At 41.0% G+C, this 72,089-nt stretch overlaps 4 protein-coding genes and 1 pseudogene across 5 annotated transcripts; 4 read left to right on the forward strand and 1 right to left on the reverse strand.

Annotated features, from left to right (window-relative positions):
• Window positions 1-6,569: 6,569 nt before the first annotated feature.
• On the forward strand, window positions 6,570-23,658 carry LOC133632245 (gastrula zinc finger protein XlCGF57.1-like). Of its 2 annotated transcripts, XM_062024576.1 has the most exons (3): window positions 6,739-6,869; window positions 20,331-20,461; window positions 20,590-23,658. In XM_062024576.1, the coding sequence occupies exons 2-3, from the start codon at window positions 20,356-20,358 to the stop codon at window positions 21,972-21,974; spliced, it is 1,491 nt and encodes a 496-aa protein (XP_061880560.1). In that variant the 5' UTR covers window positions 6,739-6,869; window positions 20,331-20,355; the 3' UTR covers window positions 21,975-23,658. The 2 variants fall into 2 exon arrangements, with proteins under 2 accessions (XP_061880559.1, XP_061880560.1); XM_062024575.1 differs by lacking the exon at window positions 20,331-20,461 and having other exon boundaries at window positions 6,570-6,869.
• Window positions 23,659-25,377: 1,719 nt separating this feature from the next.
• Window positions 25,378-34,744, forward strand: LOC133632271 (zinc finger protein 239-like). The gene is made up of 2 exons (XM_062024615.1): window positions 25,378-25,688; window positions 32,087-34,744. The coding sequence occupies exons 1-2, from the start codon at window positions 25,574-25,576 to the stop codon at window positions 33,064-33,066; spliced, it is 1,095 nt and encodes a 364-aa protein (XP_061880599.1). The 5' UTR covers window positions 25,378-25,573; the 3' UTR covers window positions 33,067-34,744.
• An 11,084-nt stretch (window positions 34,745-45,828) lies between these two features.
• Window positions 45,829-47,417, forward strand: LOC133632279 (gastrula zinc finger protein XlCGF17.1-like). Its single transcript, XM_062024629.1, has one exon. The coding sequence runs from the start codon at window positions 46,146-46,148 to the stop codon at window positions 47,142-47,144; it is 999 nt and encodes a 332-aa protein (XP_061880613.1). The 5' UTR covers window positions 45,829-46,145; the 3' UTR covers window positions 47,145-47,417.
• Window positions 47,418-59,406: 11,989 nt separating this feature from the next.
• LOC133632233 (zinc finger protein 883-like) lies at window positions 59,407-70,783 on the forward strand. The gene is made up of 3 exons (XM_062024551.1): window positions 59,407-59,698; window positions 62,046-62,321; window positions 67,415-70,783. The coding sequence occupies exons 1-3, from the start codon at window positions 59,596-59,598 to the stop codon at window positions 68,887-68,889; spliced, it is 1,854 nt and encodes a 617-aa protein (XP_061880535.1). The 5' UTR covers window positions 59,407-59,595; the 3' UTR covers window positions 68,890-70,783.
• LOC133633001 (5S ribosomal RNA) lies at window positions 66,503-66,611 on the reverse strand (annotated as a pseudogene).
• Window positions 70,784-72,089: the final 1,306 nt, after the last annotated feature.

Genomic DNA, 72,089 nt, shown 5'->3' on the forward strand with positions numbered 1-72,089 from the left:
TTACTTCCTGTCTTCTAGACATAATGTGTATTGATAGAAAAATAAAAGCTGTGGAATGTGTGAACAATTTCAACAAAGCACAAATAAAAAGTTAAAAGACTGACAGTATTGCAGTAAATCACACACTGTTCACTTTCTTTACATTTGCACAGAAGACAATCATTTTCACAGAACTATATCAGTGTGCAGTGTCTCATGCTGCATTTTAAGTGGGGTTACTGATTGCTTATTTTACTCCTGTTTTACGTTGGGTGGAGGGGGAGGAGTCACAGCCCCGCTTTACTGTGTACCTTTTGCTTGGTATACTTGCTCTTCCCGGTATAAACTAATTGCTTGCCTAACAAAATTGCTATAGTGACATCCAGTGGACACATTTAGAACAGCAGTTTTACTTTTACTCTGCAAACTAATCTCACGGGCCGGATTGAACCTGTTATGCCCGAATGTCGAGGGAGGTGGGGGTTGGGTTGTGGGTGTTGGGGGTTAATTGTTCATATGTCTCTGATTTGCACATCAATCAGTCTGAGGAGTAAAAGTTGGCACTTTTTAATGGAATTGATATTTATTTTCCCTTGTGTGTTCTTATGTGTTTTACTGCGTCTGCATTATGTGTGAACCTTTTACAGCACACTGAACAACTGAATGTTTTTCCTCCACCGTGTGTTCTCATGTGTTGACACAAATAGCTGTTCTGAGAAAAGCTTGTACCACAAACTGAACAGTTAAATGGTTTTTTCACATGTGTGTGTTCTCATGTGTTTAGTCAAAGAGCCATGTTGAGAAAAGCTGTTGCCACAAACTGAACAATTAAATGTTTTTTTACCTGTGTGTGTTCTCATGTGTTGAGTCAAAATAATATTTTGAAAAAAGCTTTTGCCACAAACTGAACACTTATATGGTTGTTCACCTGTGTGTGTTCTCATGTGTTGAGTCAAATGGCTCTTTTTAGCAAAACTTTCAGCACAAACTGAGCAGCTCAAACATGTTTTACCTCTCTTCTTTGTAGAGCATTCAGAGTGTTTGTTGTCAGTGTGAGTCCTCATATCACCTTCACAGTCTTTATCTCTGCTCAAAGGTTCTTCAACCTCGTCTTCAGCCTCACTATCTGATAGTGGAGCTAAGAGGTTATCTACTTGTGGTTTCTCTTCATCATCTTCAGTCTTCACAGAGAGAATACTCAGTGGAAACTTGGTGTAATCAGCTTCCTCTCGTCCTAGAAGACACTCTCCCTCCTGAGTGATGCAGAGTTCCTCCTCTTCCTTTTTAATGCAGGGTGGTTGTGGAGTCTCCTGCTTCAAAGTGGAGCTCCCCCCTAACTGAGGGGAAACTTCTTCTGGATTAGCTGCTGGACGTCTGCAAGACACAAACAACAAAAACACACTTTCTTCTATGTACTGTATGTGTGTGTAGTAGGGTTGTACAGTATACTGCTACTAATAAAGTATTGTGGTACTAATCAATTGAAATTGGTACTATACCACCTTTGAAAAGTACCGGTACCGTTCTTTCATCTGAATGCTGCTGTGCGGCGGTGACTACAGAGCCGAGGCGCATGATGTTGAGTGTGTCAAAACGCACACACAAAGTGCATACAAGCAATAACATGGTGGAGAGGAAGAAAGGCAACAAAGGACAATTCTACTGGTTAATAAAGAGGGTGCGTGAAGTGTAAATAGTGACAGGTTGTAGAACATGTTTAAATGCAGTAATGGTTTGAATACTAAAGAGCTGAAAAGCTCTAGAAAGGCCAGTGCAGGGGTCTCTAAACTCGAGGGCCACATTTGGCAAAAAGATTTTTGGCCAATTCCATGTAAAGTAACATCTACAAATATATAAATATACACACACGCACACACACACACACACACACACACACACACACACACACATATATATATATATATATATATATATATATATATATATATATATATATATATATATATATATATATATATATATATATATATATATATATATATATATATATATATATATATATATATATATATATATATATATATATATATATATATATAGCCCATACATATGTGTGTATTCAACATATGTGTGTATTCATGTATACATACACATATATTGATATACTACACATAATATTAATGGCGTTTCCAGTGAGGGTTGGACTCCGCCAAGGCTGCCCTTGGTCACCCATTCTGTTCATAACTTTTATGGACAGAATTTGTAGGCGCAGTCAGGGCGTTGAGAGGATCCGGTTTGGTGGCTGCAGGATTAGGTCTCTGCTTTTTGCAGATGTGGTCCTGATGGCTTCACCTGGCCAGGATCTTCAGCTCTCACTGGATCGGTTCGCAGTCGAGTGTGAAGCGACTGGGATGAGAATCAGCACCTCCAAGTCCGAGTCCATGGTTCTCGCCTGGAAAAGGGTGGAGTGTCATCTCCGGGTTGGGGAGGAAATCTTTCCCCAAGGGGAGGAGTTCAAGTACCTCTGAGTCTTGTTCACGGTGCGGTGTCTTCAGTAATGCGGACGTGTTGAAGAAGGAGTTGAGCCAGAAGGCAAAGCTCTCCATTTACCGGTCGATCTATGTTCCCATCCTCACCTATGGTCATGAGCTTTGGGTTATGACCGAAAAGACAAGATCACGGGTACAAGCGGTCGAAATGAGTTTCTTCTGCCGGGTGGCGGGTCTCTCCCTTAGAGATAGGGTGAGAAGCTCTGCCATCCATGAGGACCTCAAAGTAAAGCCACATGGAGAGGAACCAGATGAGGTGGTTCGGGCATCTGGTCAGGATGCCACTCAAAAGCCTCCCTGGGGAGGTGTTTCGGGTACATCCTACCGGTAGGAGGCCACGGGGAAGACCCAGGACACGTTGGGAAGCCTATGTCTCCTGGCTCGCCCTGGGAACGCTTCGGGATCCCCCGGGAGGAGCTGGACAAAGTGGCTGGGGAGAGGAAAGTCTGGGCTTCTCTGCTTAGGCTGCTGTCCCCGCGACCTGACCACGGATAAGCAGAAGAAGATGGATGAATGGGACGGCGTGGCTCGGTTGGTAGAGCGGCTGAGCCAACAACTTGAGGGTTCCCGGTTCAATCCCCAGCTTCCGCCATCCGAGTCCCGTCCGTTGTGTCCCTGAGCAAGGTCCTGATGGGTCATGGTTAGGGCCTAGCATGGCAGCTCCAGCCATCAGTGTGTGAATGTGTGTGTAAATGTGGAAATAGTGTCAAAGCGCTTTGAGTACCTTGACGGTAGAAAAGCACTATACAAGTACCGTATTTTTCGGATTATAACTCGCTCCGGAGTATAAATCGCACCTGCCAAAAATGCATAATAAAGAACGAAAAAAACATATATAAGTCGCACTAGAGTATAAGTCGCATTTTTTTGGGAAATGTATTTGATAAAATCCAACACCAAGAATAGACATTTGAAAGGCAATTTAAAATAAATAAAAAATAGTGAACAACAGCATAAATAAGGAACTGAGAACGTGCCTGGTATGTTAACGTAATATATTATGGTAAGAGTCATTCAAATAACTATAACATATCAATCAATCAATGTTTATTTATATAGCCCTAAATCACAAGTGTCTCAAAGGGCTGTACAAGCCACAACGACATCCTCGGTACAGAGCCCACATACGGGCAAGGAAAACTCACCCCAGTGGGACGTCAATGTGAATGACTATGAGAAACCTTGGAGAGGACCGCATATGTGGGTAACCCCCCCCCCCCCCCCCCCCCCCTCTAGGGGAGACCGAAAGCAATGGATGTCGAGTGGGTCTGACATAATATTGTGAAAGTCCAACACATCAGCGAAAGTCCAGTCCATGGTGGGGCCAGCAGGAACCATCCCGAGCGGAGACGGGTCAGCAGCGTAGAGATGTCCCCATCCGATGAACAGGCTAGCGGTCCACCCCGGAGCAGAGTAGAAAAGAAAAGAAAAGAAACGGCAGATCAACTGGTCTAAAAAGGGAGTCTATTTAAAGGCTAGAGTATACAAATGAGTTTTAAGATGGGACTTAAATGCTTCTACTGAGGTAGCATCTCTAACTTTTACCGGGAGGGCATTCCATAGTATTGGAGCCCGAATAGAAAACGCTCTATAGCCCGCAGACTTTTTTTGGGCTCTGTGAATCACTAATAAGCCGGAGTTCTTTGAACGCAGATTTCTTGCCGGGACATATGGTACAATACAATCGGCGAGATAGGCAGGAGCTTGACCGTGTAGTATTTTATACGTAAGTAGTAAAACCTTAAAGTCGCATCTTAGGTGCACAGGAAGCCAGTGCAAGTGAGCCAGTATAGGCGTAATATGATCAAACTTTCTTGTTCTTGTCAAAAGTCTAGCAGCCGCATTTTGTACCAACTGTAATCTTTTAATGCTAGACATAGGGAGACCCAAAAATAAAACGTTACAGTAATCGAGACGAGACGTAACGAACGCATGAATAATGATCTCAGCATCGCTTGTGGACAAAATGGAACGAATTTTAGCGATATTACGGAGATGAAAGAAGGCCGTTTTAGTAACACTCTTAATGTGTGACTCAAACGAGAGAGTTGGGTCGAAGATAATACCCAGATTCTTTACAGAGTCGCCTCGTTTAATTGTTTGGTTGTCAAATGTTAAGGTGGTATTATTAAATAGATGTCGGTGTTGAGCAGGACCGATAATCAGCATTTCCGTTTTTTTAGCGTTGAGTTGCAAAAAGTTAGCGGACATCCATTGTTTAATTTCATTAAGACACGCCTCCAGCTGACTACAATCCGGCGTGTTGGTCAGCTTTAGGGGCATGTAGAGTTGGGTGTCATCAGCATAACAGTGAAAGCTAACACCGTATTTGCGTATGATGTCGCCTAGCGGCAGCATGTAAATTCTAAAGAGTGCAGGGCCAAGAACCGAACCCTGGGGAACTCCGCACGTTACCTTAACATAGTCCGAGGTCACATTGTTATGGGAGACACACTGCATCCTGTCAGTAAGATAAGAGTTAAACCAGGACAAGGCTAAGTCTGACATCCCAATACGTGTTTTGATACGCTCTAATAAAATATTATGATCAACAGTATCGAAAGCAGTGCTAAGATCAAGAAGCAGCAACATAGATGACGCATCAGAATCCATCGTTAGCAATAGATCATTAGTCATTTTTGCGAGGGCTGTCTCCGTAGAGTGATTTGCCCTGAAACCAGATTGAAAAGGTTCACAGAGATTGTTAGACGCTAAGTGTTCATTTAGCTGCTGTGCGACAATTTTTTCGAGGATTTTTGAGATAAACGGAAGGTGGGACACCGGCCGGTAGTTCACCATGAGGTCAGGATCGAGGTTAGGTCTTTTGAGTAGAGGATGAATAACCGCTTTTTTGAATGCTAGAGGAACAGTACCAGAGGAAAGTGATACGTTTATAATATTTAACACTGATGGACCTAATAATACAAAAAGCTCCTTGATAAGTTTCCCAGGAATTGGGTCAAGTAAACATGTTGTTTGTTTTGTCCCATTTACACATTTTAACAATTCCTCCAATGTTATTTCATCAAAGAGAGAGAAACTATTTTGGAGGGCAGTGTCCGTCGTATATACAGTCGTATTTGTGTTAATAGAACCCAGTTGTAGCTGAGATGCATTGTCTTTAATCTCTTTTCTAATGACTTCAATTATAATATAGAACATGCTATCAATTACCAAACAATCTGTCACTCCTAATCGCTAAATCCCATGAAATATTCTTTCTCGGTGTCGCTTCTAAACAACTCTGCCAACTCCAAAGGTAGACAATGCGCCGTTTCCTCTTCTATCGGTACGTCACTTCATCAGAGAAATCGTCAGTTGTAGTTCCAATAATTCCAGCCTTTCTGAATCCGGACAGGATGGTTTCGGTTGTCACTGATGCCCATGCTTTGTCCATCCATCCAAAGATAGTTGACATTTAGCATGATAGCTGTTAACTGGTGATTAGTGATGTTAAGTGCCTAAGATGGTAGTTATTGATTAGCAGTGTGATGAGGGCTTTCTGCTGGTGAGTGATTAGCACTACAGTTAGAGCCACCTATCGCTAGGTAGAAATGAGCAGTTTCACCAACATTTTTATGTGAAACCATATTACTAACTGTCTGGTGTTTTACAGGATTCATGGAAGTTTATTGTCATAGCAGCACACGATACACATGAGATGGCACACAATTTAGTAGCACGTGAACAATAGGATTGGTCCTGGTGGAGATCTACACTCTTAGTGCTTTTCTTCTTTATTCAGAGTAATCATTTGACTTTCTAAATGTTTTTAACTAAAGCAACTAAGTAAGTTGAAAAATATTTCTGGGTTTTTTGTAGTATTTAAAATGTGTGATTTTATTCTTCGATGTTTGCCCTTTTTCTGGTTTGAACAACAGCCATGGAAAAAGTCTGTGCACGTGCTTGTATATATATATTTTTTATTTTCAAAGAGTAGTTGTCCATTATTTGATGTTAGATACTTTTACTAACCATTGTTTTAAAACAAGATTAAAATGCCTTTATTTTGAAAAACTACTGCTGTGGAGTAGGAAACGGAAGTTGCTGGCTTCTAGCGCATGCGCAAATGTACTTGAAGCCAAGCAAGAAGACGAAGACCGCATGCTATGGTTGTTCGGAGATTCTTCGAATTCACGATCTTAAAGTCATTTGATTCACAGCAAATATAGCAACAAATATCTCAATTGGTATTTTCCAAAGCCACGAAACGTGCATTGAGTTTGGAGCGATATCTGAAGTGAAGATTGAAGACGTGATAGAAGATGGACGACTACTGCTATGCTAAGATGGCGACGTCCGCTAAAAGAGAACATGAAAGAGAATCAGCGCCACCAACTTCCAGCAAATCACCAACGGAGATAAAGACGAAAGATGAAGGTGAGTGACTTGAAGTTTTGTCATTTGAAAGCTATTCCAAGCCCTTAAAGTCTAAATGAGCCGACCTTGTTGAAGAATGTAAAGAAAGAGCCGCCATGATTGTTAGCTTGAAGAAGGCAGTGGAGTTCACATCAGAGGAGATGAAAGAATGCAAAAGTCAAATGAAGAAAGTGGAAGAGCAAAACAAGCGCTTGTGTAAAGAAAATAATGATGTGAAAGAAGAGATGTTGGGGAAGAGTAAGAGATGTGAAGAGAAGACTGGACCACATGTCTACATCAACGTGCAGAGGATTGGAGGTAATAAAGAACAAGAAAATAACAAATGTATGCTTTGTTCAAACACTAATGGTCAAATAAGATAGCTGGTAGTGTTTTTGTTGTACTGTAAAGTTCAAATTTGAATGACAATAAAAATAAGTCTTAAGTCTAAGTTAAAAACATCTGAGCCTCTTTAAATATTTGTATTTATTTCTAGTTCTTATCTTCTTGTTTTTCTAAAAAAGTTGTATTGAATTCCTTTGGTGGTGGTATGGTATGATATGTTTTAATAACAGATAGTTTATGTTAAAAATGTGCCTGAAATTAAACAAAGCCCCAAATTCGAAAAGACAACTTTCACCAGGGTGTGACACGAATATTCAAGAAAAGGAATTCAGAAAAATGTAAACAGAAAACCTGAATTAGATTAGATTTTCATATTGCTATAGTCATTTTAATTTATTGTTACTATGATTTTTATTTTACGTCTTATTTATTTGTTACTAATGTATATCTGGATGTTCTTTTATATTATATTTAAAATTTAGTTTTGGTGATACTGTTTTTACGTTTTCAAATTAATAAATCATTTAGTTATTTATCGTGATTCCAAAATCCCTCAAAATAATCATTATTATTATGTTTTGCCATAATTGTCCAGCCCTAGACGAGGTATTGGAAAGGACTTCATGATAAACTATGTATCACGGTACTTGAGTCACGATACAATAGTCTATTGTAATATTGTCAGTAAAACATGGAGTTTTACTGACATTTTTACAAAGTCACTGAAAAATTAAAAAAACTACTTAAAATTAATGTTGTATAAATGTATACTTGATGATAGTTATTATTTATTGGACAAATTGTGTCAAAAACAAAGTAAATAAAATGATCACTGCAGTTGTACAGAAAATGGATCACATTTCTTGCATTTAATATCTAAAAAAGTCCTCTTCTTCTTATCTATAGACTTCTTTGAGATAGATATAGGGATGATGTTTGATAAGAAATTATCGAGTTCGAGCCTATTATCGAATCCTCTTATCGAACCGATTCCTTATCGATTCTCTTATCGAGTCCAGATAGGTTGTTGTATATGGAAAAAAACACACAATATTTGGTTTAACAAAAGCTCACTTTTATTATATAATAAAAAATAAAATCTAATAAATAAATAAATAAATATTGACTGTTACCCACCTAAAAAAATAAAATAAAATAAATAAATATTGACTGTTGTTACCCAAAGTATATTAAGTGGGATTTTTCAGAGAAACAAATATATACAGTAACACAAAAACAACCTGTCTCTGTGATCACTATAGGTGTATAAATAATAATATAGTGTTAAATAAAATCAGTCCCTTGGCACAAAACTGAAAATAATACAGCTCTCCAAAAAGTGCACTTCTGCTGCTATTTGACATAACTGTTTGTTATGATGCTTTGACATTTTTGCACTTTATTTCTTTATTGAAAGAAAATTCTATGAAGAGAAAAGTTCTTTGCAAATGTGGTTACAATGCTAAAAAATGAAAAGTTAAAGCTAAAAAAAGAGCTAGAGAATATAACAACTACACTACCCAGCATGCAACAGGAGTTACGAGCATGCGCGGTAGCCCCGAAAAGTGTTGCATGTTGCCACGCTGTGAAAGTAAACGTCAAGAACTCAGCCAACACGCCTCGTCCGCATTATTTATAATTAGACAGACAACACATATACAGTGTGATTTTGTTTTGTTTACAAGGAAAGAAAAAGTTCAAAAAGGGAGATATATGTTGTATATATATGTATGTGCTGCGGTTGCCTTAAGAACGTTGCGACAGCTGCCGTAAAGGAGGTGCGTTGCTAGCCTGGTTGCTATGTTTCCGGTTGGTCGTAAAAGTGTCCGTCATGTGTTTTACCCTGCTCAAATCTCTCAGTAAAGTTATTCGATGGATTATACCTTTTGTTTTGAACTTTATTACACCTTGGAGCGCTTTTTCCCGTCCATTGTTTTCCTGCTTTCCCTATCTGCGCCTAATGACTGAGCTACGTGACGGCATTTCTTGTGATGTCCAGTGGAGCATTTCTGGTCGGGACGGGATTCGAATAAAGAATCAACTCTTTTTCTTTACTATAGTGGTCTCGATAACGGGTACCGGTTCTCAAAATGGGATTCGAGTCCGAGGACTCGGTTCTTTTCTTATCAAACAACCGGGAAAACCGGTTTCGAGTATCATCCCTAGATAGATATTATCTTTTTTAGTTTTGCGATGTATTTCAATATTGACTTTTTCCCCACTGTTAGTTTGTAGTATCCTAGTGTCCATCGCAGCAGATGTTTTCTACTTTCTGTGATTCTAGCTGAACTTTTCTGAGTCTATGACAAGTCATGTAAACATTGATCCATCATTCTGGCAAGGCACTAAATGAATGGCCATGAAACACTACACACTAGGGTTGTCCCCATACCAATAATTTAGTACCGGTACTAAATGTATAGATACTTTTCCAAATAAAAGGAACTACGAAAAATGCCAATATTGGCTTTATTTTAACAGAACATCTTTTCATTTCATTTTTTCTTCTTCATTTTTTTATTTATTTTAAGCAAAGTACAAAGTTGACAACACATAATATAAATTAATATAGTGCAAAAGGTAATGTATAGTATGTAATGCATGATTGTCCTGTTTTGCCTGAAAGGGAGTGGGAAGAAGATAATTTATTTAATCCCACCACCAGTTCTCCATTCAGTGATTATTCACATGAGTTTCACTCTTACTTTGTTCAAGGATTGTAATACAGATGTTGTATCATAGTGGCATTACCACAGGTAACAATAATTATTACACTGTAACAATCATTTGTATCAACAATGTAGGAATAATGAATATACCAACAATGGTAATAGACAACATAGCAATAATGGTAATAGACAACATAGCAATAATGGTAATAGACAACATAGCAACAATGGTAATAGACAACATAGCAATAATGGTAATAGACAACATAGCAACAATGGTAATAGACAACATAGCAATAATGGTAATAGACAACATAGCAATAATGGTAAGGAAACATTGAGCACATGTTAACACTTTGAGACAGAGTACAACAGCAGGTCAAATTAAAGACCCTCATCTCTATATTTGAACCAGACCCCATGTGTGTATAATAGTTTAAATCCATTAATAGTTTGGCTTTGCTTGTGTTGTAAGTCCAGTTTGTTCCATAGTTTTACTCCGCATACAGACACACAAAAACATAGTTTTACTCCGCATACAGACACACAAAAACATAGTTTTACTCCGCATACAGACACACAAAAACATAGTTTTACTCCGCATACAGACACACAACAACATAGTTTTACCCCGCATACAGACACACAAAAACATAGTTTTACTCCGCATACAGACACACAACAACATAGTTTTACTCCGCATACAGACACACAAAAACATAGTTTTACTCCGCATACAGACACACAACAACATAGTTTTACTCCGCATACAGACACACAAAAACATAGTTTTACTCCGCATACAGACACACAACAACATAGTTTTACTCCGCATACAGACACACAACAACATAGTTTTACTCCGCATACAGACACACAAAAACATAGTTTTACTCCGCATACAGACACACAAAAACGTTTACGAGTGGTTTGGGTTCTCGGCAATAAGAAATATCCAAAGCCTCTCAAGTTATGAGCCTGCACTCGTCTTATAAAAAACATTGTAGATTAGGCGGCAATAATTTGTTAAATGTTTTATATAAGATTATTAATGTACTATATTTAACAAGGTCATCAAATTTGAGCAACTTTGATTGCATAAACAGATTATGAGTATGTTCTAAATAACCATTGTTGTGAATGATCCGCACTGCTCTTTTCTGTAATATGATCAGAGGATGAATTGTGTTGTGGTAAGTATTCCCCCATACTTCAACACAGTATGTAAGGTATGGGAGTACCAAGGTGCAGTATGGAGTACGGAGGGCATTTTCATTGAGGTATAGTTTTGCTTTGATCATAATTGAGAGGCTTTTGGAGATTTTTGTTTTAATGTGTCTGACATGAGGTTTCCATGATAGTTTACTATCAATTATTACTCCCAAAAATGTATTCTCATTTACGATTTCAATTTGGGTACCATCAATACTTATTTTCTGTTCAGACGTTATGTTGCGATTTCCAAACATCACTATCTAAGTTTTATTTATATTCAAAGATAATTTATTTGTGTCTATCCATTTTTTCACTATGCTTAGTTCTTTTTTTACTGTATTTATGAGCTCATTGTAGTCATCACAACTGTAGAATATATTTGTGTCGTCTGCAAATAGTATACATTTCAGTACTTTGGATCTATTAAACATATCATTAATGTATACATTAAACAGTGTTGGCCCCAACACGGACCCTTGGGGGACACCACAAGCAATGCCAAGAGTATAAGATAAACATTTACCCATTTTTACAAACTGTACCCTCCCTGTTAAATAACTTTTTAACCAGTTACCAGCCAGCCCACTAATTCCGTATCTTCCCATTTTATCTAGTAGAATTGAATAATTAATGGTATCAAAGGCTTTCTTTCGATCAATAAAAATACCAACTGCATATCTTTTATGCTCCAGTGCATTAGTAATTTCTTCAATGGCTTCAGTTATCGCCATTGAGGTTGTTCGTTTGGACCTAAAGCCATACTGACCGTCATTGATTATATGATGCTTCTAGGGTTGGGTATCGAGTATCAATTGGAACCGGGACTAACTTTCCGATTCTCCCGGAATCGTTCAAAAGTTTAAATTTCGATTCCTACTTTCGATACCCAGTCCGCCGACCGGAAAAAAATATGTCCGCCGAACCGGAAGAAGAAGCCGCTGAACACCAACAAAGAAGCGCCCACCGCCGGAAGTGTTAGCATAGCCGAGCGAGTCAGTCAAGCTCAAGCATGGATAGCGGGCGTCGGCGGTCGAAAGTGTGGCTTTACTTTATAAAAAAAAATGAAATAACCGCGAAATAACAGAGCTCCATGTCCATCAAGAAACGAGTGGAGAGAGAGCTGCAGATGTACCAGGACGTTCCACCGATACTTATGTCTGACGACCCTGCTGCATGGTGGTGGTCCGGTGGAACCAACAAAAGACTTATCCTTTGCTGTCATATCTCGCTTTCTCCTATTTATGCGTTCAAGCTTCTTCCACACCCAGCGAACGTGTATTTTCCACAGCAGGAGACACTTATCTGTCCAGAACGCTCACGCATCCTGCCTGAGAAGGCGGATATGCTCATTTTCCTAAACAAGAACTGTCTCTGATTTTATACTGTACCTGCTGCTAATCTGGACTGGGTTTTGCAAGTTGTTTCTTATTGTTTATTTGCTTTTCTGCACCAGGTTAGCCCATCAGTGGGAGCACAGTAACATTTTTAAGTACCTGCAGCATCATACACTTGTGTGTGTAAATGTGTTTTCATGAGGTTTCCTGCAGCATCATACACTTATGTGTAAAGGTGTTTTCATGAGGTTTCCTGCAGCATCATACACTTGTGTGTGTAAAGGTGTTTTCATGAGGTTTCCTGCAGCATCATACACTTGTGTGTGTAAATGTGTTTTCATGAGGTTTTCAAAAATAAAGCTCTCTTGAGTAAAGTGTACCCCTGGGAAAATGTATTCATAATTTATAATATTTATATTCAAGTTCATAGATTTGATATTTATATTCTAGTTGAAAACAGCCCTGTGAGGAATTTATAGTAAAGTTCTTAAAAAGTTAATAGAATTAAAATTGATGGAGAATGTCAGACTATTTCATTCAGAAAGACTGTAGGTTAGCTAGCTCATTTAAAATATCCTAAACTTTTTTTTGACTCTGCCTCTTAAAAGAATCGGAATCGAGAATCGTCAGGAATCGGAATCGAAACAAAGAATCGGAATCGGAATTGTTCGAATTCAAACGATACCCAACCCTAGATGCTTCTCAAGAAAAGATTTAAGTCAAGAGTTAAATAGTTTCTCTAAGATTTTTGAGAAATGAGGCAAAAGAGAGATTGGTCTGTAATTGGTGAAAGCGTGTTTGCTGTCACTTTTGAAGAGCAGAGTTACCTTAGTGATTTTCATTTGACTTGGAAAGCAGCCAATCTGGAATGATAGGTTACATATATAAGTCAAAGGTTTTACAATATTCAGTATAACTTTTTGAACCAATATCATGTTGATATCATGGCAGTCAGTTGAGCACTTACTGTTACACTTCCGCACAATGTTTGTCACTTCCTGCTCATTTGTAGCTGAGAGGAAGAATGACGAAGATTTCTGTTCAATAGTTGATTTTGTAACTGTCTGTCTGTCTGTCTGGGATATCAACAGTCAATTTAGGACCAACATTTACAAAAAAACTATTGAACTTATTCACTACATTACTCATATTACAATCTTCACCGTTTTCATCAATAAAGTAATCAGGATATGTCAACTTTAAATATCCTTCTTTGATTAGACTATTCCAAACATCCCAAGTTCCTTTGATATTGTTTTTGTTTTCATATAGTTTTTTTTTTATAATATAACCGTTTTCTTGTTCTTATATCAGTTAATTTATTTTTGTACTTCTTGTATCGTTGTTCGACTTCTTTTGTTTTTATTTTGATGAAAAGTTCGTAGAGATTGTTTTTCTTTTTACAGCCATTTATCATCCCTTTTGGGATCCAAGGGCTATTTTTATTTTTTCCTTTTATAAAATATTCTTTCACGGGGCAATGTTTATTATGCAGGGAAGTAACGATGTCTAAAAAATTACAATAAGCACTGTCCAAATTTGGTTCTCTGTATACTGAAGTCCAATCCTGAACTGCTAAACTATTGTTTAGGGCACAGATTGTTTCCTCAGTTGTTAATCGTTTAGAGATTTTTTGTCAAAGTGTCTTTGGTTTTCTTGAGATGACAGTCATATAAAGTAAAGACAGGTAAATGGTCAGTGATATCACATATAAATAGGCCACCGGTGACTTGATTTCCCATAATGTTAGTAAAAATGTTGTGGATGATTGCGGCACTATGTGTTGTTATTCTGCTTGGTTTGGTTATGGTTGGATATAGAGACAAGCTGTACATTGTGTCAATGAAGTCATCAACATGTTTTTGCTTGGTTGACTTTAACAAATCACCACAGATAAATATATATATATATATATATATATATATATATATATATATATATATATATATATATATATATATATATATATATATATATATATATATATATATATATATATATATATATATATATATATATATATATATATATATATATATGTACAAAGGTACAGATGTTTTCATAAATAAACATTTGACCAGGAAAAATGCTGACATCGCACGACAACTTAAAAGGCGAAGCAAGATTCAACAAACCTGGGTAATGAACTGTAAGATCTTCATCACACTAAATGGGACGCCGGAGGAAGCAAAAGTCTTGGTGATAAGGAACATAGAAGATCTTGATAAGTATTGACATTGATGCAGTACTTGGTATCAATGTAGCTTTGTGACCTTTACATCATCTCAATGCTACCCACACCAAGAACACAGACCACACCAAGTATTGATATGGACATGTTACAGAAGATCCTACGACATCAACAAAAAGAACTGGACATGTGTGAGTATCAAGAGCACGCCACAACACTTGGGTAAAACAGAATCCATCCTGTTTGGGTCCCACATCAACCTCAAGAAAGTCAATGACTTCACCATAAAAGTGGGTGACATTGTTATCACCAGGAAAGATGAGGTCACCTACCTAGGTTCCATTCTAGAGGCTAACCTTTCCTGTGATAAAATGGCAACCAAGGTAATCAAAAAGGTTAACCAACGAACGAGATTTCTCTACAGAATCTCCTCTCTGGTCAACAAAAGCACCTTGAGGATTCTGGCGGGAACTCTCGTTCAACCCTTTTTCGATTACGCATGCACCTCCTGGTAACCTAGCACCTCCAAAACCCTCAAATCTAAACTCCAAACATCTCAGAACAAGCTAGTCAGGTTACTGCTAGACCTCCAACCCAGATCCCACCTCACTCCTACCCACTTCTCTAAAGTGGGCTGGCTCAAGGTGGAGGACAGAGTTAAACAACTAGCACTGAGCCTAGTCTATAAAATCCGCTACACCTCCTTGATACCGAAGTACATGTCAAACTACTTCCTTAACGTAAATGACCGCCATAACCACAACACCAGGGGGAGCTCCACTAACCACGTTAAACCCAAATTCCGAACTAACAAAGGTCTTAACTCATTCTCTTTCTATGCCACATCAATGTGGAATGCGCTCCCAACAGGTATAAAAGAAAGGGCATCTCTATCCTCCTTCAAAACCGCAATAAAAGTTCACCTCCAGGCAGCTACAACCCTAAACTAACACCCTCCCCGGATTGCTAACAATCAAATGTAAACAATCAAATGCAGATACTTTTTCTTATGCCTTCTGATCTCTCTCTCTCTCTCTCTATGTCCACTACTTGATGTCCATATCCTAACCCCCCCTCCCCCCCCTCCACACCCCTGATTGTAAATAATGTAAATAATTCATTGTGATTATCTTGTGTTATGACTGTATTATGATGATAGTATATATGATAGTATATATCTGTATCATGAATCAATTTAAGTGGACCCCGACTTAAACAAGTTGAAAAACTTATTCGGGTATTACCATTTAGTGGTCAATTGTACGGAATATGTACTTCACTGTGCAACCTACTAATAAAAGTCTCAATCAATCAATCAAACAACAGAAACATATGGAGATAGACCCTGATAATATTTTTTTTCTCTGCGATTGTAAAAAACTGTAATTATTTTACCTGTGAACAATATGGAAGCAGTGTAAAATCAGAAGCTAGTCTGTCAATAATACATTTCAATAGTGGAAGCATGTACACTAACTTTGAGGCTATCAAGGATTACTTGAAAGAATTTAGTCATCCATTTACCATTGTTGTAATCACTGAAACCTGGTTCAACAATGATAAAGGTATTGATTTTAGTCTGAATGACTATGAATTAAGATACATAAACAGAATAAATAAAATAGGAGGAGGGGTCGCATTGTACATTCATAAATCTGTTACATTTAAAGTTTTAACAAACATGACCATAGCAGTCGATGGATTATTTGAATGTTTAACAGTGGAAATCCTAAATGACAAAAAGACACATATTTTCATGAGCTGTGTATATCGGGCACCTGGTTCAAGCATAGAAACTTTCAATGAGTGGATGGGTAAACTATTTTCCTCTGAACCATAAAACCATATTTATCTGTGGTGATTTTAACATTGATTTGTTGAACTCAACCAAGCAAAAACATGTTGATGACTTCATTGACACAATGTACAGATTGTCTCTATATCCAACCATAACCAAACCAAGCAGAATAACAACACATAGTGCCACAATCATTGACAACATTTTTACTAACATTATGGGAAATCAAGTCACCGGTGGCCTATTTATATGTGATATCACTGACCATTTACCTGTTTTTACTTTATATGACTGTCATCTCAAGAAAACCAAAGACACTATGGCAAAAATCTCTAAACGAATAACAACTGAGGAAACAATCTGTGCCCTAAACAATAGTTTAGCAGTTCAGGATTGGACTTCAGTATACAGAGAACCAAATGTGGACAGTGCTTATTGTAATTTTTTAGACATCGTTACTTCCCTGCATAATAAAAATTGCCCCGTGAAAGAATGTTTTATAAAAGGAAAAAATAAAAATAGCCCTTGGATAACAAAAGGGATAATTAATGCCTGTAAAAAGAAAAACAAACTTTCCATCAAAAGAAAAACAAAAGAAGTCGAACAACGATACAAGAAGTACAAAAATACATTAACTGATATTATTTATTATTTATTAGCCTTTATTTAACCAGGTAAAATCCCATGAGATCAAAGATCTCTTTTCCAAGGGAGACCTGGCCAAGAGGGCAGCAGCAAGGTTACATTAAAAACAGTAAACAAATACATAAAACATCACATTTACGACATTAAAACTTGCTCACATAACACATGTGCATACAGACAAGGTAGACTGCAATCCTTTCACAGAAGCTTTAAACTCATTCAACGTAACAAGGGTTTGAAGTTTAATATTGGATTGTAGGTTATTCCAAGCCTTCGCTGCTGAAAACCTAAATGCTTTCTTGCCCAGTTCAGTTCTTACTTTGGGGACGACAAATTGCAGAACATTCATTCAACGAAGATTGTGACTTCCTTGTTTCTTTGTTAAAAGACAAGACAGATAAGATGGAGTGATACCCAGAATGGTTTTGTAGATGAAAACATACCAATGATTGAGGCGTCGAGCACATAATGATGTCCAGTTAACCATTGAGTATAATACGCAATGGTGAGTAAGGGGAGCGCAGTTGGTGATAAATCTCAGTGCACCGTGGTACACACTCTCCAGCTTGTGGAGACAACCAGCCGTAGCATTCATGTACAACACATCTCCATAGTCAATAACAGGTAAGAAGGTTGTTTCCACCAATTTCTGTTTCACAGTAAAATAAAAGCAAGACTTGTTTCTATAATAAAGTCCCATTATAAGAACAAGCAAATGGTTATATTATCAAAAAAACTATATGAAAACAAAAACAATATAAAAGGAACTTGGGATGTTTTGAATAGTCTAATCAAACAAGGATATTCAAAGTTGACATATCCTGATTACTTTATTGATTAAAACGGTGAAGATTATAATATGAGTAGTGTAGTGAATAAGTTCAATAGTTTTTTTGTAAATGTTGGTCCTAAATTGACTGTTGATATCCCAGACAGACAGACAGTTACAAAATCAACTATTGAACAGAAATCTTCGTCATTCTTCCTCTCAGCTACAAATGAGCAGGAAGTGACAAACATTGTGTGGAAGTGTAAAAGTAATTGCTCCACTGACTGCCATGATATCAACATGATATTGGTTCAAAAAGTTATACTGAATATTGTAAAACCTTTAACTTATATATGTAACCTATCATTCCAGACTGGCTGCTTTCCAAGTCAAATGAAAATGGCTAAAGTAACTCCGCTCTTCAAAAGTGACAGCAAACACGCTTTCACCAATTACAGACCAATCTCTCTTTTGCCTCACTTCTCAAAAATCTTAGAGAAACTATTTAACTCTTGACTTAAATCTTTTCTTGAGAAGCATCATATAATCAATGACGGTCAGTATGGCTTTAGGTCCAAACGAACAACCTCAATGGCGATAACTGAAGCCATTGAAGAAATGACTAATGCACTGGAGCATAAAAGATATGCAGTTGGTATTTTTATTATTCGAAAGAAAGCCTTTGATACCATTAATCATTCAATTCTACTAGATAAAATGGGAAGATATGGAATTAGAGGACTGGCTGGTAACTGGTTAAAAAGTTATTTAACAGGGAGGGTACAGTTTGTTAAAATGGGTCAATGTTTATCTGATACTCTTGGCATTGCTTGTGGTGTCCCCCAAGGGTCCGTGTTGGGGCCAAAACTGTTTAATGTATATATTAATGATATGTTTAATACATCCAAAGTACTGAAATGTATACTATTTGCAGACGACACAAATATATTCTACAGTAGTGATGACTATAATGAGCTCATAAATACAGTAAACACAGAACTAAACATATTTAAAAAATGGATGGACACATAAATTATCTTTGAATATAAATAAAACTTAGATAGTGATGTTTGGAAATCGCAACATAACGTATGAACAGAAAATAAGTATTGATGGTACCCAAATTGAAATCGTAAATGAGTGTGGTGGGGCGTGGCATGCGGGCCTGCGGAGAAGCGGGGCGTGTCAGGACCGGCTTCGAGATTAGCGGCAGGTGCGTAGATGACACGGCTGTGAGTGCTTGTCTGATGACCTGCCGCTCTTTAAAAGGCAGCGGTCGGGAAGGAGAAAGGTTGTTGATGGTGGAGAAACTGACACATGGCTGTAAAGCACCAATTATTGAAAAATAAATCATTGTACGCAAAGATGGACACGGCTGTAATGTCCATCTTGGGTGGTCCAGAGAACCCGGTAGAGCAAGACCTCTACAATTTGGCGCCCAATCTGGCTGGACCATCGGAGGCGGGGGAAGTCGACCCCCTGACGGCTCTCGCAGGCGTGCTCGCAGAGGTGACAGCGAGCAGCCGCCAACAGTGCCAGGTCCTGCAGGCGTTGGCGGACCAAATGGGCGGGGCACGGCCAACACCGACGGGCGTCACCATACACCGCATGGGGGAGGAAGAGGACCCCCATGCCTTTTTGGACAGAGCATGTGCGTGGCCGGAGTAAGAGTGGGGGGTGCGGCTCTTGCCGCTCCTGACGGGGGAGGCGCAGCGTGCGGCGCTCAGACTGCTGGCGACCTCCACAATGCGCTTCGCGGACCTGAGGAAGGCGGTGCTGGACCGGACGGGAGGCACCGCTGAAGAGTACCGGCGCCCATTCCGGCCAATGCGTCTGGGGGAGGAGGACCGGCCATTCACCTTTGGCCAGCGGCTCAAGGGCGCGGCGACGCGCTGGCTGCAGCCAGGAGAAGGAGATGACCGGCTGCTGGACCACATCATCCGCGAGCAGTTCCTGGAGGCGATCCCAACGCGGACGGCCAACAATTTTCCCCTCCTCTGTGACGATCAGCTCACGTTAGCGCAGAGAGCGGATGTTGCTAAGCTGCAGCGGCGCTTTTCTGATGTGTTCTCCACTCGGCCCGGGCGCACGAACCTCACCCAGCATCATATAGAGACCAGCCCGGGTGTTACGGTGCGGTCTCGGCCCTATAGGCTCCCCGAACACAAACGCAAAGTAGTTCGGGAGGAATTAAAATCCATGCTGGAATTGGGAGTAATAGAAGAATCCCACAGTGCGTGGTGCAGCCCCATCGTTCTGGTAGGGAAGAAGGATGGGTCTGTGCGGTTCTGTGTGGATTACCGCAAGGTGAACGAAATTTCAAGTTTTGACGCGTACCCAATGCCTGGGGTCGACGAGCTCCTGGATCGGCTGGGCACTGCTCGTTTTTTCACGACACTGGATTTAACCAAGGGCTACTGGCAGATTCACTTGTCACCAGAGTCTAAGGAAAAAACGGCCTTTTCCACTCCGGAAGGTTTGTACCAATTTGTGACACTTCCGTTTGGCTTGTTCAGTGCGCCCGCCACGTTCCAGCGCCTCATGGACCGGGTGCTGCGACCCATCGCTGCATACGCGGCTGCCTACCTGGATGACGTCATCATCCAGCTGCATTCAGATGAAAGAACGGTACCGGTACTTTTCAAAGGTGGTATAGTACCGATTTCAATTGATTAATACCACGATACTTTATTACTAGCAGTATACTGTACAACCCTACTACACACACATACAGTACATAGAAGAAAGTGTGTTTTTGTTGTTTGTGTCTTGCAGACGCCCAGCAGCTGATCGGTAATCCAGAAGAAGTTTCCCCTCAGTTAGGGGGGAGCTCCACTTTGAAGCAGGAGACTCCACAACCACCCTGCATTAAAAAGGAAGAGGAGGAACTCTGCATCACTCAGGAGGGAGAGTGTCTTCTAGGACGAGAGGAAGCTGATTACACCAAGTTTCCACTGAGTATTCTCTCTGTGAAGACTGAAGATGATGAAGAGAAACCACAAGTAGACAACCTCTTAGCTCCACTATCAGATAGTGAGGCTGAAAACGAGGTTGAAGTAACTTTGAGCAGCGATACAGACTGTGAAGGTGATATGAGGACACACACTGACAACAAAAACTCTGAATGCTCTACAAAGAAGAGAGGTAAAACATGTTTGAGCTGTTCAATTTGTGGTCAAAGTTTTACTAAAAAGAGCAGTTTGACTCTACACAAGAGAACACACACCGGTGAAAAACCATTCTGTTGTTCAGTTTGTGGCAAAAGCTTTCCTCAAAATAGCTCTTTGACTCAACACATGAGAACACACACAGGTGAAAAACCATTTAATTGTTCAGTTTGTGACAAAAGCTTTTCTCAAAGTGGATCATTGACTCAACATATGAGAACACACACAGGTGAAAAACCATTTAATTGTTCAGTTTGTGACAAAAGCTTTTCTCGAAATAGCTTTTTGACTGAACACATGATAACGCACACAGGTGAAAAACCATTTAATTGTTTAGTTTGTGGCAAAAGCTTTTCTCAAAATTGGCGTTTGACTAAACACATGACAACACACACAGGTGAAAAACCATTTAATTGTTCAGTTTGTGACAAAAGCTTTTGCCGAAATAGCTATTTGACTCAACACATGAGAACACACACAGGTGAAAAACCATTTAATTGTTCAGTTTGTGGTAAAAGCCTTTCTCTAAATTGCTATTTGACTCAACACATGAGAACACACACAGGTGAAAAACCATTTAATTGTTCAGTTTGTGGCAAAAGTTTTTCTCAAAATAGGGATTTGACTAAACACATGAGAACACACACAGGTGAAAAACCATTTATTTGTTCAGTTTGTGGCAAAAGCTTTTGTCGAAATAGCCATTTGACTCAACACATGATAACACACACAGGTGAAAAACCATTTAATTGTTCAGTTTGTGGCAACAGCTTTTCTCTAAATGGCTCTTTGACTCAACACATGAGAACACACACAGGTGAAAAACCATTTAACTGTTCAGTTTGTGGCAAAAGCTTTTCTCATAAGAACTCTTTGTGGCGACACATGAGAACACACGCTGGAGGAAAACCATTTAGTTGTTCAGTGTGCTGTAAAAGGTTCTCGCACAATGAAGACGTAGTTAAACACATAAAAACACACAAGGGAAAATAACCAATTAGCTGTTTAGTTTGTGGTATGTTGCTCATATGTGGCGACATCCACCCTACCCAGGACCTCCTCACTGCTTCTTTCACAAATATCTGAGGTATTCCTACACACTTGGATTATTTGGAGCATAATCTTATCCACTCATGACCCCATGTCTTCTCTGTATCTGAAACCTTCCTGGACAGTAAGATAGATGATGCTTCAAGTGCTTGGTTACTCCTTCTTCAGTCCAGGGACCTGGGGCCTCAAGTGTCAAGTTCGTGCACGCTCAAAAACCTGCACTACACCCTTTTTCACGGCAAAGTTGAGATGTATCAAAACTGACGTTGACGCATAAGTGATGCTGGGTAACAGTTCCCACAATGGACCACAATGGAAACAAACCTTTTGGCTTTTTGTGCCATCCATTTGCCTTGTTAAATAATTACATGGATTCAATTCTTTAAGATGTCAATAAACTTCTCAATTAATTAATCCCAAAAAGTGCCAATTTTTACTCCTCAAACTGATTGATGTGCAAATCAGAGACATATGAACAATTAACCCCCACAACCCAACCCCCACCTCCCTCGACATTCGGGCATAACAGGTTCAATCTGGCCCGTGAGATTAGTTTGTTAAGAGTAAAAGTCAGCTGCATTTTGTTATGACCGAAACGGCTGTTCTAAATGTGTCCACTGGATGTCGCAATTTCAATTCTGTTAGGCAAGCAAATAGTTTGTTCCCGGGCGAGTAAGTATACCAAGCAAGAGGTACACAGTCTTTATTAAAGGAATATATATATATATATATATCAATTATATTATTGAATATATAATATCATATTATATAACTATATATAATATACAATATAATGTGTGTGTAACCAACAGGAAATGGGTGTCAGACTATGTGTTTTACTGTAAATGTTGGAGGTGTGTTGAGAGGAGCAGTGCTGTCAGACAAGGGCTAGACAGGCAGGGTTGTCCGGGGGCAAGCAAGGAGTGGAGAACCAGGAAGCACGAGGAAGACAGGGAGGATCCAGGAGCACAAGACACACAGCTTGACTCAGGGACGCACACAAGGAACTGCGAGGTGAGGAAGGACAGGACAATTACGCAGGGAAAACACAGAGATCAGGCTTTGAAAAAGGCAACTAGGGAGCTTGAGACGAGCTTACGGTACGATGTACAGGTCGCTACGTTCTGGCACTGGATCTCTGGTAGCGGTGGTTTAAGTAGGCGTCCCCCTCATCAGTGCAGTGGAAAGCAGCTGGGGTTATGCGCGCGCGAGCGCTCTTGGAGGTGCGCTCAGCGCAGCTCACAGATGATTGCGCACTGGTGTGTGTCCGGGCCGTGACATCCCCTCCTCGGACAATTATTTTACACGGGTAAGTGCGCCTTGTATTTCTTGAATCTCCGGCTCTTAGCTTTGTATGGACTCATTGATCGTTTAGAAACTGAGTTCGGAGAGGAAGTGACGCCAGAAGGATCGCGCCCCAAACAGGAAGTGACGTCGGAAAGCCCGCCCCACACAGGAAGTGACGTCTGAAAGAACGCGCCACAGCCGGCTTCATAATAAAGCGGTTCTGTAACTCGGAGCTATCCATCCATCCATCAATTTTCTACCGCTTGTCCCTTTTGGGGTCACGGGGGGAGCTGGAGCCTATCTCAGCTGCATTCGAGCGGAAGGCGGTGTACACCCTGGATAAGTCGCCACCTCAGCGCAGGGCCAACACAGATAGACAACATTCACACTCACATTCACACACTACGGACCATTTAGTGTTGCCAATCAACCTATCCCCAGGTGCATGTCTTTGGAGGTGGGAGGAAGCCGGAGTACCCGGAGGGAACCCACGCAGTCACGGGGAGAACATGCAAACTTCACACAGAAAGATCTCGAGCCCGGGATTGAACTCAGGACTATTCAGGACCTTCAAATTGTGAGGCACATGCACTCACCCCCGTGCCACCTGTGCCACAGTGCGAGCTCACTTGTTAGCCACGGCTACAGCACCGGCAACAACACACTCTTGTTGTTGTTATGCTCCGCTCGCGGCGGTTTGATGAGGTCATCAAGCGTCGCCTGTAAACCTCTCATGCTGCAGTTGTCAACTCCTGTGTTGTGTGTGGGAGAGGGGAGAGGGGAGGGGCTGCTGACTGGGAGACGCAACTGCTCTGTACTTCTCCCTACGTCCGTGTACCGCTCCTTACAGCGGAGTTTTAAAAAGTCATACATTTTACTTTTTGAAACCGATACCGATAATTTCCAATACTACATTTTAAAGCATTTATCGGCCGATAATATCGGCAGTTCGATATTAACGGCCATCTCTATTTGAAACTGGTTTTGATAAAAAGGAAAAATCCCACATTTCAGGTCAATGTTTGATTTGGTGGGAGTGAAGCTGTTGCTGAGAGAGTTTGCATGCTTTAAATATGTGTCATAAATAGATAAATATTAATAAATAAGTTAATTATGCAGATTTATAAAATATTATTAGAAAATGTGTGATTGTAAAATCTCCTGAGCAAAATGTAAATGGATTGTGTTAATTGTGTTGCAAAGCGGAAGGATTGTTGTGATGTTGCGACCCCACGGACTGTAAACAAGGCAGAACATGCAAGAGGGGAGGGTGCTTGAGCACGTTGTCTTCAGCTCCTCCAAACATTGAAGTGTATTCCATGATTTGTGCAACACTTCAGGCAAGTGATTATTAGAACCTCTTTTTGTTAAAAGCAGCCAACGAGGTATTGTATTTTTGTCATTTAATTTCTTTCTGAGTGTTTATTGATGTGAAATCAAAGTCTGATGTACTGTATTGTACTGTATTTTGTAAGTTCTCACGGCGTGTTGGCGTGGATGGTGTGTACAGCAAGAAGGAGTCAATAAACGCCCGTTTTACAAAAAATAACTTTCCTGTGTTGCCGTGTATCGAACGGAGCTCCACTAACTGTCTGGTGTTTTACAGGATTCATGGAAGTTTATTGTCATAGCAGCACACGATACACATGAGATGGCACACAATTTAGTAGCACGTGAACAATAGGATTGGTCCTGGTGGAGATCTACACTCTTAGTGCTTTTCTTCTTTATTCAGAGTAATCATTTGACTTTATAAAGGTTTTTAACTAAAACAACTAAGTAAGTTGAAAAATATTTCTGTTTCTTGAAGTATTTAAAATGTATGATTTTTTTTTCTTCAATGTTTGCCCTTTTTCTGTCATGAACAACAGCCATGGAAAAAGTCTGTGCACGTGCTTGTATATATATATTTTTTATTTTCAAACTGTAGTTGTCCATTATTTGATGTTAGATACTTTTGCCAACCATTGTTTTAAAACGAGATTAAAATGCCTTTATTTTGAAAAACCACTGCTGTGGAGTAGGAAACGGAAGTGGCGGGCTTCTAGCGCATGCGCAAATTTACTTGAAGCCAAGCAAAAAGACGAAGACCGCATGCTATGGTTGTTCGGAGATTCTTCGAATTCACGATCTTAAAGTCATATGATTCACAGCAAATATAGCAACAAATATCTCAATTGGTATTTTCCAAAGCCACGAAACGTGCATTGAGTTTGGAGCGATATCTGAAGTGAAGATTGAAGACGTGATAGAAGATGGACGACTACTGCTATGCTAAGATGGCGACGTCCGCTAAAAGAGAACATGAAAGAGAATCAGCGCCACCAACTTCCAGCAAATCACCAACGGAGATAAAGACGAAAGATGAAGGTGAGTGACTTGAAGTTTTGTCATTTGAAAACTATTTCAAGCCCTTAAAGTCTAAATGAGCCGACCTTGTTGAAGAATGTAAAGAAAGAGCCGCCATGATTGTTAGCTTGAAGAAGGCAGTGGAGTTCACATCAGAGGAGATGAAAGAATGCAAAAGTCAAATGAAGAAAGTGGAAGAGCAAAACAAGCGCTTGTGTAAAGAAAATAATGATGTGAAAGAAGAGATGTTGGGGAAGAGTAAGAGATGTGAAGAGAAGACTGGACCACATGTCTACATCAACGTGCAGAGGATTGGAGGTCATAAAGAACAAGAAAATACAAAATGTATGCTTTGTTCAAACACTAATGGTCAAATAAGATAGCTGGTAGTGTTTTTGTTGTACTGTAAAGTTCAAATTTGAATGACAATAAAAATAAGTCTAAAGTCTAAGTTACAAACATCTGAGCCTCTTTAAATATTTATTTATTTCTAGTTCTTATCTTCTAGTTTTTCTAAAAAAGTTGTATTGAATTCCTTTGGTGGTGGTATGGTATGATATGTTTTAATAACAGATAGTTTATGTTAAAAATGTTATGTTAAAAATGTGCCTGAAATTAAACAAAGCCCGAATTCGAAAAGACAACTTTCACCAGGGTGTGACACGAATATTCAAGAAACGGAATTCAGAAAAATTTAAACAGGAAACCTGAATTGGATTAGTTTTTCATATTGCTATAGTCATTTTAATTTATTGTTACTATGATTTTTATTTTCATTATTATTTATTTGTTACTAATGTATATCTGGTTGTTCTTTTAGGTTATATTTAAAATTTAGTTTTGGTGCTACAGTTTTTACGTTTTCAAATTAATAAATAATTTAGTTATTTATCGTGATTCCAAAATAATTGTGATTATTATGTTTTGCCATAATTGTCCAGCCCTAGACGAGGTATTGGAAAGGACTTCATGATAAACTATGTATCACGGTACTTGAGTCACGATACAATAGTCTATTGTAATATTGTGACATGGAGTTTTACTGCCATTTTTACAAACTCAAACTACTTAAAATTAATGTTGTATAAATGTATACTTGATGATAGTTATTATTTATTGGACAAACTGTGTCAAAAACAAAGTAAATAAAATGATCATTGCAGTTGTACAGAAAGTGGATCACATTTCTTGCATTTAATATCTAAAAAAGTTATCTACTTCTTAACTACAGACTTCTTTCAGATAGATATGATCTTTTTTAGTTTTGTGATGTATTTCAATATTGACTTTTCCCCACTGTTAGTTTGTAGTATCCTAATGTCCATCGCAGCAGATGTTTTCTACTTTCTGTGATTCTAGCTGAACTTTTCTGAGTCTATGACAAGTCATGTAAACATTGATCCATCATTCTGGCAAGGCACTAAATGAATGGCCATGAAACACTACACACTAGGGTTGTCCCCATACCAATAATTTAGTACCGGTACTAAATGTATAGATACTTTTCCAAATAAAAGGAACTATGGAAAATGCCAATATTGGCTTTATTTTAACAGAACATCTTACACTACATTAAACACTCACAGTCAAATAACAATTTTACAAGGTTAAAATATAAATTAAAAGGCATCAAACACTTTTGGCTTTTCTTGTTGCACTCAAAGAACAATTTACAATTTTCCATATTACATATAGTCTGCTATAATCAAGGATTAGATTAGAAAAGAACATAAAGTTTTACTGACATTATATAAAGTTATTCTAAATTTATGGTTGCCACTCCTGGTCTGTGCTGTAAGAAAAATACAATTATTAATGAAGTACTAAAATCAGAACAATGAATACATGTACACAGATAAGCCATGTAGCAGGTAAAACACATTTATTAAAGACAAAACACAAATGGTAGGAATTTGTTACAAAATGTAGTCATTTCACTTGCATTAGTTGACTGCTAATTGGGCAGTTTTAACTGTGCTAATATTTGGCATCAAGCCAAGCAGCTGTGTGCGCGTCTACGTAGCTATAAGTGCACTTTTGTGCATGATGTCACTAAGATGACATTTCAAAACAACACTAAATTAAAGTGCACTTTTTGTACAGAACGCCACTACAATAGTTTAAAACAAATAAAGCGCACTTTTGTGCATGATGACACACAAGATATTTCAATAAGTGTCACATACAAATGAGCTGCAGGGTGAGGGTGAGGGGCCACGAAGGCCAGTCGCTGCTCCGTCCATTGCCCCAAGGGAAATAAGCAGTGTGTGTGTGTGTGTGTGTGTGTGTGTGTGTGTGTGTGTGTGTGTGTGTGTGTGTGTGTGTGTGTGTGTGTGTGTGTGTGTGTGTGTGTGTGTACACACACACACACACCCATTTATGGGTTAAATAGATTCTCCGCGGGTCGCCACCTTGTCGTGGTGGAGAGCCTTGTGTGTTCCAATGAACCTAAGAGCGATGCCATCGGGAGCCTCGGCTCCTGGTAGGTTCAACCATGGTGGTAAGGTCGAGGGGGAGGTTCCAGACGAAGCGCGATCCAAAAACCTCAACGGCGGAGCTGGCGGAGGATGACGCGTCGCCCCCCGGCAGTGAAGGCGGATGAAGGCTAAGGGTGCCTCACTGCCTACTGGGTGCACCGTGTGTGTTTGGCTACGGAAGTAAACACCTAACGACACATCTGTTGTGAAGACCCGCATCAGGCAGCCATCAACAGACCGGTGTGCTGGCAGTCTTCTGCAACTCCTTTCTGCAGAAGGTCGTCATGAGCTCTTCATGCCACTGGAAGACGTAGGGGGGAGCCAAGGTAGTGAGGGTAGTGACTGCGCACCACTTCCTTCACTCTAATCCACTCCTCGCGCAGGCCTGCTCCAAACACTCCCACCCCCTTTCCCACCCCATCCCCTCCCCTCCAAGTCCTGCGGCGATGGAGAAGGGTGGCAGATACAGGTCAGGATGTGACTGGGAGTATCTAGCCCAACTCTGCACGCAGGCGGCGTGGGATAGACGGTCGCTGAGGTAGGGGACGGAACAGCGTGTCTCTTCGGCAGCTCCCCACGTGACTGAGCAGCCCCACCCTGCCACCCTGAGATGGGAAGGGCCTAGAAAATGTGGCCAAAAAATGGTCTGTTCCTCCACTCCCGGGCAGCCTACCGCAGCTGCCGGGTCATCCCCCCATGCGGTCGAAAACACAAGAATAAAACCCGACTGACACTCACACTAGCGACTTGGAATGTCCGTACGCTTTTGGATGTGCGTGATGATTCATCTCGTCCCCGCAGAAGAACAGCGTTGGTGGCGCACGAACTGAAGAGGTATAACATCGACATTGCGGCCCTTAGCGAGACCCGGTTCCATGGAGAGGACTCCATAGCCGAGGTGAGAGAAGGATACACTTTCTACTGGAAAGGGCTTCCGGAAGGCTCCCGCCGCCTCCATGGTGTAGGCTTCGCTGTGCGGACCTCCCTACTTCAGAAGCTTCCCGAATCTCCAGTTGGCATTTCTGAGAGGTTGATGACCTGGAGGATTCCCCTCACCAATAACCGTTACTGCACCCTCATCAGCGCCTATACCCCAACACTGATTGCCGACCCTCAATGTAAGGAAGACTTCTATGCCTCCCTGCACTCCGCCATCAGCAAAACACCACTCACTGACAAGCTCATCCTTCTAGGGGATTTTAACGCAAGAGTTGGCTCGGACAGTGTACTGTGGAGGGAAGTGATGGGTCGGCATGGTGTTGGTAAGCTCAACAACAATGGCCTCCGTCTTCTCACTCTATGTTCTGAGCATCAACTGGTCATCACAAACACCTTGTTCCAACTGAAGAACAAGTACAAAACATCCTGGCAACACCCTCGCTCTAAACACTGGCATCTCCTAGATTACATCATCACCCGCCACGCGGACAGGAAGGAGGTGCGCATCACTAGGGCCATGCGTGGAGCTGACTGTTGGACTGACCACCGCCTGATCAGAACAAAGATTGACTTAGAAATACGTCCTCAACAGAGAAAAACACCATCTTCCAAGAGGCTCAACTGCGATGCACTGAAGTCCACGCACTCCGTCAACCAGCTCAGGAAAAAGGTAGCAGATCAGCTGTTCAAGATTCCTGAAGTACCACCAGATCTGGACACTGGACTTACCTGGAGCACCCTACGCACTGCCCTCCACCAGGCGGCCGTGGAGTCTATAGGGTACACCAGAAGGCGACATCAAGACTGGTTTGACAATAGTGCTTCAGGCAAAACACAAGGCCCTTGCAGCTCACCTATCAAACCCTCAATCCACCGTCCTGAAGGCTCAGTTCATCCGCCTCAGAAGTGAAACCCAGCGCACCCTCAGAGCCATGGAGAACGACTGGTGGACCCAGAAGGCCCGCGAAATACAACACCACGCAGACACCAACAACTCTCATGCCTTCTACGACTCCATCAAGTCCATCTATGGCCCACAGAGGAAGAACATCACCCCAGTTAGATCAGCTGACGGCACCACTCTCTACAAGGACAAACAACAGATCCTGTACAGATGGGCTGAGCACTTCAGGGTACTGCTGAGCACCACAAACCCTGTACAGACAGACATACTCTCTGACCTCCCATGCCTGCCCCCTGTAGACTCACTGGACTCCTCTCCCAGCTTCTCAGAAGTACTCAAGGCCATCAAGGGTCTAAAAAACAAGAGCCCAGGCCTTGACGAGATCCCAGGAGACATCTTGAAGCACGGTGGATATCTCCTGCACCGCAGAATGCACCAGCTGATCACTGCCATCTGGTCGTCTGAAGTCATCCCGCAAGATTGGAAGGATGCAAACATCATAACGATCTATAAACGCAAAGGCGACAAAGCAGACTGCGGCAACAGCAGAGGTATCTCCCTACTATCCGCAGCTGGGAAGGTGCTAGCAAGGATCATGTTACATCGAGTAGCAACTCATGTAACCGAAAACATCCTGCCCGAATCTCAATGCAGCTTTAGACGTGATCGGAGCACCGCAGACATGATCTTTGTTGCCAGACAGGTACAGGAAAAATGCAGAGAACATCGCAAAGACCTGTACATGGCATTCATTGACCTGTCCAAGGCCTTCGATACAGTAAACCGGGACTTGCTGTGGGAAGTACTTGGAAAACTAGGTGTACCAGCAAAGTTTTGCAACCTACTGCGACAGCTACATGATGGCATGCAGGCCTGTGTGAGCAACGGCGGCCAACAATCCCCATTTTTCAGTGTGAATGTGGGGGTCAAGCAAGGGTGTGTCCTCGCCCCAACAATATTCAACATGTTCATTTCCACTGTCACCCTCCTGTCCCATAAACACCTGGACCCCACAGATGGGATTCAGATACAATACCGGCTAGATGGTAACCTTTTTAACATCCGTCGCCTCCAAGCCCCCACTAAACTCACAACCCAGCATATTCTGGAACTACAGTATGCAGATGACTGCGCTGTACTTGCACACTCACCAGAGTCTCTCCAGCGCGCAGTGAATGTGGTAGCCTCCATCTACAGTGCCGTTGGTCTTCAGATAAACACCAAGAAAACACAAATACTCGTGCAGGAGTTTACTCCTCAGCCAAACACGCCGATCTTCACCCTTGACGGGCACCCATTAGCCACCGTCCCCCATTTTACCTACCTCGGTAGCACCCTGTCGCCATCCTGCACCATTGACGACGACCTCCAGGCCCGTATTGGCCTGGCCTCTGCTGCCTTTGGAAGGCTACGGTCCAGGGTTTTTGTTGAACAGGAATCTAACCATCTCCACCAAGACAGCCGTGTATAAGGCAGTCTGCCTCGCCACGCTGCTCTATAGTTCTGAAACCTGGACACCCTACCAGAGGCACATCCAGAGTCTCGAGGCCTTCCACATCCGCTGCCTCCAAAGGATCCTAGGTCTGACCTGGGAAGACAGGGTGCCCTACACTGAAATTTATGACCGGACCAACACACCCAGCATCACAGCACTCCTTGGCCAAAAACACCTAAGATGGGTCGGACATGTGATCCGTATGCCAGCCCACCGTCTACCCCGTCAGATATTGTATGGCCAGCTTTCAGTCGGTCAAAGGTCTGCCGGGGGCCAGAAAAAACGGTACAAGGACCACATTAAAACTCTCCTGAAAAAGTGTGACATCAAACCACCAGCACTCGACGGCCTCGTCCTTCCGACCAAAGAGCGGAGCTTTATGGACCCAGTGTTATCCCCGACACAACATGGGCCCTGGAGGTAGTCACCGCCACACAGCAGCATTCAGATGAAAGAACGGTACCGGTACTTTTCAAAGGTGGTATAGTACCGATTTCAATTGATTAGTACCACAATACTTTATTAGTAGCAGTATACTGTACAACCCTACTACACACACATACAGTACATAGAAGAAAGTGTGTTTTTGTTGTTTGTCTTGCAGACGTTCAGCAGCTGATCGGTAATCCAGAAGAAGTTTCCTCTCAGTTAGGGGGGAGCTCCACTTTGAAGCAGGAGACTCCACAACCACCCTGCATTAAAAAGGAAGAGGAGGAACTCTGCATCACTCAGGAGGGAGAGTGTCTTCTAGGACGAGAGGAAGCTGATTACACCAAGTTTCCACTGAGTATTCTCTCTGTGAAGACTGAAGATGATGAAGAGAAACCACAATTAGACAACCTCTTAGCTCCACTATCAGATAGTGAGGCTGAAGACGAGGTTGAAGAACCTTTGAGCAGCGATAAAGACTGTGAAGGTGATATGAGGACTCACACTGACAACAAACACTCTGAATGCTCTACAAAGAAGAGAGGTAAAACATGTTTGAGCTTCTCAGTTTGTGCTGAAAGTTTTACTAAAAAGAGCCGTTTGACTCAACACATGAGAACACACACAGGACAAAAAACATTTAAGTGTTCAGTTTGTGGCAAAAGCTTTTCTCGAAATTATGGTTTGACTGAACACATGAGAACACACACAGGTGAAAAACCATTTAATTGTTCAGTTTGTGGCATAGGTTTTTCTCGAAATAGCGATTTGACTCAACACATGAAAACACACACAGGAGAAAAACCATTTAAGTGTTCAGTTTGTGGCAACAGCTTTTCTCAAAATAGCAATTTGACTCAACACATGAGAACACACACAGGTGAAAAACCCTATAGTTGTTCAGTTTGTGGCAACAGTTTTTCTCAAAATAGCCATTTGACTCAACACATGAGAATACACACAGGAGAAAGACCATTTAATTGTTCAGTTTGTGGCAAAAGCTTTTCTCAAAATAGCTGTTTGACTCAACACATGAGAACACACACTGCTGAAAAACCATTTAATTGTTCAGTTTGTGGCAAAAGCTTTTCTGTTAAGTGCAGTTTAATTAAACACATGAAAACACACAGAGATGAAAAACGATATAAGTGTTAAGTTTGTGGCAAAGAATTTCTGTTAAGAGAATATTGACTTGACACATGAGAACACACTGGACTAAGACCATTTAATTGTTCAGTTTGTGGTAAAAACTTTCAACAAACAGCTCTTTGTGTCGACACATGAGAACACACAGGTGAAAAACCATTTAGTTGTTCAGTGTGCTGTAAAAGGTTCCCTCTTAAAGCAGATGCAGTAAAACACACAAGAACACACAAGAGAAAATAACCAATTAGCTGTTTAGTTTGTGGTATGTTGCTCATATGTGGTGACATCCACCCTACCCAGGACCTCCTCACTGCTTCTTTCACAAATATCTGAGGTATTCATACAAACTTGGATTATTTGGAGAATAATCGTATCTACTCATGACCCCATGTCTTCTCTGTATCCGAAACCTTCCTGAACAGTAAGATAGATGATGCTTCAAGTGCTTGGTTACTCCTTCTTCAGTCCAGGGACCTGGGGCCTCATGTGTCAAGTTTGTGCACGCTCAAAAACCTGCACTACACCCTTTTTCACTGCAAAGTTGAGATGTATCAAAACTGACGTTGTGATCCTGGGTAACTGTTTGCATAACCAAGTGCCAACTTTTACTCCTCAGACTGATTGATGTGCAAATCAGAGACATATGAACAATTAACCCCCAACACCCACAATCCAACCCCCACCTCCCTCGACATTTGGGCATAACAGGTTCAATCTGGCCCGTGAGATGAGTTTGCAAAGTGTAAAATTCAGCTGCATTTTTAATGAAAGAAACTGCTGTTCTAAATGTGTCCACTGGATGTCGCAATAGCAATTATGTTAGGCAAGCAAATAGCATAGCAAGTATACCAAGCAAGAGGTAGACGGTAAAGCGGGGCTGTGACTCCTCCCCCTCCACCCAACGTAAAACAGGAGTAAAATAAGCACTCAGTAACCCCACTCAAAATGCAGCATGAGACACTGCACACTGATATAGTTCTGTGAAAATGATTGTCTTCTGTGCAAATGTAAAGAAAGTGAACAGTGTGTGATTTACTGCAATACTGTCAGTCTTTTAATACCTGGGATTTATATAGCGCTTTTCTAAGTACCCAAAGTTGCTTTTACATGTAGAACCCATCATTCATTCACACCTGGTGGTGGTAAGCTACTTTCATAGCCACAGCTGCCCTGGGGTAGACTGACGGAAGCGTGGCTACAAATTGCGCCAACGGCCCCTCCGACCACCACCTATCATTCATCATTCAATTCACCGGTGTGAGTGGCACCTGGGGCAAGGGTGAAGTGTCCTGCCCAAGGACACAACGGCAGCGATTTTTTGGATGGTAAGAGGCAGGGAGCGAACTTGCAACCCTCAGGTTTCTGGCACGGTTGCTCTACCCACTACACCATGCCGCCCCATGCTTTTAACTTTTTATTTGTGCTTTGTTGAAATTGTTCACACATTGCACAGCCTTTATTTTTCTATCAATACACATTATGTCTAGAAGACAGGAAGTAACTCAACACTCTTGAATAGTTTCTACCTCAGTTTGTATGGTTTGTTGAGTTAGCACAGGATTAATATGTGGAAATGACAAATGAGGTAGTTGATACATAGAATAGTTTTTATTCATGCTTTATTTTGTTTTTTGTTCAATCCTAGATGGGTTGTGAGTTAAAGTTTAATAGAAACACTGAGATTAAGTTTGAGTTCATTGTGTTTTTTAAGGTGATTTTGAAAATACACCATTTTTTTATCTCTAAATGTTTAACTGACTTGAAGTGTTTTGTCAAGAGGATTATTTGTGATATGTACATTTTCAGGATGTGCTTGTTCTATTTTTGGCCAAAGTAAAATAAAGAAAACAATCTGAAGTTGTCGTATTTTTAAGTTATCATGCCATGATTTTACCCGTCCCGCCCACGTGGAAATAGATTTTCCTCCATGTGGCCCCTGAGCTAAAATGAGTTTGACACCCCTGCTGTAATGTGACTCATGTGAGCAGGTTACTGTATAAACACATTTTGTTATAAGTTATAAAAATGTGTTCAGTTCTCAGAGACACATCAATGTCAGGCTGACAATCGCTCTTCCGCTTTCTCCAAACACGAGAACAAAGCAGCTCCTACTGACTTGTGATTGGTCAGACCGTGCCCATCTTAATCACATGGCTAATTTCAATATAATAAATTGTGATGTAACACAATTAAATATCTTATATGCTCAGACAGTAATGTGTTTATATAAGTTTAGATTGTGTTATGATGTTTGTAATGGGGAAAGACGTTAATGTGTCTTGTTTTCATGTTTGCATTTAAGATAGTTGACATTTAGCATGATAGCTGTTAACTGGCGATTAGTGATGTTAAGTGCCTAAGATGGTAGTTATTGATTAGCAGTGTGATGAGGGCTTTCTGCTGGTGAGTGATTAGCACTACAGTTAGAGCCACCTATCGCTAGGTAGAAATGAGCAGTTTCACCAACATTTTTATGTGAAACCATATTACTAACTGTCTGGTGTTTTACAGGATTCATGGAAGTTTATTGTCATAGCAGCACACGATACACATGAGATGGCACACAATTTAGTAGCACGTGAACAATAGGATTGGTCCTGGTGGAGATCTACACTCTTCGTGCTTTTCTTCTTTATTCAGAGTAATCATTTGACTTTCTAAAGGTTTTTAACTAAAACAACTCAGTGGATTGAAAAATATTTCTGGGTTTCTTGTAGTATTTAAAATGTAGGATTTTTTTTCTTTAATGTTTGCCCTTTTTCTGGTTTGAACAACAGCCATGGAAAAAGTCTGTGCACGTGCATATTTTTTATTTTCAAAGAGTTGTTGTCCATTATTTGATGCTAGATACTTTTGCTAACAATTGTTTTAAAACAAGAATACAATGCCTTTATTCTGAAAAACAACTGCTGTGGAGTAGGAAACGGAAGTTGCTGGCTTCTAGCGCATGCGCAAATGTACGTGAAGCCAAGCAAAAAGAGAAGACCGCATGCTATGGTTGTTCGGAGATTCTTCGAATTCACGATCTTAAAGTCATATGATTCACAGCAAATATAGCAACAAATATCTCAATTGGTATTTTCCAAAGCCACGAAACGTGCATTGAGTTTGGAGCGATATCTGAAGTGAAGATTGAAGACGTGATAGAAGATGGACGACTACTGCTATGCTAAGATGGCGACGTCCGCTAAAAGAGAACATGAAAGAGAATCAGCGCCACCAACTTCCAGCAAATCACCAACGGAGATAAAGACGAAAGATGAAGGTGAGTGACTTGAAGTTTTGTCATTTGAAAGCTATTCCAAGCCCTTAAAGTCTAAATGAGCCGACCTTGTTGAAGAATGTAAAGAAAGAGCCGCCATGATTGTTAGCTTGAAGAAGGCAGTGGAGTTCACATCAGAGGAGATGAAAGAATGCAAAAGTCAAATGAAGAAAGTGGAAGAGCAAAACAAGCGCTTGTGTAAAGAAAATAATGATGTGAAAGAAGAGATGTTGGGGAAGAGTAAGAGATGTGAAGAGAAGACTGGACCACATGTCTACATCAACGTGCAGAGGATTGGAGGTCATAAAGAACAAGAAAATAACAAATGTATGCTTTGTTCAAACACTAATGGTCAAATAAGATAGCTGGTAGTGTTTTTGTTGTACTGTAAAGTTCAAATTTGAATGCCAATAAAAATAAGTCTAAGTCTAAGTTACAAACATCTGAGCCTCTTTAAATATTTGTATTTATTTCTACTTCTTATCTTCTTGTTTTTTCTAAAAAAGTTGTATTGAATTCCTTTGGTGGTGGTATGGTATGATATGTTTTAATAACAGATAGTTTATGTTAAAAATGTGCCTGAAATTAAACAAAGTCCCAAATTCGAAAAGACAACTTTCACCAGGGTGTGACACGAATATTCAAGAAAAGGAATTCAGAAAAATTTAAACAGGAAACCTGAATTAGATTAGTTTTTCATATTGCTATAGTCATTTCAATTTATTGTTACTATGATTTTTATTTTCATTATTATTTATTTGTCACTAATGTATATCTGGTTGTTCTTTTAGATTATATTTAAAATTGAGTTTTGGTGCTACTGTTTTTACGTTTTCAAATTAATAAATAATTTAGTTATTTATCGTGATTCCAAAATCCCTCAAAATAATTGTGATTATTATGTTTTGCCATAATTGTCCAGCCCTAGACGAGGTATTGGAAAGGACTTCATGATAAACTATGTATCACAGTACTTGAGTCACGATACAGTAGTCTATTGTAATATTGTGACATGGAGTTTTACTGCCATTTTGACAAAGTCACTGAAAAATGTTAAAAAAAAAACTACTTAAAATAAGTTATTATTTATTGGACAAACTGTGTCAAAAACAAAGTAAATAAAATGATCATTGCAGTTGTACAGAAAGTGGATCCAATTTCTTGCATTCAATATCTAAAAAAGTCCTCTACTTCTTAACTACAGACTTCTTTCAGATAGATATTATCTTTTTTAGTTTTGCGATGTATTTCAATATTGACTTTTCCCCCACTGTTAGTTTGTAGTATCCTAATGTCCATCGCAGCAGATGTTTATCACTTTCTGTGATTTTAGCTGAACTTTTCTGAGTCTATGACAAGTCATGTAAACATTGATCCATCATTCTGGCAAGGCACTAAATGAATGGCCATGAAACACTACACACTAGGGTTGTCCCCATACCAATAATTTAGTACCGGTACTAAATGTATAGATACTTTTCTAAATAAAAGGAACTACGAAAAATGTCAATATTGGCTTTATTTTAACAGAACATCTTACACTACATTAAACACTCCCAGTCAAAGAACAATTTTACAAGGTTAAAATATAAATTAAAAGGCATTAAACACATTGGGCTTTTCTTGTTGCATCCACAGAACAATTTACAATTTTCCATATTACATATAGTCTGCTATAATCAAGGATTAGATTAGAATAGAACAGAAAGTTTTACTGACATTACAGTATATAAAGTTATTCTTAATTTATCGTTGCCAGTCCTGGTCTGTGCTTTAAGAAAAATACAATTATTAATGAAGTACTAAAAACAAAACTATGAATACATGTACACAGATAAGCCATTTAGCAGGTAAAACACATTTATTAAAGACATAACACAAATGGTAGGAATTTGTTACAAAATGTAGTCATTTCACTTGCATTAGTTGACTGCTAATTGGGCAGTTTTAACTGTGCTAATATTTGGCATCAAGCCAAGCAGCTGTGTGCGCGTCTACGTATCTACTAACCCCAAAAGCAGTGAAGTTGGCACGATGTGTAAATGGTAAATAAAAAGAGAATACAATGATTTGCAAATCCCTTTCGATCTATATTCAACTGAATAGACTGCAAAGACAAGATATTTAACCTTCAAACTGGAAAACTTTGTTATTTTTTGCAAATATTAGCTCATTTGGAATTTGATGCCTGCAACATGTTTCAAAAAAGTTGGCACAAGTGGCAAAAAATATCCCACAGTTGAACAGGCAAATTGGGAACAGGTGGGTGCCATGATTGGGTATAAAAGCAGCTTCCATGAAATGCTCAGTCATTCACAAACAAGGATGGGGGGAGGGTCACCACTTTGACAACAAATATGTGAGCAAATTGTCCAACAGATGGCTGCTGGTTAGCGCCTTGCATGGCAGCTCCCGCCATCAGTGTGTGAATGTGTGTGTGATACAACGTAAACCGTTGGCCGACCAAAAAGTAACCACACAACACTATACCGACTATACGGTATAATGTTCTGTGGTTACTTTTTGGTTGGCCAAGCAGACGTGACGACAGGCTGTCCTCACTCAGGTCCGCACGGACCTGGAGGGGGCGTGCCTTAAGTCCGGCTGGAAATCGGGTGAAATTGGGGAGAATGGTTGTCCCGGCGAGAGGCACTGAAATTCGGGAGGGTTGGCAAGTATGAGATATTCTTACTTCTTTTCTTTTGTGAAGCACAAAGAAAACAACATTTTAGTTAAATGTAAGTTGTGTCTTGGATCAAAGATCCCGTCTACTGCCCAAAACAACAATTCAAATCTGCCTGGTTAGGCTTTGTGTATGTCAGGTGTGCCTTCCTTAGGTGAAGCCAGGTTTACAGCTATATTGTTGATTGATTGATTGATTGATTGAAACTTTTAGTGGTAGATTTCACAGTACAGTACATATTCCATACAATTGACCACTAAATGGTAACACCCCAATAAGTTTTTCAACTTAAATTGATTCATGATACAGATATACACTATCAAATATATACTATCATCATAATAGAGTCATCACACAAGATAATCATCAGAGTACATACATTGAATTATTTACAATGTGGGATATGGAGGGGGTGGGGGATAGGTTTGGTGCCCACTGCTCCCCTCACCTCCCAGGGGGTGATCAAGGGGATGGGTCAAATGCAGAGGACAAATTTCACCACACCTAGTGTGTGTGACAATCATTGGTACTTTAACTTTAACTTTAAGTAGTGGACACAGAGAGAGAGACCAAGGGCCGTACTTATCAAGCTTCTTAGAATGACTCCTAAGAAGTCTGCTAAGAGTTGACTTAAGAGTAAATAAATTATTCGCTGAAAGCTGCACTTAAAAGTTAGTTATCAAGCGTCTTACTCACACTTTCAGCGAAGTGTAGGACTGAATCTTAAGTGTCACACTTAGAGCTGAATTACGACATTACTATGTGCCGTAAACGCAATTTTAGGTGACGTCATTTCTGTGTCCATAGAAATGACCAATCACGGAAGGGAATCCGTTGTCTAAGAATAAAGAAATATCTTGGAAATATTTAAGTGGACAATGGGAGTGTATATTTTGACAAACTACAAAATAATACAAAACAAACTAGTCCCCGCCGGCACTCACGCTACCGCTCCCTCTCTTCTATCGCCCACACACTCACTGACGTCACTCACCTCACGGCCACACACATACGCTACTGTCATAACATTTTCTTTCCAATTCATTAATTAGGCAACTAATTTGAAACTGGTGTGGGTGGCTCTATATATACTAGCCCACTGCAGACACATGCAGAAATCAACAAGGAATCGAAAAGTATTAAATCTGTGACAAAAATAATATCCGCTCTGTCTAAACGATACCGTTTGATCAGCTGCTCGTCATCAAAAAAAACAAAACATTGTTCCGTTCCCTGAATGTTCGCGCACGTCTCTCTCGCCTCAGTGCCATCCCCTGCTGGCAACTCCTAACCACTTAAGACACCTCTGAAGGTCTCTTAAATATCGTGGAGAGTAGGAGTGATTCTTAGACTTAAGAACGTTGATAAAAAGCTTTTATTCTTAAGTTTGAGAGTAGGACTAAATTTCGCAAATTCTCAGGACTTAAAGGGAAACTTCGGTTTTTTTCAACCTGGGCCCTGTTTTCATAATTTTTTCTGTATATGTGAGTGCTGGATAAAACATTTTTTGAGGTCGCGCCAGTATTGAGCAGGGCAGGCAGCCTCCAGCCCAGCTAACGCTCGTACACAGGGCAACTGGCTCTCGTCAAAATTCGGCCTATAAACATGCATTTTTTTCACACTGACAGGCTCAGATAGTTACAATGAGTGTCCGACAACATACTAGAAAGGAGAAATTAACGTATGTCTCTACCTTTAGCTGGAGATCGCTGTTTGTTGTGAGCTGTGTCCAAATCTCACCACGCTACAAATCTCGTTCCGAAATCTCGTGATAACTCGCGACAAAACACCGGTGGAAAAACAGTTACCTGACTGAGGTGAAGAGAGATGACTGAAGTGATTTTCTGTTGGATTACCGAAGACTGTTATTTTAGTTTTATAGAAAAGTTTGTTTGTTTGTCTGTCATGGCTGAATTTTTGCCTGATGTGGACGACGTGGATGAAATTGCATTTGATTTTGATGGCCGGCCGTATCTATTTGAGCCGGAGTACACAGATGAAGAGCTTCAAGAAATTGAAGAACGGACGAGGAGAGACGGAGTTGGGCAACAGGCAGAGGGCACGGAACCAGCTGCTGCAAGGCTGCGAAACACTGGAAACTGGTGGTGTTCCTGTGGGTGCTGTATATATTGTTTATATATTGGATGTAGTGTTTTGAGAATGCTGGATTGTGAAAAAGACCACTGCTCATCCGTAAACTAAATGCTTATAAGCGGTGCTGTAGCTGAATTTACAAACTAAGAAAAACATCAAAACAGCGATCACACATTCAACTCATTGATAAAGTATATGCACAGTGTTTGAAATTACAAACTAGGTCAATTATAGATGCTGTCAGCTACGTATGAGCATCCTTTGTCTGATTTTTACACTAGTTGAAAGTTTACACATGCTATTTGCTAGTAAAGGTGCTAATACAGTGCTTATATTTGCTACTATCATTCGTGTATACTGATATCACATCAACACAACATATTAGCTAATAACGTAACATTACCTGCACTCTGCATGCAGCTGGTGTCTCCCATCTTGGGACTGCACTTTTCTTTAGGTAAAGGTGCTTCGGATTTGGTCTCTTCTTTGACTGGCAGTAGTCATCCCGATCAAAGTGATCACTGCAGACCCTGTGGTCGGCACGGCGCAGTACATCAACAGGAGTGTCGGCATCCATTTGTAGCACAGCTAGCCATAACTTCAGTGTGTCCGTGTTGAAGTAAGGTAGTCTATGAAAGCTGCGCGAAGAGTAGCGCAACATTTTGTTGCCACAGTTTGGAAATGCGCACTCACGAACCATTGTTTTACTTTTATCCTTTTCTATAAAACTAAACTAACAGTCTTCGGTAACTTAGTCCAATACAAAATCACTTCGGTCGTCTCTCTTCACCTCAGTCAGGTAACTGTTTTTCCACCGGTGTTTTGTCGCGAGTTATCGCGAGATTTCGGAACGAGATTTGTAGCGTGGTGAGATTTGGACACAGCTCACAACAAACAGCGATCTCCAGCTAAAGGTAGAGACATACGTTAATTTCTCCTTTCTAGTATGTTGTCGGACACTCATTGTAACTATCTGAGCCTGTCAGTGTGAAAAAAATGCATGTTTATAGGCCGAATTTTGACGAGAGCCAGTTGCCCTGTGTACGAGCGTTAGCTGGGCTGGAGGCTGCCTGCCCTGCTCAATACTGGCGCGACCTCAAAAAATGTTTTATCCAGCACTCACATATACAGAAAAAATTATGAAAACAGGGCCCAGGTTGAAAAAAACCGAAGTGTCCCAAATGGCACTCTAAGAAGCTTGATAGGGACGGCCCCAGAAAGTATAAGAAAAAGTGTCTACATTTGATTATTTACAATCCGAAGAGGTATTATGTGGAAGGGAGGGTGTTAGTTTAGGGTTGAAGTTGCCTGGAGGTGTTGTTTTAGTGCGGTTTTGAAGGAGGATAGAGATGCCCTTTATTTTACACCTGTTGGGAGTGCATTCCATATTGATGTGGCATAGAAAGAGAATGAGTTAAGACCTTTGTTAGTTCGGAATCTGGGTTTAACGTGGTTAGTGTTAGTGTTATTGCTGTTTGTTACTTATGTATGTTATGTTGCAGCTATTTAAAATAGTTGTGTCAATTTGTTCTGGCCTGAAATACATTGGCGCTTTGAAACATATCTTTGTCTTTGTGTGTTGTATGTAGACCACATTGTTTGTGTGTTGTATGTAGACCACATTGTTTGTGTGTTGTATGTAGAGCACATTGTTTGTGTGTTGTATGTAGACCACATTGTTTGTGTGTTGTATGTAGACCACATTGTTTGTGTGTTGTATGTAGAGCACATTGTTTGTGTGTTGTATGTAGACCACATTGTTTGTGTGTTGTATGTAGACCACATTGTTTGTGTGTTGTATGTAGACCACATTGTTTGTGTGTTGTATGTAGAGCACATTGTTTGTGTGTTGTATGTAGAGCACATTGTTTGTGTGTTGTATGTAGACCACATTGTTTGTGTGTTGTATGTAGACCACATTGTTTGTGTGTTGTATGTAGACCACATTGCTTTCTGAGTTCAGTGATGCAAATGCATGTCAAGTTGATCAACACATTGTATTATTCTCCAGTGCAATAACAGTACTGAAATGAAGGCTAAAAGCGCATTAATGTGAGCTTTAAAAACAAAAAAGTAGAAGAAGTAACGAAATAGTTACTTTTCACAGTAACGCATTACTTTTTGGTGTAAGTAACTGAGTTAGTAACTGAGTTACTTTTGAAATAAAGTAACTAGTAACTGTAACTAGTTACTGGTTTTCAGTAACTAACCCAACACTGCTTGGCGTAGGTCATCATGTTGCTTCCTCCACTTCCGCACCATTTATTCGTTAATGTTAAATTCTCTCGCTGCTGCTCTATTCCCGTGTTCTACTGCGTGACTGATCGCCTTGAGTTTAAACTCTGCGTCGTAAGCGTGTCTCTTAATAGGAGCCATTTTTGGGTCTTTACATAAAGTTTAGGTCTCGCAACTACGGTAAGCAGCCGCCGACTTAATTTTCCCCCGTAGAAGAAGAAGCGCTTCTTCTTCAACGGTAAGCAGCCGTGGCGCGCTTCTTGTTCTGCGGGGGGAAATGAAGTCGGCGGCTGCTTACCGTGGTTGCGAGACCTGTTGTGGCTTAATATTGGTCCATATTTGTCCATATATAAGGCGCACCGGATTATAAGACGCACTGTCAGCTTTTGAGGAAATTGGAGGTTTTTAGGTGCGCCTTATAGTGCGGAAAATACGGTAAGTCAATTTAGCAAAAGTGTATTTATTAAACAGTTATTAAGCAGTGGCACAAACATTCATGTCATTTCCAAAACAGAAAGTGCAAGATTGTGAGAGACATTTTAAAACAAGCTATTAGTGCACTTTTGTGCATGATGTCACTAAGATGACATATCAAAACAACACTAAATTAAAGTGCACTTTTTGTACAGAACGCCACTACAATAGTTTAAAACAAATAAAGCGCACTTTTGTGCATGATGTCACACAAGATATTTCAATAAGTGTCACATAAAAATGAGCTGCATATCAAATAGTGTATGTCCTACGGTGTTGATGTGGAATTAGTTGCTTCGGCATTTAGTTGGTGTGGCACCGAACGGAGATGTTGACATGTAAAGACATATTCCCGCTTGAAGCCAAACCACCGCCAGACGATGGACCTCGTGCTGTTTTTCTTGGGAATTAATTATTCCTCCATTTGTTACCAGATTCGCACCTTCCTTCTCTCGTATTACCACTCAAACCACATCGTTAGCTGTTAGCATCACAGCTAATGTTACCATGTTGCTACCTGTCTGCTCCGCGGGAGCGTGTGACGTTGCACACGTGACAGTATGTGACGTATGTAAGAAGGCGCGCTTGTTTTAAGTCTCTGTGAGAAGGAGAGACAGAAAAGAGTGAGAAACGCATGCAGTTTAATGCCCCGCAGCTAAAAGCAACTGTGTGAGAACGTATACTCGAATATCACGATATAGTCATTTTCTATATCGCACAGAGACAAGCCTGCGATATATCGAGTATATCGATGTATTGCCCAGCCCTATGTGTGTGCACCTTTAAGAGTGGCAGTATGTGGGGTGAGTAAGATTAGATTAGATTTGATAGAACTTTATTGTTATCGAGGGCAAATGAGATTTTCAGCACAATCCCATTCAAGATCAGACAAAACATTACAAGGAGACAGAAAAAGGATCGCTGATGGGTCAGCCAGAAAGTCCAGTGCCCCTTTCCAAAAAAAAGGTGAGAAACTGGTATATGTAGGGGGTGGGGGGGGGAGAATTAAAAAATTCAGTCAAAGGCTGGACTGAAGGGCGGGGGTCCAGACTGAGGCCAAGGAAAAAATCTCATAGCCATAGCACACATAAAGACGTTAATCAATAAAACTCGCGACAGAGGTGAGGGTGAGGGGCCACGAAGGCCAGTCGCTGCTCCGTCCATTGCCCCAAGTGAAATAAGCAGTGTGTGTGTGTGTGTGTGTGTGTGTGTGTGTGTGTGGGTGTGTGTCCATCGTTCAAGGTGAGTTGTTGTTGTGTCTATAGGCCCGGAGTCGCCCTGCAGGCAGTGCAAGCAAAGTTCAACTCCCAGGTGTTGTTGAGGGAGGGACGGAGGGTAGTCAGAGCGTCCCTCGCTGAGGTGTCCTTCGGGGATGTTTCCCAACATCCTTTCTTCTGTTTTTGAGCAGCGTCAAGGCCATGTGAGGGAGTCAGATTGTAGATTAGGAATGTTGTTTTCCAAGCGAGCAGACATTTTCATGGCCTGTCTTCTCTAATCGTCCATGCCAGCTCTCCATCCATGTTTTTCCAATCCAGCAAGCCTCTCTATGATGTGATCCATCTTGCCATTTAGTTCAGACATCGCCACAGTCTGTGATCCCACAGCTCGACCCATGCCTTCCATTGCGACGGGCAGCCTTTGTAAGTGAGTGGGCAAGTAAGGAGAGGTAGTGGTAGCATGTGCAGGAGTGTTAATAGCATGGTGGATGTCCGGTTGTGCTCTGTGGAAATAATAAATAAAGTGAGCAAGTTGTAACTAATCGACGGCCTCGTCCTTCCGACCAAAGAGCGGAGCTTTATGGACCCAGTGTTACCCCCGACACAACATGGGCCTTGGAGGTAGTCACCGCCGCACGGCGGCATTCAGATGAAAGAACGGTACCGGTACTTTGAAAGGTGGTATAGTACCGATTTCAATTGATTAGTACCACAATACTTTATTAGTAGCAGTATACTGTACAACCCTACTACACACACATACAGTACATAGAAGAAAGTGTGTTTTTATTGTTTGTGTCTTGCAGACGTCCAGCAGCTGATCGGTAATCCAGAAGAAGTTTCCCCTCAGTTAGGGGGGAGCTCCACTTTGAAGCAGGAGACTCCACAACCACCCTGCATTAAAAAGGAAGAGGAGGAACTCTGCATCACTCAGGAGGGAGAGTGTCTTCTAGGACGAGAGGAAGCTGATTACACCAAGTTTCCACTGAGTATTCTCTCTGTGAAGACTGAAGATGATGAAGAGAAACCACAAGTAGACAACCTCTTAGCTCCACTATCAGATAGTGAGGCTGAAGACGAGGTTGAAGAACCTTTGAGCAGCGATAAAGACTGTGAAGGTGATATGAGGACTCACACTGACAACAAACACTCTGAATGCTCTACAAAGAAGAGAGGTAAAACATGTTTGAGCTGCTCAGTTTGTGCTGAAAGTTTTACTAAAAAGAGCCATTTGACTCAACACATGAGAACACACACAGGACAAAAAACATTTAATTGTTCAGTTTGTGGCAAAAGCTTTTCTCGAAATAGCCATTTGACTGAACACATGAGAACACACACAGGTGAAAAACCATTTAATTGTTCAGTTTGTGGCATAGGTTTTTCTCGAAATAGTGATTTGACTCAACACATGAGAACACACACAGGAGAAAAACCATTTAAGTGTTCAGTTTGTGGCAACAGCTTTTCTCGAAATGGCAATTTGACTAAACACATGAGAACACACACAGGTGAAAAACCATTTAATTGTTCAGTTTGTGGCAACAGCTTTTCTCAAAATAGCTCTTTGACTCAACACATGAGAACACACACAGGAGAAAAAACATTTAGTTGTTCCGTTTGTGGCAAAAGCTTTTCTCGAAGTAGCATTTTGACTAAACACATGAGAACACACACAGGTGAAAAAACATTTTATTGTTCAGTTTGTGGTAACAGCTTTTCTCAAAATAGCTCTTTGACTGAACACATGAGAACACACACAGGAGAAAAAACATTTAAGTGTTCCGTTTGTGGCAAAAGCTTTTCTCGAAATAGCATTTTGACTAAACACATGACAACACACACAGGACAAAAAACATTTAATTGTTCAGTTTGTGGCAACAGCTTTTCTCGAAATGGCTCTTTGACTCAACACATGAGAACACACACAGGAGAAAAACCATTTAACTGTTCAGTTTGTGGTACAAGCTTTTCTCAGAACAGCGCTTTGTGTCGACACAAGAGAACACACGCTGCAGGAAAACCATTTAGTTGTTCAGTGTGCTGTAAAAGGTTCACACATAATGCAGATGCAGTAAAACACATAAGAACCCACAAGGGAAAATATATATCAATCCCTTAATAAAGTGCCAACTTTTACTCCTCAGACTGGTTGATGTGCAAATCAGAGACATATGAACAATTAACCCCCAACACCCACAACCCAACCCCCACCTCCCTCGACATTCGGGCATAACAGGTTCAATCCGGCCTGCGAGATGAGTTTGCAAAGAATAAAAGTAAAACTGCAGTTCTAAATGTGTCCGCTGGATGTCACAATATCAATTCTGTTAGGCAAGCAAATAGTTTGTTCCGGGGTGAGTAAGTATACCAGGCAAGAGGTACACAGTCTTTATTAAAGGAAATATATATATATATATATATATATATATATATATATATATATATATATATATATATATATATATATATATATATATATATATATATATATATATATAAAATTATAGAATATATTATATTATGTTATATAACTATATATTAAATATAATATAATGTGTATACAACCAACAGGAAATGGGTGTCAGACTATGTGTTTACTGTAAATGTTGGAGGTGTGTTGAGAGGAGCGGTGCTGTCAGACAAGGGCTAGACAGGCAGGGTTGTCCGGGGGCGGAAGAGTGGTCGTGAGGCAGGAGCGAATCGTCATAGTCCGGGGGCAAGCGAGGAGTGGAGAACCAGGAAGCCCGAGGAAGACAGGGAAGATCCAGGAGCACAAGACACACAGCTTGACTCAGGGACGCACACAAGGAAGTGGAAAGCAGCTGGGGTTATGCGCGCGCGAGCGCTCTTGGAGGTGCGCTCAGCGCAGCTCACAGATGATCGCACACTGGTGTGTGAGTCCGCTTTTATTGACTGTGATCCTGTGTTTTAAAAAATTTTCAATCAGACTTTTTGTTTGTGTCTGCAAAGTTTCTCATCCTCTGATACAACATGTACTAAAAAACTCTGCAGACACTTTTTTTTTAAAATTTTAAATCATTTTTGAATTTGTGGATAAAAACATTTTGTCCCTGAAATAATCATTCAACGTTTAAAGTATAGTTTAGTAAATGTTTACTTGAAATAAAAATCCTACAGTATTCAGTCTACCACTGATACTTTGTTTCCTGCAGAATGTTTGTGATGACAAGCCTAAAAAAGAAAAAAGGTTGTTGTCTTTACCCCACAGAATGTATGGGGGAAAAAAAGCAAAACTGTGGTCCTAAAACCAGGTACGGACCGAAGAGTGGGTGAGCTGTACCGTTACACCTCTAGTAAACACAATTATAGATATGAACAAAATGACAGTTGTCAGCTGTGAGCATATATTACCTCCATCAAACATGGCGGGAATGTCTGTTACAAGATACTGTGGTAGTAAATAGTAGGGATGCAACTGTACTCGCTATTATCCTGCACCAGACAATCTGCCTTTAATTTAAAATTTTTTTTATATTAATCGAGATTGGATGGAATGCACAAAATAATCGTGATCATTTTTTTGGCCATATTGTCCAGCCCTATTCCATCAGCACTTCAGTTCAGTTTCAGCATTTGGGCAGTTTCTACAGAAATGAGTTATGTTCCTACTTTGTATTTTTTGTTCAGCACTTAGCAATAGTACAAAAAAGTCCTAGGTGAGGGATCAGACAAAGAGCAACTCAAAGACTTCTATGGGAATGCAACAACAAAGACTCAGATTTCCCTCGCCCGGACGCGGGTCCCCGAGGCCCCTCTCTGGAGCCAGGCCCGACATTGGGGCATGATGGCGAGCGCCTGGTGGCCGGGCCCAGCTCAAAGAGGCAACATGGGTACCCCCTCCAATGGACTCACCACTCATGGAGAGATGATAGAGGTCGGGTGCAGTGTGAGCTGGGCGGCAGCCGAAGGCAGGGCACTTGTCGGTCTGATCCTCGGCTACATAAGCTAGCTCTTGGGACGTGGAACGTCACCTCGCTGGGGGGGAAGGAGCCTGAACTAGTGCGCGAGGTAGAGAAGTTCCGGCTGGATACAGTCGGAATCAACTCGACGCACTCTGGAACCAGTTCTCCTGAGAGGGGCTGGATTCTCTTCCACACTGGCGTTGCACGCAGTGAGAGGTGACGAGCTGGGGTAGCAATTCTTGTTGCCCCCCGGCTCAAAGCCTGCACGTTGGAGTTCAACCCAGTAGACGAGAAGGTAGCTTCCCTCCGCCTTCGGGTGGGGGGACGGGTCCTGACTGTTGTTTGTGCTTACGCACTAAACAGCAGTTCAGAGTACCCACCCTTTTTGGATACACTCGGAGTACTGGAAAGTTCTCCCCCGAGTGATTCCCTTGTCATACGGGGGGACTTCAATGCTCATGTTGGCAACGACAGTGAAACCTGGAGAGGCGTGATTGGGAAGAATGGCCGCCCGGATCTGAATCCGAGTGGTGTTTTGTTATTGGACTTTTGTGCTCGTCACAGATTGTCCATAACAAACACCATGTTCAAACATAAGGGTGTCCATATGTGCACTTGGCACCTGGACACTCTAGGCCGCAGTTCCATGATCGACTTTGTAGTTGTGTCATCGGATTTGCGGCCTCATGTTTTGGACACTCGGGTGAAGAGCGGGGCGGAGCTTTCTACCGATCACCACCTGGTGGGGAGTTGGCTGCGATGGTGAGGGAGGATGCCGGACAGACCTGGCAGGCCCAAACACATTGTGAGGGTCTGCTGGGAACGTCTGGCAGAGTCTCCTGTCAGAGAGTTTCAATTCCCACCTCCGGAAGAACTTTGAACATGTCACGAGGGAGGTGCTGGACATTGAGTCAGAGTGGACCATGTTCCGCACCTCTATTGTCGAGGGGGCTGATTGGAGCTGTGGCCGCAAGGTAGTTGGTGCCTATCGTGACGGTAATCCTAGAACCCGTTGGTGGACACCGGCGGTGAGGGATGCCGACAAGCTGAAGAAGGAGTCCTATTGGGTTCTTTTGTCTCATAGGACTCCGGAGGCAGCAGACAGGTACCGAAAGGCCAAGCGGTGTGCGGCTTCAGCAGTCGCAGAGGCAAAAACTCGGACATGGGAGGAGCTCGGGGAAGCCATGAAAAACGACTTCCGGACAGCTTCGAACCGATTCTGGACCACCATCCGCCACCTCAGGAAGGGGAAGCAGTGCACTGTCAACACCGTGTATGGTGTGGATGGTGTTCTGCTAAACCTTGACTGCGGATGTTGTGGATTGGTGGAGGAAAAATACTTCGAAGACCTCCTCAATCCCACAAACACGTCTTCCTATGAGGAAGCAGTGCCTGGGGAATCTGTGGTGGGCCCTTCTATTTCTGGGGCTGAGGTTGCTGAGGTAGTTAAAAAGATCCTCGGTGGCAAGGCCCCGGGGGTGGATGAGATCCGCCCGGAGTTCCTTAAGGCTCTGGATGCTGTGGGGCTGTCTTGGTTGACAAGACTCTGCAGCATCGCGTGGACATCGGGGGCGGTACCTCTGGATTGGCAGACCGGGGTGTTGGTTCCTCTCTTTAAGAAGGGGAACCGGAGGGTGTGTTCCAACTATCGTGGGATCACACTTCTCAGCCTTCCCGGTAAGGTTTATTCAGGTGTACTGCAGAGGAGGCTACGCCGGATAGTTGGACCTCGGATTCAGGAGGAACAGTGTGGTTTTCGTCCTGGTTGTGGAACTGTGGACCAGCTCTATACTCTCGGCAGGGTCCTTGAGGGTGCATGGGAGTTTACTTAACCAGTCTGCATGGGCTTTGTGGACTTGGAGAAGGCATTCGACCGTGTCCCTCGGGAAGTCCTGTGGAGCGTGTTCAGAGAGTATGAGGTATCGGACTGTCTGATTGTGGCGGTCCGCTCCCTGTACGATCAGTGTCAGAGCTTGGTCCGCATTGCCGGCAGTAAGTCGGACACGTTTAGAGTGAGGGTTGGACTCCGCCAAGGCTGCCCTTTGTCACCCATTCTGTTCATAACTTTTATGGACAGAATTTCTAGGCACAGTCAAAGCGTTGAGGGAATCCGGCTTGGTGGCTGCAGGACTAGGTCTCTGCTTTTTGCAGATGATGTGGTCCTGATGGCTTCATCTGGCCAGGATCTTCAGCTCTCACCGGATCGGTTCACAGCAGAGTGTGAAGCGTCTGGGATTAGAATCAGTACCTCCAAGTCCGAGTCCATGGTTCTCGCCCGGAAAAGGGTGGAATGCCATCTCCGGGTTGGGGAGGAGACCCTGCCCCAAATGGAGGAGTTCAGTTACCTAGGAGTCTTGTTCACGACTGAGGGAAGAGTGGATCGTGAGTTTGACAGGCGGATCGGTGTGGTGTCTTCAGTAATGCGGACGCTGTATCGATCCGTTGTGGTGAAGAAGGAGCTGAGCCGGAAGGCAAAACTCTCAATTTACCGGTCGATCTATGTTTCCATCCTCACCTATGGTCATGAGCTTTGGGTTATGACCGAAAGGACAAAATCACGGTACAAGCGGCCGAAATGAGTTTTCTCCGCCCGGTGGCGGGTCTCTCCCTTAGAGATAGGGTGAGAAGCTCTGCCATCCGGGGGGAGCTCAAAGTAAAGCCGCTGCTCCTCCACATCGAGAGGAGCCAGATGAGGTGGTTCGGGCATCTGGTCAGGATGCCACCCAAACGCCTCCCTAGGGAGGTGTTCAGGACACGTCCAACCGGTAGGAGGCCACGGGCAAGACCCAGGACACGTTGGGAAGACTATGTCTCCCGGCTGGCCTGGGAACGCCTCGGGATCCCCCGGGAAGAGCTACACGAAGTGGCTGGGGAGAGGAAAGTCTGGGCTTCCCTGCTTAGGCTGCTGCCCCCGCGACCCGACCTCGGATAAGCGGAAGAAGATGGATGGATGGTTGTGCAGTGTATTTCAATACCGACTTTTTCACCACTGTTAGTTTGTAGTGTCCTAATGTCCATCGCAGCAGATGTTTTCTACTTTCTGTGATTCTAGCTGAAGTTTTTTTAGTCTGTGACAAGTCATGTAAACATTGATCCATCATTCTGGCAAGGCACTAAATGAATGGCCATGAAACACTACACACACATACAGTACATGGAAGAAAGTGTGTTTGTGTTGTTTGTGTCTTGCAGACGTCCAGCAGCTGATCGGTAATCCAGAAGAAGTTTCCCCTCAGTTAGGGGGGAGCTCCACTTTGAAGCAGGAGACTCCACAACCACCCTGCATTAAAAAGGAAGAGGAGGAACTCTGCATCACTCAGGAGGGAGAGTGTCTTCTAGGACGAGAGGAAGCTGATTACACCAAGTTTCCACTGAGTATTCTCTCTGTGAAGACTGAAGATGATGAAGAGAAACCACAAGTAGACAACCTCTTAGCTCCACTATCAGATAGTGAGGCTGAAGACGAGGTTGAAGAACCTTTGAGCAGCGATAAAGACAGTGAAGGTGATATGAGGACTCACACTGACAACAAACACTCTGAATGCTCTACACAGAAGAGAGGTAAAACATGTTTGAGCTGCTCAATTTGTGGCAAAAGCTTTTCTCAAAATAGCTATTTGACTCAACACATGAGAACACACACCGGTGAAAAACCTTATAATTGTTCAGTGTGTGGCAAAAGCTTTTCTCAAAACAGCAGTTTGACTCGACATATGAGAACACACACAGGTGAAAAACCATTTAATTGTTCAGTTTGTGGCAAAAGATTTTCTCAAAATGGCTCTTTGACTCAACACATGAGAGCACACACAGGAGAAAAACCATTTAACTGTTCGGTTTGTGGCAAGAGCTTTTCTCAACATGGCTCTTTGACTCAACACATGAGAACACACACAGCTGAAAAAACATTTAATTCTTCAATTCGTGGCAAAAGCTGTTCTGTTAAGAGAATATTGACTCGGCACATGACAACACATTGGACAAAGACCATTTAATTGTTCAGTTTGTGGTAAAAGCTTTCATCAAATCAGCTCTTTGTGGCGGCACATGAGAACACACGCTGGAGAAAAACCATTTAATTGTTCAGTGTGCTAGAAAAGGTTCCCACATAATGCAGACGCAGTAAAACACACAAGAACCCACAAGGGAAAATAACCAATTAACTGTTTAGTTTGGGGTATGTTGCTCATATGTGGTGACATCCACCCTACCCAGGACCTCCTCACTGCTTCTTTCACAAATATCTGAGGTATTCATACAAACTTGGATTATGTGGAGCATAATCTTATCCACTCATGACCCCATGTCTTCTCTGTATCTGAAACCTTCCTGAACAGTAAGATAGATGATGCTTCAAGTGCTTGGTTACTCCTTCTTCAGTCCAGGGACCTGGGGCCTCATGTGTCAAGTTTGTGCACGCTCAAAAACCTGCATTACACCCTTTTTCACTGCAAAGTTGAGATGTATCAAAACTGACGTTGACACATAAGTGATGCTGGGTAACTGTTTGCATAACAAACTGCCAACTTTTACTCTTTGACTTTGTCATGTTTGTATTTTTAAGTTATCATGCCATGATTTTACCCGTCCCGCCCATGTGGAAATAGATTTTCCTCCATGCGGCCCCTGAGCTAAAATGAGTTTGACACACCTGCTGTAATCTGACTCATGTGAGCAGGTTACTGTATAAACACATTTTGTTATAAGTTATAAAAATGTGTTCAGTTCTCAGAGACACATCAATGTCAGTGTAGCTGCTGACAGAAGCAACATGTATATTTGATAAATAATGTCATAGTTGGTGAGAATAAATAAATACAATGCATAAAGATAAGTTCATATTGTACACGTAATGTGATTAAAAAGGTATTTCCTTGGGTTAATTCATGCAAGTTTATGTTAACTTTTTTTTTTTAACAAACCCATGTCAATTGAGTGGGGAATATATGTTTTGTTTCCGGTTTGGTCACGTTGTTGGGGGGACAATTAATATGTGAGGGAATTAAGGAAGCAGCATGAGACGACAAGTGTTTGATGTGGAAGACGTTAATGGAGTCTCGGATTGAAAATAAACTTTATTCCCTTGGCGTTTATGAGGCCAACGAGGTATGATTACTTCTGATATGTTTGTGAAATGGCGGAGTAGAGCACGTCCAAAACTGCAGCTCCCCTGTGCATGCTCTAAAAAACTCTAAAAAATTCTAAGCTACTTGGATTTCTGCCAGAAGTTTTTCTTTTATGAACGACGCTTTCCTTATTTGTTGCACACCCGTTACAAAAGTTTGATGAAAAGGGCAACAATGGAGTCGGGATCGTCCTCGTCTCAAACACCTGTCGTCACTGAGGCCTATCTTGAGACTTTACTCGGGCCATTTTTCAATGAGGCTGAGGATAGATCCCAAAAGCGATTCCAGCAATTGGAGGATCAACTTGGCTCAATTCAAGATACTTTACCCAAGCACGCTGCCGATATAGAATCTGTCCGCAATAAAGTGTCTTCTATTGAAACACGCGTCCAGAGCAATGAGGACGCTATGCTCAATTTCACCAGCACGCTCACGCAGATTGAGAAAAAAATGATAGATCTCGAGAACAGAAGCAATGGGATAACATTAGAATAATCAACATCAAAGAAGGCGAAGAAGGAAATAACGCGCTGTCTTTCCTGTCCGCCAACATCCCCAAGTGGTTCCCTGCCTTGGCTGCAAATCCTCCGGAGCTCATGCGGGCCCATGGCATCCCCCCCCCCCCCCCCCCCCGCGCCAATCTCCCCGTCTCAGGGCGATGATTGTTAAATGTCTGCGGTACACGGATAGGGACCGCATCTTGAACGAGGCTAGGAAACTTCCTCTTCAGCTCTCCGGGAACTCTGATCGCTTTGCCTCGGACTACAGTGACGCGACGGCCAAGCTGAGACGACCCTGCTACATATATATATATATATATATATATATATATATATATATATATATATATATATATATATATATATGAAATACTTAATATGTATATATATATATATATATATATATATATATATATATATATATATATATATATATATATATATATATATATGTATATAAGAAAAACCCAGACACCATCTTTGTAGTCATTTTTCTCCTGCGTGGACTTCCGTCTTCCTTTACGAGTGAAGCTGCACGAAACCTTGTGTCTGCAATTGTAAATAATTTAGTTTTGTGTTTCTTGTAGAATATACAGTATATAAAGTAATATACATTAGCCTATTGCTAAAATAATGAAAAAAACATCATTAAATATATTTGTTTTGTTATGTTATGTTATTTTCATTTATTATGCGCCCCTCAACCAGCTGTTACATCAGCCCCGGGGCGCAGCCCGAGTGGAGAAACAAAACAAAAAAAAACAGAGACTGAGACACACAAAGGAATCTAAACTAAACATTTAAGACTCACAATGAACACATACATCAAAAGTCATCTGCGGTAAAAAGGTGAGTTTTAAGCGAGGCTCTAAAAGAGTCCATTTATATGTATATTTCGATGGTATTGTTACATTAATAGCTGTTGTGTTATTATAGGATGGCTTGTTAAACATTTCTTAGGATTTTCAGAGGGAGGAAAAACCAAGACATTTAATATAAAATGTAAAATGAATGAATACATAAAAAGAAAAAGAAAAAAAATGGTTAAAAGCCATCGTCCCGGGGAGCATTTCATTTTTTACAATAATGTTTGTGTTGGAAAAGTTGTGAATGACTGAAATATGAAATCCGTGCTGCAGTCTGCAGGTGTACCTAATGTTGTGGCCCAGCAGTCATTCACAACTCCTCCAACACGAACATTATTGTTTTTGCACTTTTTGGCTTCTTATTAAATAACTTTTTTAAATAGATTCAATCTTGCACGTGGAATGTTTAAGTGTGGGCTTTAGTTGATATAACACTCCCGTCAGGGGGTGCATTCTACAGCGGGGGTGCAATCCACAAGGAGGCGGGATTACTGCGAGCCTCAGCCAGTGCGTCTTCGCAGCAGTTTTATGATTGCTCAGCACAAGAAATACGTTGCACACATACAGTTGTTGACAAAATACACTGTACATTATATACCTCAGCTAACTAAACTATGGAAATGTATAGTATAATTGATATAGCAATACGGTCTCACTGCACAGCAGGCCAGCAGTTAGTCGAGTCCGCAATCCATGATGAGGCTCAACTGAGTGACGTGCCTCAACTAGCTGCTGATCACAGCAAGTCTCTTCTCAGTATTTGAACGGCAAATGTGAAAATTCAGCAATTTTGAATAAAAATAATCTAAAACTGGTGAAGTTAAATGGAAAATAACTTTACAGTATAATCACTGGATACATATAACAATTCAATTTTTTTTTTTTCTTTTTACATTTTTTTTCTTTCCATGATGGCATGTGAGGCCCCGCCTCACCTGCCTCCCCTGACTGCACGTCACTGGTATATAAGGATGCAGAATTCGCTGTTATAGGGGATTTCGTACTTCGACATGGAATTGGATGGACTACAGAGAGGACTCTTGACCTGCTTGGACAAAAATAACTTTTCCATCTCTCCAAGAAGGACTCAATTCAACAAACAAGAGACTTTTCTCCATCTGATCTCCCCCTGCAACAAAAGCAGAAGAGGAACAGGATTCGACATCTGACTGACTTCCGAATCTACCAGAGGAACAAGGGCGTTGGCCGCCCAGGCCACTGCTCTTGGCCGACACCACTTCTCCTGCTGGCCCTTCTCTTCTGCTGACGCAGCCGAAGCATTTTTGGATTTTCCCCGAAGGACCTTGCACAGTAAGATCCAACCAACCTGCCATTTGAACTGAACTAGATACTCATTGATTAGCCATTAATTACAATTTTACAATTGTTCATTGTTATCGTGAATGATTTATTGACGCTGTGCAATGCTTACGCTATTGAGCCTGCAATGAAAAGCATTATAAAAAGTATCAAGATTGTATCCCTTATCGTACCATTGCGTCTTTGACGTAAAAAAGTTAGGACTTCTGTCTACCCAACACCTAGCTCTGAAAGGTCACTCTACTGCAGTCCGCTTACAAATATGTCCTGAAGGGCTTTTCCTTTCCCAGCCCTCGAATCTAACCTAGTCAGTAACAAAAGCCAAGATTCATTAGAGGCAAGCTACCATTAAACAGCGGGATTTGGGGGGTTTTGACTCGGTCTTAAGAGATAGGCTTCTCTGCCGAGTCGCCCACAAAGGGAAGCGGGACAGACGCTGAACCAAAACAGGGCAGTTAGAACTAGGCGAATTGCCTCGCCATCCAGTTGAGTAGAGCCAACGTCTGTGGAGCAGCCGGTAAGACCGTCTGCGCCGAGAGGACAAGACCCCTTTGACAGAGGGCTGGATTTTGACTTGCAAAAGAACTTTGTGCGTCAATTACCGGAATCTAACAGTATCGAGAATAACAAATTTGTTATAGGAATTTTTATTGACCTGCAAAAGGCTTTCGATACCATTGACCACAAGATTTTGGTAAATAAACTGGAAAACTATGGCATAAGGGGAGTGGCAGGGAAATGGCTGAAGAGCTGCTTGAATGAGAGACAGCAGATTGTTCAGGTCGACCAACATCAATCTACTCTCATGAACATAACCTGTGGAGTCCCCCAGGGGTCGATACTAGGACCCACACTATTTATAATGTATATCAATGAAATATGTAAAGTATCAACACTGCTGAAGTTCATCCTCTTTGTTGACGATACAACCATTACATGTGCAGGTGACGACATGAAGCAACTTCTGGCCTCTGTAACTGAGGAGATGATCAAGTTAAAAACTTGGTTTAATACCAACAAATTGTCTCTGAATTTAAAGAAGACCAAAATCATGCTCTTTAGCAATCGCAAAAGTAATATACCCATCAGGATTGTTATTGATGATACACCAATAGAATATGTTTTAAAAAAGTCATTCTTAGGAGTGGTAATAGATGAAAATATCTCATGGAAGCCTCATATAAGTTACTCGAGGACAAAAGTTGCTAAATGTGTTGGAATGATGAGGTGATCATGTCATTTATTGAACACCAATGCTCTGCTGTTATTGTATCATTCATTTATTATGTCGTATTTAAATTATTGTGTTGAAGTCTGGGGAAATTGTTATAAATCCCATCTACAGCCTTTAGTCACTCTGCAGAAAAAGGCCGTTAGGATTGTGTCCAATGTTCACTACAGACATCATTGAAATCCACTATTCATGGAGTTAAAGCAACTTAAACTGCACCATGTGATCAATTTTAAAACTGCTCAAATTATGTTTAGGGCAACCCAAAACTCTCCTCCTGGTACCCTAGCACCTCCAAAACCCTCAAATCTAAACTCCAAACAACCCAGAACAAGCTAGTCAGGTTACTTCTAGACCTCCACCCCAGATCCCACCTCACTCCTACCCACTTCTCCAAAGTGGGCTGGCTCAAGGTGGAGGACAGAGTAAAACAACTTGCACTGAGCCTTGTCTATAAAATCCGCTACACCTCCCTGATACCGAAGTACATGTCAAACTACTTCCTTAACGTAAATGACCGCCATAACCACAACACCAGGGGGAGCTCCACTAACCACGTTAAACCCAGATTCCGAACTAACAAAGGTCTTAACTCATTCTCTTTCTATGCCACATCAATGTGGAATGCGCTCCCAACAGGTATAAAAGAAAGGGCATCTCTATCCTCCTTCAAAACCGCAATAAAAGTTCACCTCCAGGCAGCTACAACCCTAAACTAACACCCTCTCCGGATTGTTAATAATCAAATGTAAACAATCAAATGCAGATACTTATTCTTATGCCTTCTGATCTCTCTCTCTCTCTCTCTCTCTCTCTCTCTCTCTCTCTCTCTCTCTCTCTCTCTCTCTCTCTCTCTCTCTCTCTCTCTCTCTCTCTCTCTATCTATCTCTCTCTCTCTCTCTCTCTCTCTTTCTTTCTCTCTCTCTATGTCCACTACTTGCTGTACATATCCTACCTAGTCAGACCTACACTGTTCCAATATCTTATATAATATATATATATATATATATATATATATATATATATATATATATATATATATATATATATATATATATATATATATATATATATATATATATATATATATATATATATATATAATATTCTGGTTGATTATGTTATTAGTTTCACACGTTCACAAGACTTACAATTGTGAAACAACTTGCCGTTTGCTTGAACCCACTAAAAGACAGAATACAACATTGTCGACTTTTGTTGAATTTCTATCTCCAAAGTATTTTGATATCAAAAATTGTTTTCGCGATGAGGAGCACTTCAATTATGAGCCAGAAATGTAAGAAAAGATGAAAAGGGCCGCTAGTTATTTAAAAGGTATTTTATTTTTTAAAGTGCAGTTGTCGATCGGAAGTTGCACACTTCTGGCGCATGCGCAAACACATGGAACAGTGGTAAAGCGGAAAGTCCAAGATGGCGGACTAAGCGGCGTGGCTTTCCGGAGAAGTTTCACATTTACGATCTTATAGATTCAAAAATTGCAACAAATACCTCAACTATTCACATTTTCTTAAGCCCACCAAACGGACTTTGAGTGTGGAGCGACGGCGTGTTATCTGAAGTGAAGATTGAAGACGTGATAGAAGATGGACGACTACTGCTATGCTAAGATGGCGACGTCCGCTAAAAGAGAACATGAAAGAGAATCAGCGCCACCAACGGAGAACAATCTGAAAAGCGAAGACGAAGGTGAGTGTGTTGCGTTCCCTCATTTGAAAGCTGTTTGAATTCCAAGCCCTAAAAATAGACATTAGCCGACTTTGTTGAACAATGTAAACAAAGAACCTGTTAGCATTTTTACCTCGATCAAAAATGGCGGAAATGTTTGTCGGAAGTTACCGCAGTAGTATCCTGCACCGGAAAAACTGCTTTAATTTAAATAAAAAGTTATTTTAATCGAGATTGGATGGCATATAGTTTGTATTTTTTGTTTAGCACTTAGCAATAGTGCTAATTGCTTGATCTGCTTATCACTAGGGATGATGTTTGATAAGAAATTATCGATTTCGAGCCTATTATCTAATCTTCTTATCGAATCGATTCTCTTATCGAGTCCAGATAGGTTGTTGTAAATGGGGAAAAAAACACAATATTTGGTTTAACAAATCACTTCACATTCTCTACTGCTCGCTACTATAGTATTACCATATCTGAGTTATTGTGCAGAAATGTGGGGAAATAACTACAAGTGTGCGCTACATTCGTTAACCGTGTTACAAAAAAGATCAATTAGACTGATACATAATGTTGGATATAGAGAACATACAAACACTTTATTTATTGAGTCAAAAATATTAAAGTTCGATGATTTGGTAAAATTGCAAACAGCTAAAATGATGTGGAATTAAATGATGGAATGGATGAAGTAAAGAAGTTAAACATTGTACTGATATGATCCACTTTAAGAGGTTGTTCAAATGAATAGTGCTTACAAAGTACAAAGAAGAAGAATTATGAGAAATACTTTCAACCTTATTGAAAATAAGATATTCATCATCTCAGTATATTAATAATGACTGAATTAATTAATTACATATTACAAAACTGTTGTATATACTAATTTACAGATATTTTATTATAAAAAGGTCAGTAAATGATGTATATATTTGTAAACGCTATGAAGTGGGAAAGGCGTAGGATTAAATAAGCTTTACTTCTTCCTACTCCTGTAAAGTGAAATGATATGAAACTGTGATGTATTATACTGTAAGTGTGTTCATGTTCCAAATAAACTAAAGAAATAAAGAAAGCACTAGTTTATTAGACAGACTTGCAAACTCTGTCGTGATGTAGGCTACAAGATAACATTAACGTTATCAGACACATACAAAAAGGCTCACGTTAACGTTACCGTTAGCTGCTGACTATGCTTAGGTAACGTTAGTCTAGCTAACATTACTGCAGTCCTGGTTGACATAAGAGGTAACGTTACTACAAGTGAGCAGATATGGAAATTAACCGGCAACAGTTAACGTTAGTTACTCACCGGCGTCACCGCCACTGTAGCTGGGACTGGGGCAGCTGGCAGAAGAAGAGGGGCGTTCTTCGTCGTCTCTGCCGCTGCTTCAACACGTGTCGAAGACACGACACGCTTGTTGTGCTTCCCCCTCTTACACGAGAGCGAAGCCTGGCAATATTTGCATATTGCTGCTTCCTCTGGTTTTCTGGTGAAATGAAGCCATGCCTTGGAGCGCCTTTTCCGGTACGTTTTTTTCCTGCTTTCCCCATCTGCGCCTAATGGCTGAGCTATGTGACGTCATTTCTTGTGATGTCACACGGGGCATTTCTTGTCGGGAGGGGATTCGTTCCCAGGGATTCGAATAAAGAACCAACTCTTTTTCTTTACTATAGTGGTCTCGATAACAGGTACCGGTTCTCAAAAAGGGATTCGAGTCCGAGGATTCAGTTCTTTTCTTATCAAACAACTGGGAAAACCGGGTTCGAGTATCATCCCTGCTTATCACTCAGCTTCTAAAACTTGTAGCTCATCCTCCTTATATTCAGGCTCAAAAATATAAGGTTCTGGATCATAATTTGTCCCAAAGTATTCTTTGATGGCACTCGTGAAGTCTGCCTTTATTAGTAATAGTTGGTGATGGTGTTGAAGGAAATAGCGAACTTTGTGATGCGTCTGTGAAAATAATGTGCCGCCATTTGCTTAAAATGATAAAATATGATGAAAATACGTAAATATTACATGTTATTATGAATGTGTCTTGTTATTACAGTACATATATACTTACAGCGTGTATATAAAAAGTTGCTGGATATTTTTTTAGAGTTTTTTTATAGGCGAAATAGAGTGCATCCCCATTACCTGCATTGTTAGCTGACTTTTGCTTGCGTTTATTTAGGAGTTAGAATCAGTGATGGGCAGTAGTGCACAACAAGTAGCGACGCTATGTAGCTTAACTACAGTTCCCAGTAGCGTGGCGTTAGCCTCACTCCTTTTTGAACTCGTAGTGATACCGAACAACACTACTACACACACATACAGTATATAAGAAAGTGTGTTTGTGTTGTTTGTGTCTTGCAGACGTCCAGCAGCTGATCGGTAATCCAGAAGAAGTTTCCCCTCAGTTAGGGGGGAGCTCCACTTTGAAGCAGGAGACTCCACAACCACCCTGCATTAAAAAGGAAGAGGAGGAACTCTGCATCACTCAGGAGGGAGAGTGTCTTCTAGGACGAGAGGAAGCTGATTACACCAAGTTTCCACTGAGTATTCTCTCAGTGAAGACTGAAGATGATAAAGAGAAACCACAAGACGAAAACGAGGTTGAAGAACCTTTGAGCAGCGATAAAGACTGTGAAGGTAAAAATGTTCGAGCTGCTCAGTTTGTGGCAAAAGCTTTTCTCAAAATAGCTCTTTGACTCGACACATGAGTGCAGGTGAGCCAGTATATATATATATATATATATATATATATATATATATATATATATATATATATGTATATATGTATATATATGTACGTATATATGTATATAAAGGTATATACAGCATAGGCGTAATATGATCAAACTTTCTTGTTCTTGTCAAAAGTCTGGCAGCCACATTTTGTACCAACTGTAGTCTTTCAATGTTAGACATAGGGAGGCCCGAAAATAACACATTATAGTAATAGAGACGAGACGTAACGAACGCATGAATAATGATCTCAGCGTCGCTGGTGGACAAAATGAGCAGAGGATGAATAACCGCTTTTTTGAATGCTAGGGGAACAGTGCCAGGAAAGTGATACGTTTATAATATTTAGCACTGATGGCCCTACTATTACAAACAGCTCTTTGATAAGTTTCTCAGGAAGTGGGTCAAGTAAACATGTTGTTTGTTTTATCCCATTTACACGCCGCAGTAGTTCCTCTAATGTTATTTCATCAAAAAGAGAGAGACTATTTTCGAGTGCAAAATCCGTCGTACATACATTTGTTTTTGTGTTAATAGAACCCAGTTGCAGCTGGGATGCGTTGTCTTTAATCTCCTTTCTAATGAGTTAGATTTTCTTATTAACAAAATTCATAACGTCATCTGCCGAGTGGGTGGAGCTACTGGCAGGAGTCCTTTGTCGGGTTAGCGATGCTACTGTACTGAACACATATTTAGTATCATTTTTATTGAGGCGGATGAGATTGGAGCAGTAATTAGCTTTAGCTAAGGTAAGCATGCCTTTATAAGTTAGTAAACTATCACTCCATGCTTGATGGAAAACCTCAAGTTTAGTCGCACGTCATTTGCGTTCCAGCTTTCTACATGATAGTTTAAGACCTCTAGTTTCTTCTGTAAACCATGGGGTGCGCCTTTAAGGGACCTTTTTTAGCTTTAGCGGTGCTATACTATCAATGGTGTTGCGCAGGGCATCGTTAAAGTTGTTATTGAGGTTATCGATAGAGCCCACATAATTTGGGAATGGCGCCATTACCAAAGGCAGTAGGCAAGCAAGAGTCATAGTTGTGACAGCATTAATTTTGCACCTTCTAAAGCAGTGGTTATTAGTAGCTTGTTGACAATGAGTCAGAACTTCGAATTTTATAAGGTAATGATCGGACATTTCTTTAGTGTACGGGAGTATCATAACTTGGGAGGTGGTGACACCCCGGACAAGGACTCCATCTATCGTATTACCGTTGTGATGGGTGGGTTGATTTATTATTTGTGTAAGACCACAGCTATCAATTATAGTGTGGAGCGCCACACACGGAGGGTCTGGTGGGGTATTCAAATGGATATTAAAATCCCCCATTATGATTATATTATCTGCGTGCGTCACTAGATCAGCGACAAACTCTGAAAATTCACTGATAAAGTGCGAATAGGGCCCAGGGGGGCGGTAGATAACAGCTAGGTAGAGAGGTAGCTGCGTGACAGACCCCATAGTAAGCACCTAAAATGATTTATATTTATTACTTAGGTTAGGGGTAATGTTAAGGTTTTTATTGTACATTAGTGCGACCACTCCACCTCTTTTAAGGGGACGGGCAATATAAGCATTCGTATAGTTAGGAGGAGATGCCTCGTTAAGAGGGAAAAATTAATCTTCTTTGAGCCAGGTTTCGCTGAGACCAATGACGAAAGATTGTTGTCTCTAATGAGCTCATTAATTACCATTTTTTCCGGACAATAGGACGCACCGGGTTGTACGGCGCACTGCCAATGAATGGTCTATTCTTGATTTTGGTCAAAATGTTGCATAGATTATGTTTTACTGATCATCTTCAAGCCGCCTTCTGACAGTCGTTTCCGGATGCGCCGTTTTGTGGGCGGTCTTATTTACGTGGCTCACCTTCGACAGCGTCTTCTCCCCGTCATCTTTGTTGTAGCGGTGTAGCGTGCAAGGACAGGAGTGGAAGTAGTGTCTGAAGATGGAGCTAACTGTTTTAATGACATTCAGACTTACTTCAATCAATAACGGAGCAGCATCTCCTCATCCGGAAACAACAACACTGGAAACGTGTCCCGTGAAAAAACGCCCGACCGGAACTCTAATAACTAAAGTTCCTTGGGTGAATAATGTTGACTCACTACACCGGTATGTTTTAGTGCTTTTATGGCGAGTTTATAAGTAAGAACTTTACACTACTTTATATTAGAAATGGCAACAGCGGAGGATGAATGTCCCATAACAAAAGGATAGAGAAAAATAAGCTTTTTGACTCGGCACATACTACAAAGGCGGATGTGCTCAATTTTTCAGGATTAGTGCAGATCCGAAATACACATCAGCAAGTACCAGAAGGTATGAAAAGTTGCTTTTACATAATATTACGAAACAAAATGCCAGATAATGTCTTACCTTATACACACACCATAATAACACAATAGTATAATACTAATACTATAGTATTACTATTATAGTATGTGGAAGCATGTTACAATCCATCAAGTGGTGCGGCTTAATTGCTTACCAAAGTCGTACTTAAACATTTTAATAGATTTTTGAGCGCCGTGTGTAATGTTCTATATTTTCAATGGAACATATAAAATGTTGGTGTTGTTTACTTGAGACATATTGCCATCATAGTGCAGCCTACCCTTATCTCTTATGTTTGACTGCCATCTACCGGTCACACTTATCATTAGACCATGTACCAAATAAAATAGCTTCCAGGTGGATAAGCTCAACCAAAATTATTCCGTACATTAGGCGCACTGGGTTATAAGGCGCACTGTCGAGTTTTGAGGAAAAAAAAAGATTTTAGGTGCGCCTTATAGTCTGGAAAATACGGTAGTAACGTTTTGGGAAACAATGATCTGATGTTTAAAAGGCCCATATTATAGATAGTGGGCTGTTTTGAGGATTTTTTGTTAGTGTTATCCATAGTAGTGATATTAATAATGTTATGTTTGTTTTGTACAGTGCGCCTTAAATCATTTGAATAGTATATTATTGATATCATGGGGATTTTCAGATTGTTTGCTTGGTGTTGCGATAGATTGAACGCGTCACTATTTGCCACCTCAGTAGAATGCATGTTCACATCTGGTACAGTCACTACAGAAAAAACATTGCAAGTTGTGTATAAATCTACAAGAAATGCTATGTGTGCCGGAATTTTCAGCCTGGCGCTGGTTAGTTCTAGCTTAACTGACTCCTTACTCGGTCTAACAGACACTGTAATTGCCTTTGTCCGAGCTTGCTCTAGTGTAGTTAGTCAAGTGTGACTTAACCAGTAATCTATGTTTCTAGATAGAGTGATGGCGCCTTCCCGGTTAGGGTGGAGACCGTCCCTCATCAGCAAGCCCGGTTTCCCCCAGAAAGACGACCAATTATCAATGAACGCTCTCTACAAAAACTAGCCAGCCACTTGTTAAGCGAGACTAATCTGCTATACCTCTCATCATTGCCTCTCGCAGGCAGGAGGCCAGAGACAAGTACTCGATGTCTGGACATCTTTTTAGCGAGATTACAAATCCTAGCTATGTTCCTCTTTGTAATCTCTGACTGGCTCATCCTAGTGTCATTGGAGCCAACGTGTACAACTATGTTTGCGTAGCGATAGTGGTGCAATTGGCCTGTGGTACAAGTTTACTAGGCCTGCTGCGAGTTAGCTCCCTAAGATTAGCCTCAATGTCAGGTGCTCTGACCCTGGGAATACACTTAATTATGGCTGGTTTGTTAAGCTGTTTGTTTCGGGTGATGGAGACCCCTATGACTAAGGGTGCCCGGTAGCCTGGGGTGTAGGACTAGCTAAAGGATTAAATCTATAATGCGTCTCAACCGGTTCACCTTTGCTTGTAGGCTGCTTAGGGCTGCTACACACTGGGCTAGTCAGCTCACTACAGCTAATGCTAGTGTCCACAGCGTCTAAAGTTACAAAATTACTCTGCTCTAGTTGGCGGACAAGGTCCTCTAGTAGGGCCAACCTATCCATGAGAACGGTGCACGAAGAGCAGGGAGCCATACTCACGTTGTTTCTTTTACCGAGTCAAGTTCTTGCTGTCTTCGGTGGTTACAACGTGTGGCAGCAGTTTCCTACAAACCGTCGCTGCGCTCAAGCTTACAGCACCTGGTATTCCCAGGTGGTCTCCCATCCAAGTACTAACCAGGCTCGACCCTGCTTGACTTCCGAGATCGGGCGTGCTCAAGGTAGTAATGCTGTAAGTCATTAGTTGACTGCTAATTGGGCAGTTTTAACTGCGCTAATATTTGGCATCAAACTAAGCAGCTGTGTGTGCGTCTACGTATCTACATGTGCACAGCAGGGGAGCTGGTTAACTTATGAGAGTAGTATGTGTGTTTGTGAGAATGTCAACGTGTTGTCTGAGTGACGTCAGTGAGTGAGCGGGCGAGTAAAGAGAGAGCAGCAGGACAGGTGTAACAACTACATTATGCCTGTCACTATTTAAACTCCTTGTGCAGATCTGAATGCTTATTATTTAAATGTTGACCTAAGTCTGAAGCAAAGGTGGTAATACTAATCACCACATTTGGCGAGGCGTGTTTTAAAGTTGTGAGAGTTGTGAGAGTAGTGTATGTGTGTGTGCACCTTTAAGAGTGGCAGTATGTGGGGTGAGTGACGTGAGTAAGTGAGTGGGCGAGTAAGGAGAGGTAGTGGTAGCATGTGCAGGAGTGTTAATAGCATGGTGGATGTCCGGTTGTGCCCTGTGGAAATAGTAAATAAAGTGAGCAAGTTGTAACTAATCGACGGCCTCGTCCTTCCGACCAAAGAGCGGAGCTTTATGGACCCAGTGTTACCCCCGACACAACATGGGCCCTGGAGGTAGTCACCGCCGCACAGCGGCATTCAGATGAAAGAACGGTACCGGTACTTTTCAAAGGTGGTATAGTACCAATTTCAATTGATTAGTACCACGATACTTTATTAATAGCAGTATACTGCACAACCCTACTACACACACATACAGTACATAGAAGAAAGTGTGCTTTCGTTGTTTGTGTCTTGCAGACGTCCAGCAGCTGATCGGTAATCCAGAAGAAGTTTCCCCTCAGTTAGGGGGGAGCTCCACTTTGAAGCAGGAGACTCCACAACCACCCTGCATCAAAAAGGAAGAGGAGGAACTCTGCATCACTCAGGAGGGAGAGTGTCTTCTAGGACGAGAGGAAGCTGATTACACCAAGTTTCCACTGAGTATTCTCTCTGTGAAGACTGAAGATGATGAAGAGAAACCACAAGTAGACAACCTCTTAGCTCCACTATCAGATAGTGAGGCTGAAGACGAGGTTGAAGAACCTTTGAGCAGTGATACAGACTGTGAAGGTGATATGAGGACTCACACTGACAACAAACACTCTGAATGCTCTACAAAGAAGAGAGGTAAAACATGTTTGAGCTGCTCAGTTTGTGCTGAAAGTTTTACTACAAAGTGCAGTTTGACTCGACACATGAGAACACACACAGGTGAAAAACCATTTAATTGTTCAGTTTGTGGCAAAAGCTTTTCTCAAAATAGCCATTTGACTCAACACATGAGAACACACACAGGTGAAAAACCATTTCATTGTTCAGTTTGTGGTAAAAGCTTTTCTGTTAAGTGCCGTTTGATTAACCACATGAAAACACACACAGGTGAACAACCATTCCGTTGTTCAGTTTGTGGCAAAAGCTTTTCTCAAAATATCTATTTGACTTACCACATGAGAACACATACAGGTGAAAAACCATTTAATTGTTCAGTTTGTGACAAAAGCTTTTCTCAAAATAACCATTTGACTCAACACATGAGAACACACACAGGTGAAAAACCATTTAAATGTTCGGTTTGTGGCAAAAGCTTTTCTCAAAATGGCTCTTTGACTCAACACATGAGAACACACACAGGTGAAAAAACTTTTAATTGTTCAGTTTGTGACAAAAGCTTTTCTCGAAATAGCTTTTTGACTGAACACATGATAACACACACAGGTAAAAAACCATTTAATTGTTCAGTTTGTGACAAAAGCTTTTCTCAAAATAGCTGTTTGACTCAACACATGAGAACACACACAGGTGAAAAACCATTTAATTGTTCAGTTTGTGGCAAAAGCTTTTCTCAAAATAGCCATTTGACTCAACACATGAGAACACACACTGGTGAAAAACCATTTAATTGTTCATTTTGTGGCAAAAGCTTTTCTCATAACAACTCTTTGTGTCGACACATAAGAACACACGCTGGAGGAAAACCATTTAGTTGTTCAGTGTGCTGTAAAAGGTTCACATATAATGCAGACGCAGTTAAACACATAAAAACACACAAGGGAAAAAAACCAATTAGCTGTTTAGAAAGACCGCGCCCCAAGCAGGAAGTGACGCCAGAAAGACCGCGCCCGACACAGGAAGTGACGCCAGAAAGACCGCGCCCGACACAGGAAGTGACGCCAGAAAGACCGCGCCCCACACAGGAAGTGACGCCAGAAAGACGCGCCCCACACAGGAAGTGATGTCAGAAAGAACGCGCCACAGCCAGCTTCATAATAAAGCGGTATCGTAACTCGGAGCTAACCACTGGAAATATGGAGGCGAGTCATCCAGACATGCCCGTGTTTCTCCTTCTTCTACATGTACAGACACTTGTGGAAATCACACATGAATACCTTAAGAGAAAGCGAATGCAGTTATTTGGGATACAACACTTCTCGGACGAGAAGAGAACTTTCCAATGTGTGATTCACTACAATAGGGCCCCAAAGCACACTGGATTCCAGTTAATTGAAATACCACAACACTGGATATTGTTAAGATAAGTTAAATTTAAGAACTTGCACACAAAGCAACACTGGAGTTAAAACTGTGACGTGTGCATATTCCGCGCGTGCATATTAGGTATCGTTACGCCGGCTGACGGAGGCGGGGAGGGGGTCTTAAACGGTGGCATTGTGTGTGTGTGTACAAGGATAAGGTTAGGTGGGATTTACCCTGGATAACCTACTTGGTGTAAACGGGTCCTAAAAAGAATATATTGCGTTACCATAAATGAATGATGATTAATCACAGTGTTCGTTTAGACCGGCGCAGGAAGGCATTGCACAGGCAGCGATGACGTCACACACCAGTGGTAGAGGGGTGTGCTCTGTCCAATAATGGCTTTTTTGCCAATATTCGGATATTGTCTAACTCTTAATTACCGATTCCGATATCAATCCATACCGATATATATACAGTTGTGGAATTAACACATGATTATGCCTCATTTTGTTGTGATGCCCCGCTGGATGCATTAAACAATGTAACAAGGTTTTCCAAAATAAATCAACTCAAGTTATGGAAAAAAGTGCCAACATGGCACTGCCATATTTATTATTGAAGTCACAAAGTGCATTATTTTTTTTAACATGCCTCAAAACAGCAGCTTGGAATTTGGGACATGCTCTCCCTGAGATAATCCTGATACCCACTACAACTATGGGAAGTACTATACTTTGACTTTCACAAAGTGCATTATTTTTTTATTTTTTTAAACATGCCTCAAAACAACAGCTACAAAAACAATGAAGGCACACAGCTTCAGTCCAGAGTATACTAGAGTCATAAAGTAAACAATAATATAGTCCTCCTTTAGTAGACTGCCTGGCATACTGTATAACAGGAAATTATAAACTGGGCTCAATCTGCCCTGCTCTAACGTATTTGTATGAGTAACACAAATGTGCTGCAAGCTAGTGGTGAGTGCTTGAAGTGGCCTAGCAGTCAGTCAGAGCTTCTGAAATGCTGCGTTGAGACAGGGCACCTCTGTTCACTGCAAGCTGCAAAGTGTGTGCCATGCAGGGCAGACTAGCCACACCAAACTCCACCGTAGCTTTTGCCACGCTGCGGGCGTTGTCCCTGACCACAATGTGGGCTTTCGCCTTGGGGTGGTTTTTGTTGTATTTTTGTCTTTTCTCTGCGGAGTCTTTAAGCGACAACTGTGTGGTACTACTTTTTTTCAGTGTTTGATTTTCATCCATCTTCCGCTTGTATTCATCGTGTATCTCCTTATGATTCTTGAAGAGGTGGGAGATCTAATTGCTCGTATTAAAGGCAGACGTCTTGGTTCCTCCTCGCATAACCAACTTTTTGCAGTCATTGCAAATTGCCAGTTTTTTATCCGTCAGACACACTTCAAAATAATCCCAAACCATGTCGTTCTGAACTCACTATGTTCACTGCTCGCTGTACATATCCTACGAAGTCAGACCTACACTGTTTCTATGTCCATTTCTCAGATGATGCAATTGTTGATGACTGAAGTGCTGATATCAACCAAACTACACTCTTAGTGCTTTTCTTCTTTATTCAGAGTAATCATTTGACTTAATAAAGGTTTTTAACTAAAACAACTAAGAGGAAACTCATTTGGGCCGCTTGTACCCGTGATCTTGTCCTTTCGGTCATAATCCAAAGCTCATGACCATAGGTGAGGATGGGAACATAGATCAAAAGAAGAAATAATCAAAATTGTAAAAAATTGTAAATCCAAGACTTCAACTGACTGTCATGGAATAGATATGGTAACGATAAAAAAGGTTGTAGAAGACATTTCAGAACCTCTGACATATATCACCAATGTATCATTTTTAACCGGAAAATTCCCAGACAAAATGAAAATTGCAAAAGTCGTACCAATCTATACGAATGGAGACATACACCAGTTTACTAACTACAGACCAGTTTCATTACTTCCACAATTCTCCAAAATCATGGAAAAATTATTCAATAGTCGATTAGATTTATTTATTAACAAAAGTGGGACGCTCGTGGAGAACCAATATGGATTTCGAGCAAATATCTCAACATCAATAGCATTAATTAAAATAACAGAGGAAATTACCAATACAATAGATGGTAAAGAATGTGCGGCAGCAGTATTCATGGACTTAACAAAAGCATTTGATACAATTAATCATGATATTTTAATACAAAAATTAGAACTATATGGCATCAGAGGTTTGGTATTGAACTGGGTAAGAAGCTATTTAACCAACAGGAAGCAATATGTGAAGATGGGTGAAAATATGTCAACACGGCTAGATATATCCTGTGGTGTACCCCAGGGATCAATACTGGGACCAAAATTGTTTAATCTTTATATAAACGACATTTGTAAAGTTACAAAGGACTTAAAGTTAGTTTTATTTGCAGACGACACAACTGCTTTCTGTTCAGGAGAGAACACACAGAAGATAATACAAATAATAACAGAAGAAATGAACAAATTAAAAAGATGGTTTGACAAAAACAGACTATCTTTGAATCTCAGTAAAACTAAAATAATGCTATTTGGTAATAGTAGGAAAGAGCATCATACGCAAATACAAATGGACGGAGTAGACATCGAAAGGGTAAAAGAAACCAGATTTTTGGGAGTATTAATAGATGATAAAATGAACTGGAAATCTCATACACAAAACATACAACATAAGGTAGCAAAAAACATTTCAATAATGAATAAAACAAAACACGTCCTGGGCCAAAAATCACTTCATATTCTCTACTGCTCACTAGTGTTACTATATCTGACTTATTGTGCAGAAATATGGGGAAATAACTACAAATGTGTGCTACATTCGTTAACCATGTTACAAAAAAGATCAGAATAATACATAATGTTGGATATAGAGAACATACAAACCCTTTATTTATTAAGTCAAAAATATTAAAGTTT

Source organism: Entelurus aequoreus, linkage group LG17, assembly GCF_033978785.1.
Source record: "Entelurus aequoreus isolate RoL-2023_Sb linkage group LG17, RoL_Eaeq_v1.1, whole genome shotgun sequence".
NCBI lineage: Eukaryota > Metazoa > Chordata > Actinopteri > Syngnathiformes > Syngnathidae > Entelurus > Entelurus aequoreus.

Coding starts and splice junctions, on each gene's coding strand:
- LOC133632279 (XM_062024629.1), top strand. CDS start 46,146: ATGAGGACTCACACTGACAACAAACACTCTGAATGCTCTACAAAGAAG.
- LOC133632271 (XM_062024615.1), top strand. CDS start 25,574: ATGGACGACTACTGCTATGCTAAGATGGCGACGTCCGCTAAAAGAGAA. Junction 25,689..32,086: donor GATAAAGACGAAAGATGAAG/GTGAGTGACTTG, acceptor TTTGTCTTGCAG/ACGTTCAGCAGCTGATCGGT.
- LOC133632245 (XM_062024575.1), top strand. CDS start 6,755: ATGGACGACTACTGCTATGCTAAGATGGCGACGTCCGCTAAAAGAGAA. Junction 6,870..20,589: donor GATAAAGACGAAAGATGAAG/GTGAGTGACTTG, acceptor TGTGTCTTGCAG/ACGCCCAGCAGCTGATCGGT.
- LOC133632233 (XM_062024551.1), top strand. CDS start 59,596: ATGGACGACTACTGCTATGCTAAGATGGCGACGTCCGCTAAAAGAGAA. Junction 59,699..62,045: donor TCTGAAAAGCGAAGACGAAG/GTGAGTGTGTTG, acceptor TGTGTCTTGCAG/ACGTCCAGCAGCTGATCGGT. Junction 62,322..67,414: donor CAGCGATAAAGACTGTGAAG/GTAAAAATGTTC, acceptor TGTGTCTTGCAG/ACGTCCAGCAGCTGATCGGT.